The sequence below is a fragment of the Argiope bruennichi genome, chromosome 8, assembly GCF_947563725.1.
Source record: "Argiope bruennichi chromosome 8, qqArgBrue1.1, whole genome shotgun sequence".
Classification (NCBI taxonomy): Eukaryota; Metazoa; Arthropoda; class Arachnida; order Araneae; family Araneidae; genus Argiope; species Argiope bruennichi.
In genome coordinates this window covers 47340184-47412272 of record NC_079158.1, presented here as the reverse complement: position 1 = coordinate 47412272, position 72089 = coordinate 47340184, and the positions used below count along the sequence as shown (strand labels likewise).

Sequence of the window (72089 nt, the reverse complement as noted above, 5' to 3'; positions counted from 1 at the left end):
GAATCAAGATTTAATCTATTAAATAAACAAATAATTAATTTTTTAAAAATAAAATTGTATTTGCAATTATTTTGTTCTTAAAGAAATATCACAATACAGAAACAAATAAAGTTACATTTTACTTATTATGAGAATTGTTTAAATCTTTACATGTACTGAGAATAAAAGGCACAAAATAATTCAGAGAAGCAATATATAAATAATATCAGTTTACAAAAAAGAAATAATATTATTAAGTAGTTAAATATTCTTTCACTTATACACAATGTTTAAATATCTATTAATATTTTAAAAACTTGAAATGAAATCAATATTGTACTTATTCAAACTGGTAACGTCATTGTTATTTTCTATTGCTTAAAAGTTATTTGGAACAATCTCGTAATTTTGTATCTAAATTTATGCTTATTGCGAAGCTTGTTTAAAGCTGCTAAGAAAGGCATACATTGAATTGTTTTAAATAGATTTTAAAAATAAGCTTATTGGTTATTGTAGATATATTTCAAGAAACTTTCGAGAATAAAATTCAAAATTAATTTTGAGACTTTCAAAAGAATTTTAATATTTTCTTCCTTTAAAAAATTTCAAATATATATTATTATTAAGTAATTATTAAAAATATTTGCAGTATAAAAAAAAGAATACCCGAAAAGGCATTTAGTATATAAATGATGGTATTATTAAAAGTAACAATGTTATCAACTTGAAGTCATGATTATATTTGGTTGCCACAAAACAATTAGTGAATATTAACAATTTCAAAATTTTAAAAAAAATATTGAAAATAATATTTTAAACCTAATTTCACATCACTATTTAAATATAACACAAATAATGACATAAGACTACATGAAAAACAATTGCGTTGGCATTTCATGGTAAAATTCAGAAAAATAAATAAATAAATGATCCGCTCTTTCTGAAAAATATGAGCATAAATAAATGAAATATACTGTTATATAACGAATTACATTGCTTCTGAGCATAATATTTAACAAAAACATAAATAGTTAAAAATATCATTAATAGCAAAGAACAAGAATGATATTTTGAAGTTATTTTATAATAAACTAGTTATATATTTTATAACATAAAAAGAATTAACTCATCTTTTTAAATGGTACAAAAGCAAATCGGCTTGATTTTTTTTTTTTTTTTTACTATTTAGGAATTATAATTGCGTAATTTAGAAATAAACTTATCTATATATTTCATATCAAGAGACAAAAAAATTTCAATTTTAGAGTACATTTACTTAAACATATTATAAAAATAAGCACTGTAGTTATGAAGAATTCCGTTTTCATCAAACACTATATAAAAATATACATATTTAGACCAAATGAACACTCAAATGACCCAAATCTGCATATTCTCTCATTTCGCCAAAGTTAAGAAGCCCAAACGATCTCTTTCCCATTCCTAAGAACCGTTTAATTATTAAGCGAATCGAATTTTAAATCAGATTCGCCGGGTGTCCTCTCTCCTTCGAGAAATAAGCCCTCATCTCATAAAAGGGGGCGAAGGGCATTTTTTCGCCCTCAAAAACCATTATCTCGCCGCTCCTGCGAGGAACGTCTTTTAAAAATGGAGTCCTTTCCTTTCCTTTTAAAAGCCCCGGATGGATGGGGCGCAGATGGCTGGCTCAAGTTTTCCCAAAGCCTCAGCTGGAATTTGCGAAGGCACTCATAAAGTTAAGATTGGCTAATTATATCGGCATCATTTGCATAATAATGGCTCCATCGCCCTTAAAATATAGCGCTTTATCCGCAGGCATTTATCTGCCAATATAAGAAAAGAATGGGGCCGCCCCGGAGTTTTGGTGGGAGGTTATAGTTTCCTCCTCGGCGGCGGGCAAAAAAAATGCAGCTGCCTTTCAATAATGGACTAAAATGTCGCGCAGATTGAGTTTGTAGAGGGTATCAAATCATCCTTTTTTAAAAATTCGGTGGATTCCACTTGAAAGCTCCTAAAGAGAAGAGGAAGTTTTCTTTGGCTTTTTTGCCTCCGCACTTTTCTCTTAATGATCGCAGAGTTATAATTGTTAGTTGATTGGGGGATTAACGGAAAAGGTCTTCGTTATTTTTCCATTAGAACTTTTCGAGAGCGTTCGTCTGTAAATAACTTTCAATTAGTGTCATAGGGGATAATTAGGCGATGGTCCAGTCTTTCTAATGGACTTTTTGAGGAAAAATATATCTTTCGGACAGATGGGCTGTGTTGTTTTACCCAAACTTAATTTAGCGTGAGCCTTCAAAAGTTCATAAACAAAGTTTAAGAAAACGTTAATGAGTATAGTTGATGTGCAGTTAAGAAACAATTGATTACTGTCATTAGGTGACGTTTTTTTTTTCTATAATTATTTCCATTCAATCAGAGAATTATTTTAATAAAGCTTTGCACCGATGTTGTTTTAATTTCCATAGAAACATTTCTTATGTATCAAAACTTAATAATTTAAAAGAAAGAATATATGAAAGAGCAATTATGAAAGATATAAGAATGATAGCTGCAACTTGTTTGAATAACGGGAATTGTTATAAAATAATGAAGGTGATATCACAATATATTATCACTGGTTGTTTCATTTATTTTTCTTTATTTGGTGGAGTTTTTAGTGATATAAAAGAATATTGCATATTTATAATGATGGAATATTTACTTTAGAATACAAGCGGAGTCTCGTATAATGATTATTTTTATGCCTAAATTACTTTCTAACACAACTTGTTTCCTCTTAACAACAATGCTTGACCTTGGTTACTTATCATTAAATTATGTTATTAATAAATTCCTATTCTTTTTAATATTTTTCGAGTTTCAGTACTTTTAAATAAATTTTCAAATGAAATTCAAAATTATAAAAATTTTCATTTAAATCAGTCTTGACATCTCTTTAATTAGTAAAGATAACATAGACATTAATATATTTCCTTCTAAAAGATGTTTATATATTGTAGAGAAATGTTAAGAATATTCATTTTGTTGCAAATAAAAAAAAATACGTAAAAAAATTAATACATTGTATAAATAACAACATACGTACAAATAATCTTTTTTAGCTAGTAAAGAATATGTAGGTCACAATTCATTACATATATCACAAATGATGCAACTATATAAGGGAAGCAAAAAGAATCCTACTTGGTAGAAATATATTTGATTGCTTAACATAAAAATTAAGCAATTTAAATTAGAAGAATTCTAAATATCAGTTTACTTCACAAGACTACCAGTTCAATGATGGTCCAAAAGTTAATTTCCAAACAGTTTCATATTTCCAGTTGGAAAAATTCTTCAAATGACATTACTAAATATATTTTATGTTATTTGAGTAAATTATTTGAATACTGAAAATATCACTATGTATATATTTTTTGAAGCCTTCCCATCCTATTATTCATATTTCATTAAATATTTCTAGTACTTTAATATTTTAAAGAAAAAAAAGTTCAATTATTCTAAGACCAAAATGGATTCAGTTATGAAAATTCAAATTTCGTTATTTTTAAGTCAATCATCTGTCACTTGGAGAAAACGTTGTTACAATTACAATTTTTAGATTTTAACTTGTCTCAGATTAAAATTTAAATCTTTGGAACATTTTAAAATTATAATATGAACAACAGCTTGTCATAAAATTGATATTGTTCTTTAATGACACAATTATTTTACTTTAAACATCTCCAACATAACTACCCACAATGTTCTAACATAGAATTTTGTATGTTATTTTAATTCATTTTAATATGTTGACTGCCGCCTTATTCGCATGTGATTCATACTTAATATCTGATAAACTGATTCCTTTTCTACCTGTACTAGTAATTGGGAAACATCAAAGAAAGTGGTCATCTAATGAAATAGATAGCTCAAATTACAGTCACAATCATGGTAGCTACATTTTAATATTCACATCTTCTCGAACTGTCCTGATTACATAAACTTCATTGGAAAGAGTTCAGTGACATATCATAGGGTATGACTCATGAAATAAACCAGCAGGATGAAAGAAATTCATCTCACGTGACACACTTCAAGTATTCGCCCTTATTTTGAGATCCATTACACTTTTCTTAGGATAAAATGAAAAAGACCTGATGCCATTACAAAACTCAAGACAATGCACAGTTAGACGGAAAGAGCAAAGTGCTCAATGTTTACTGTGTGATTTTACCTTACTGATTAAACATTTAGCAATGGAGTCTCAAAGTATTTAAATTTACTATGTAAAGCAATTTAAGTACTGCTTACTAACTTCGGCAATCAGTTGTCTGTCCACTATATTAAAAGAATTAATGTAGTCACGTCAACCAATTTTGATGAACATCTTATCACAACAGAAGAAAGCTTCATTTTTAAATTATACAAGCATAACAAAAAAAAGTGATACTCTGCAAAATGGCAAAATTAACTGGTGAAATCGCTCTAGTTGCCGAGGTAAGGGGGCTGGTGCCAAAATTCTATTTTGCAAAACTTAATTATTCCCGCTCCTGCTTTTAATTTCTCCCGAAACTGAAGGCAGGAACGGGAGGAAAGCAGGAGGCTGATCGTGATGTTTGAGATCGTCACAAAAGTAGCTGTTGAGGCTTTATCGAGGTTTTTTTTTTCATCCAACTTTATAGAAAATGTACAGTGAAGTAAGTTTTTTGATATTTCTCTTAAAATATAAAAGGAGTGGCACAGAACCATTTAGGCTAGGAATCGGAAGTTTACGTCAGGAATAAACAATGGCGAAATCGGATTAGTAGTTGGGGCTGGGGAATTATTCTTTTGTGTTTTAATTGTTTTTATTTTTTATTTTATTTATCTATTTATTTATTTTGTATATATATTTAAAAAATAGGAGCTCTAAATATAGACAATAGAATTTTGAGCTAGTATTTCGCGTCTTACATTTGTCTTGGACATAATGTTTTCTGCATCAATATAATACTAAAAGTTAAAAATATAATTAAAATCAATAAATATGTGGCAACAACAGCAATATATTTTGAAATGATTCAAACAGAATTGATAAATGGAACGAATTCTATAAAGACGAAGATAATAATAAATTTAAAAGGTAAGTAATTTATTTATATCCTTTATTATGCCTTTATTATCCTAGCTTTTATTTCTCCAAATCAGATCTCAGCTTTTTTTTAATATCTATGTATAAAAAATAAAAAAAACTTAAGCTGTGCCTTTCAGAGCCATATATAGTATAATTACCGTTTCAACAATCCCTTTCCCAGCGGTAATTCAGGTAGAAAGCCATTTCCAAACTTTTTTCTTCTCGGAAGATCCGAAATACAAGAAGAAATACGTCTTAAAAAATCAATTTTCGCCGAAATCTTTCGACTCTCTCAAACAATCCAAAAAAGGAAGAGAAAAAAAAATTATTCAAAGAAAGGAAAGAGAAAAGAAGAGAGAAGAAAGAAAAAAAAATACAACCATTGTTTCTCAATAAAGTTTTCTCTTGGCCTTACACGGCACACATTTCTTTGAGAGTTAGACACGCCGATAACACATATTGCAATTCATCATTTGTGATTTTCTTTCGTAAATCAATTCCTCGATATCGCGATTGAGATTATTATTATTCTTTCACTTCGCTTCCTCTATATTCTTAGATGGACAAATTCTCCCGATGGTAACTTTTCTTTCATCCGTTTATTAGACCCGTTCCCTCATTATACTTTTTAATCAATTCTTCTCTTCATCCGATGGCAACAACAGTCAAAAAATAAACTAAAAAGTTAGATAATTCGGGTTATTGTTGATTTGACGATATAAGTAATTCCGATTTTTGTTTTATATCTCGGCGCTGGGTTCTGTTTTTCAAGCGAAGTTATATTTTAAGCATTCCATACTCGCTAAAAGAGTTTTGTATTATTATTTTTTTATTATTATTTATTCCCTTTTTTCTCTTTTTATCCATCTTGCTAAATCGGATATGTTGTTTCCAGGAATGGCTTCTTTAAGGAAACAGTGAATGGTGTATAAATGGAAATGTTTAAAGAAAGTTTTCTCTTGCACATTTTGCAATTGTTGCAATATTGTTCTTTTGAAATGGCAAGTAGACTTAAAAGCAACTTAAAATTATTTATTAAAAGAGAACTAGACCAGTCTAGACAGCAAAAGAATCACTGAAAATTCAAATGTAAATAGAAAGAATTTTATTTATGCTACTCTTATTTAAAATGAAAAATTCAACAATTGTATGAAAAAAAGCTGTTTACATTATAAAAAAAATCACAAAAATATGCATCTTTAAGAATTTAATAACAAATCGAAAGTGTCTCATGATATAATATTCTTCGAGTTCACTATTACAAATCGGTAAGCTGAAAAAAATAACAGTTTTGAATAAAATTATCTAAAAATTAACATAATGTGCTTGCAAAAAATTTGATAATTATAGTAAAAAAAATTCCTTTTAATAAAAAAAGTTTACAAAAATTCCGTGTCAATTAATTTGAAATATCAATTTTATTATTTTCCATTATAAGTAAATGTTATTTTTAAAGATGTAAATAACATCTTAAAAGTATCTATCTACTTAGAAATAAAAAACAGTTTAGAATTTGCATAAAGTATATATTTATTATAATATGTATTTTATCAGAATAATATAATTTTTTTAAACATGCTTACCGAAATTTTAAAAATACATTTTCTTTAGAAAAATTGAAAAAATCTATATTTTTATTATCGGGACTTTGGTTTGTTACATTTTTAAAAGTTAATTTATGAATTTTTGGATTTAGGAAACTATACCTCTTAGTAAGTTTTTAGAATCAGTGAAATGCCTCACATTTTATGACATTAATATTGAGAGTCTTTTGTCGTTAAAAAATGCCTCAGTTTCGTTAATGAAACGTTTTACTTTTTTAAGACGGTTTCAAAGACAAAATAGATATTTTCTATACCCGTATCATATCTATTACCTAGATCTATATGCACTTGTTTATGTAAATATGAAGATTATTCTCTTACTTAAAAAAATGTAATGCATTTTTATGCATTTATTTTTAAAGAATAATTTTTCACTAATTATGTTATTAATTTCTTAATAACATATAGATTAGGCTAAAAAATAATACTTCTTAGAGAAAATGAGTATTAATATATTGACTATTTTCGAGATGAAGTTTTTGAAAAAATTAAAGGCTATAAAATTCTTACATTTTTAAATATATACAAAAATAAATTGAAAAACAAACTCATCAATAAAATAAAAAATATATCAGTTGAAAGCCAGAAGTACTTTGAAAATTAGAAGAAATATGGTTTTGTTATTTAAAAGGAAGTATAAAGGAAAAAATTGTCTAGTTTATAAGTTCATAAAATGATTTTTTCTAGATCTTTTAGATTATTTTAAAAATATATTATTTAGTTCCTGAACTAAGAATTAAGCTACAACTAACTTGCTATCACGCCTATAAATTTTTGCCAACTTAAACATTGTAGTCGATGAGTCAGTAGAGTTAACAGTTTTTAATAATTTCTTTGTCAGCTCTTTATCTATAGGTTCCGCATTTTGAAAATTGTTTTTTAATGAACAACATCCTTATAAAGAAAGCCTATTCGAAGGAAAATAAAGGCTTCATAACGGCATATCTTAACACTTTCAACGCTACCGACGAGATATCTTGTCTTTCAGATACTTCCAATTACAGGTTTCTGTGGGTTAAAACTTGTCTCTTATACCAGTTTAGATAGGTTGAATTTTCTAATAATATCTAAAGAATACCTTTACTTTTTTTTTTTTTTTTTTGTAAAAAAAAATGTCAACAGTTGGAAGAATTGATATTTGTCTTTTCATGGAGTTTTTGCCTAATTCATCCTTAGCAAAGAATGTGTTAAGTAGATTTTAACGATTTCAAAATGCTCCGGAATTAATTGGAAATTTACCGAATCATAACTTTAACTGTTACCTTGTAACAATTATTAAAAAGATAGTTTTTGAAAACATACATGCATACATTTGTTTATATTTTATCGAATAAAAAATAAATGCTTATAATTGTAAATATGCCATCTTCACACTTTCTATAATCGATTGTTATTTAAGAATAATTTCTAATAATTGTTGAAAAACATTGTTAAAAATAGATATTTAAAATTTAGCAAAATAATTTTCTTAAATAAGCCTTAAAATTCTTCCGGAAATATATTATAACATAAAATAAAGTTGCCTCAATATTTATATTATATTCAGTTAAACACTGCAAATCATTCAAAATTATTAACAATCAGTCAATCTAGCAGGATGCAACATGAAAATCGTAGCCTGCTCGATAGGCTAGATCGAAAGGAACTGTGTATCTTTTCCAATGGCGATTTTTTTTTTTATTGATTCATTTTGTTGTTAATGATATTGTTTCTTCTGAAAGAATCTGGAGAAGAAAGAATCTAAATAACTTTTTTTTCCCCTGTTAACCGGATTTTACCGGCAGCTATACAAACTTTTTAAAAATTGCATTACCTAAAGTCTTTAAATAGTATAAATATGGATAGAGAACAAACACTCTAAACAACTGAAAACTGATTAAATAAAAAATTTGAAAAGAACAACTAAGTAAATATTTTCGCTAAAACCTTCAAAATAAATGGCCGTTACATATTTAAAAAAAAAAACCCAAAAAATTTTTATAAGCATTATTGACTGTTTCTATCAATAATTTCAAAGTAAAAATGAAATTTCAGCTAAGAATTGGAAATAGCAGCAATTTAATGCTGCTTTCTATATTTCTTCCCCTTTTGTTCACTTTACTTATATAATCTGAAGCTGAACTGCAATTTTTCTAAATGATACCGAAACCCTAAATAACAGAAAACTCAATAATTTGTGATATAAACTGACAGAATATTTTATACCAAAAGCCATTTAGCTTTGATGGGATTAAATAATTACTTTTTTCGTTTAATTATGTAACGATGTCAAAAAGAACCTTCTTTATAAATATTCCTTTGACTTTTGTTTGAATTGCATTCATCTTTTTGAAATAAAATTCTAAGTAGGTTATACTCAATTATCGACTTTAATTAAAAGGTCATTCATAATTTCTAGTACCATAAAACATACTTGTTTGCTTATTTTTTTATTATTTTTATTCGTTCCTTTAGCGGTTTTCATTCGTGAAATTTTCCCTTTTTCTTACAGCAGTTTTTTATATTTATTGAAAAATTGCTCCGAGATGGTGTCAGCAAACAATAATTCCGGTAGAACCATTGAGCAGATGGAAAAATAGTGCACGAAAAGAGAGTACTTGCGGAAGCTTAAGATCTCAAGTTAAAAAAATGCTCTATTTCACACTTGAAGAAAATAATTAATCACAACTTCCTGCAATCTGCACGCACAATTGCGTCAACAAAGTGCTTGCGTTCAGCAATTTCTCTTCAGGTGCCTTTCCAAGATACACGTCAAAAAAACCGCCTGGAAAATAGGCTGTTTAAGGATGTGAAAGCGATACCAGACATGCCTCCCCCCTCCCTCTTCAAGCGGACACAGTGTGACACCCAACTTAAACTAATGGCACTTCAAGCTCGTTTGTCACGACCACCCTAGAATAGATGGGATTCTAATCAAATTCGCGTTCTTTTCATGAAAAAAACTTGCGCTCACAAAATGTCTATTTGGACCCTATTGTAGTGTGTCCCGGGACGTTTTAAAAACCTACGCCACACGCCGCACCCGGGGATCAGTGGAAGGGAGCCTTCCTGATCCTCTCCTCACCCCCAGTTTTCTCACGCCGTACGTTCCCAACAAATTAATATCGTTTCCCAATGGTGCGTTCTAGAGAGGACTTCTCCGTACAGGCAATTCGATTTTCCGCTTTAATTCACCCGAGCGCACCCGTAGGGAGTTGAGGTGTTTCATCGCTACTGCTCTTTTTTTCTGGAAAGAAATTTCGAAATGCGGAACTGAAACCCACAGCCATTTCTGATTTTTCCTTCTTTTCACCCAGATAATTTAAGGCTACAATGGAAAGAAAAAAAAATTGATATGAAGATAGCAGGAAAAAATTTTTTCCGAATTTAACTTTGAATTAACTTAACATTTTAATTTCAAATATTTCTAAACTTGTAATGAATAATCCAATCTTTTTTTTTTTGTAAAATATTTATGAAATAATACAACATTATTTAAAATTAAGACTATGAAATGTGTATCATAATATGTAGCTTAAACTGCTTACATTTAAAGCAGGTCTTTTTGGCTTTTCACAATGCTTTTCCCTTTAAACAATTATGTGGAGGCCTTTTTCAGTAAATTGTAAAGATTCTTCTGCTCTTTACTGAAAAAAAAGAGTAAGGAAATAAAAATGTGTTATCATCTAAGTTTCCGAAAACAAAATAACGAGAATTGCATGCTATTCTATACATTTCATTTACATGACATCAAAAAACATGAATTTTCGTAGTAAAGTTTTTTTAAATATTAAAAAACATTGAAATGTTCAAACATCAAATGCTTTAAATTTTTTGATTACTTCACTAAATTTTATTTTAATTGAAAACTAATTTTAATCTTTTTTTAAAAAATAAAGTTTAAAGAGAGAATTAAATGGCAGAAATAATTTACTTTGAAAAACTGATTCGTAAAAAAAAATCTAAAAATTCATTGATCCATAAAAAGATATCACTAAATCATCAGGATTTTTTTAACCTTTAGATAAAGGGAATGGGATCTTACTTGAGATCTTTGACACCAAAGATCTTTTTTGAGAATGCTAAAGTAACCCGCTGTATTATCAATTGATCTTTTATAATACGCTGATAAAAAGTTTTTCAAAATTCAGCATTAATTTAGTACTCTCTAGTATATTTTTAAGCAATGGTTTTAAGATTAAGCTTTTTCAACCGGTGACCAAACATGGCGGTCGGTGGTTAATACCGCTTTTGCTGAACTTGTTTGGGGAACGAACTTTTAAAGCACTTCTTTGTTCGTTTAACTTTTGACTCTGAGGGCCGTCATCATTCGGCAAAGAGTCCCGATCTTTTCAATTACGTTTTCATTACTTCCAACTTTTGCTGATTCCCTTTATACGGAGGAATCAATTGATGGTGTATTACTTTTGAATTGTTTATCATTTTCCATCCATGGTTCTCTCTATGGATCTATGAGGGAGATTGGTTTACAGAAATTGATTTTTCCCCTCTTCTTTCTAAAAAGGTTATCAAAAACTGAATCCATCGAGGGACTATTGGGAAGGAGGATTGTATTAAAATGTTTTTAAAAGCTGTGTGTTTTATTAAATAGCATCTCATTTAAATCCGTATGTGATTTCTTTTGTAGTAATTAACAGTTTATTCAAATATTCCAATTCAATTTAAACTTTTTTTATAAATTAAAAACAAATCAGCTTAGTAATTAAAGACGATCTTTCATATGAAAAGAAACCTCTACGGAAAGATTATGAAAAAATAGATCTTTGTCATATTTATTAAGTATTTTCAGTGTACGAAAATTTGCAGTTCAATTTTGTGTATGATTATCAATAATAAAGTTATGATGCTTTAAAAAAAAGTTAAATGATGTCTGAAATAGTGTTGGTATTTTAATTAAAATGGCCCAAAGAAAAATCAGTAATTTACATTATTTTTCTATTTTATTTAAAATAATGAATCAAAATTATAATTTATTAAATAAAAATTCATTTTGATAAATTTATATGATTGCGTTTTTTTATTAATTATTATTATGCATTTCCGACAAATATTTCCACATTTTAAAAGAAACTTTAGTTGCTGAGATAGAAGTAATATAGAGTTCCTCCCCCCCCCCCCCAGATAAACGTAAAATTCATAAACATAAGTATCTGTTCCTCTAAAGAATAAGGATGATAAAAAAAAATTCAGATAAGTATTGAATCATAATTTGGTCTTTATTCCTTACTAGTCACCTTTGGCGATCAAATGATTTGCTGGCGATATTGGTTTTGTTTAATTTCAGCTAAATTACTTAAATGAAACTTTATGTCCACGATTCCGTTAAATTGACAGACATAATAACCGTGTCATTTTAATAATTATACATACGTTTTATTCATTATAATAATAAACTTTTCTAATGGATGATGATCAGTTCCATAACATCATCATGTCCGTTTCATCTGTCTCCTAAATTCAGCGGTATTGTAACTTCACTTTTTTTTTATTCGTTACAAGTAACATAGATATTAAACAGAGTCCATCTTTAGCTTTCAACAACAGAAAAAAAAATCACACTATCTCCTTGATGAAACAATGAAAACGTTATAGGTTTCATTCACAACAAATAAATATTGTCGTAAAATATACTTTAAAGTGTGTTTACAAATTAATTAGGTATAGATTGAAGAACTTTAGAGCGAATAAATTGGTGTCATTGAAGTGACAATTCTGTAAATTTTAAAACAATATAAAATTTATTTTTTTCAAAAATATTTTCGGAAATTATAGCGAGGAAACAAAAATCTAGCTTATTTTTAAAATAAATTAATTAAAATTCCAAAAGCGCCGAGATTTACTCCCACCCTCAAATTATATCTGGGCCAAATTTGGTAGCTCTAGGACAAGCGATCTGGCTTGTAGGGTGCCAAAATTCACAAACATATTCATATTTATTATGAGATTTAAAAAAAAAATGTTTTCAATAATCTCAAATGCATTTTCAAAATTTATTATTAATAAAATAATTACTTTTCAATAAAATCTGTCACAACGTAAAGAAGATCTAGATGAAATAAACTCTGAAAAGGCTTTCTTATATTTTACCAATAAACAATCATATTTTTTCCTTTTCAAGGTAAAAAAATATGAATAATTAATTAACAAATATTCTAAAAAAAATGATTTTTATATTTCAAAGCATTTTTATACTGATAAACACTTAGTACACACCGTACTTAAAGCTACAGTTGTATAAATAATATATTTAGAATAAAGTTAGCCTACTACGTTTTTAAAAATTTCATAATAAAATGTTATCTAAATATTGTGTATAAAAAAATTCATTATTCAATGGCCAAATTCAGGAAAGCACTATCGTGTTAAAATATCTTATTAAAAAAATATTGCATAAAAGAGGAAATCCAATTTATAAAGTATAAATGATAAATCTGTGTAAAAATATAAATGATACATATCCTAATAAATACTCTCCCCTGTGTATTCCATTTCATTTCACCAGACCAATAAAAAGCAACGAAGAAAACTCTGCAGTTAACGAAGAAAAATGTTTACCACTCAAATATACCAATCTTTATACCTCCAAAACAAAATAAGCGAAGAAAGGTGAATTCTTTATGTGAAAGTAACTCCATCCAATCCTTTCTTTTCGGAACAGATCATTTCATCTTTTCTTTCATACACGTGGAAAAAGAACTGCTGTCCCCCAAAAATAATAATATAAAAAGACAAAAGAAAAAAGATCTGGAAGAATAGAATGGCAGAGCCGTTTTTCTCGTATTGCCTGCCCAGTCCACACATAACCTTAAGTCCTAGCGAAGCAATTGGAAGAAATCTTCTACCCAATTGAGCCAGGATTCCATAGAAAAACAAACCCACCGTAGAATCGAGTCGGGCAGTTAGGCTTCGGATCCAATCTCCGACATGTAATAAAGGCTGAACAAGCCTTGTTACTCGAGGGAGAATTAAAAACAATAGCCCAGGTTCATCCACGTTGGCCCTATCCGACCTTGGGGACCTCGACACCACCTATAAAGAAAGGCGTCCCTTGCTCTTTTTTATACAGCCTTCTCCTTTTTTACGCCCGCTTGCACCTCATCGTGGCTCGCTGAAATTGCATTGGTCTGGGCCTTTTCATATCCCCCAGTGGGAAATACGGCCTCGATTGTTTCAAAAAAGCCAGCCTCTTTCATTTCGTTCTTGCCCCTTTTTTTTACAGGGGGTTTCACTTTTTCCTCCCTTTTTCCTGTTTTCTATTTGACCAACTTATCTCACAAGAGCAATATCAATAATCATATATACTCCCCCTCGATTTTATGTCTCGTCTCCCAGGACAAGGTCCAGAAGTAACAAAAAAAAAAAAACCCTTCGAAATTCTAAGCATGCCTGGCATTTACTTGTAGGAATGAAGAGATCTTTTTTCAAGACATGGATTAAATCTGAAATGATACTAATAAAACAGAATGAAAATCAATAAAAATCTTTGATTAAGTAAGTATTTTATTTTTTTCACTTGAAATAAACAATTCGGCTATCTTTTTTGAAAATAAATTCTTAATCAAATCTAAATTCTAATCCATAGAAGATCTTGATAGACTAGATCAAGCCCTACACATATCCTTTCTTTTGAACCCTTTCTAAGCCTTAAATATTTTCAAATTAATTTCCCGAATTTATTAAAAAATATTTAAGGATTGAGCTAAGATGAAACGATGACTTTAAACAAATAAGACCAAAATTTGGGTAGTTTTAAATTTTTTGTTCGAGATTTTTAATGAATTAATTCTGAATAACTTAAACTCGGGAAATGGGAACATCTTTCTCTAATTCTGTAACATTAATAACCATAAATAATAAAGAAAGCCATTTAAAATTTTATTTTGCTCCATTGTTCATTATCCTTAATTATTAGTCCATGGGTCAACTTTATCATTTAATACTTGTATGCATTAGAGGCTGCAATATCTTCTGTGATAAGAAAGTAGCCTTATTAAATAAAATAAGATATGAAAATAAGAAAAATAAGGCATTATAAAAGATATCAAAATGAAGCTTCATATGAAAACTGTTAAAATCTTTGAAATATGGCAAATGCCATATGGGAAATTGAATATATCTGAAACACACTGTATAATTTAAAAAATCTTTTGTTTGTAAAATTTTAATTAAATAAAATTATTTCATTATAATTATTTCTCTAAAAATTGTAACCTAATTATTAAAAATTAAATCTAATTATTTTGTTATAATTATCTATCTAAAATTGAAGCAACAACAATTGCTGACTTAAACGCAAATTAACGAGATCCATCCCATCTTATATTAGCTTGTTCCCGTATTTTCAAGGATATTGCTAAAGAATAATATAAGTATATATTATTATTTACTTTCAAGAATGCACTATTTCAAACTTTAAGGTAGAAAACAAATTATTTTATATTTTGCGTAATAACAGCTTTTGTCAGACATATAACCTTTTTGTTTCACACGAAATAATCTATTTTCTTTACATAAAACAATAAAACTAAATCTATTTCAATTGATTAAAAGAGCTCAGTATTTACTTTATTTAAAATATTACAAATCTGAGTTTGCTGCCATTCCTTCCAGAATTTATTCCCTCTGAATCTACGTCGCTAAAGTTTCAAAATTTTACAGCGTTTTGAGAAATTATAAAATGAAAATGAACCCGAATATTTCATATTTTATTATTATTACGTTTATTCCAAGACTTATTACCACTCTGTTCATAAAAAGAATTAAATTATATTATATTATATACGATGAATATTTACATGTTTTTTTATACAAATTCATAATTGTCATCGAAGCTTGATAAAATTTACCTCACTGTTCTTTGAAACAAAATGAAAAATATTTAGTTCAAAAAATTTTTCAGTCTTAAAATTAATTAAAAATTTGACCAGTTTTTGGCATTTTTGTAATATTACTTTTAAAAATTATTTCATAAAAGAAATTTATCCCAGAAAATTATCTCAGAAAATAATTTTTTTACACAGTCTTAAAAATGAATTTTTAATTAATTATATTTACTTCATTTCTGCACAACTTTCTTCTAATTTTAATAAATTTTTAATTTAAATTATTACTTAATCTGTAAAAACATTTGTATTGTATGATAAAATTAAAATAATTTCATTATTCTGGGAAAACAGTCCGTCTTGTGCTTTTGCCAATGTTAAAATTAATATAAAAAAGCTTTCTTGTGCTTCAATTCCAAAGCAGAATTTTCATTTCTATTTTTATTTCGTAGTATACGCACTTTTTAATTTTCACACGCAGCAAGTTGAAATAAGCTCATTTCACTAACAATCATATAAATGATGAGACTGAAAATCAAATAAGTCTATATTCCTCGCGATTAGTGGTTGACTCGATTCTTATGGTTGTCCGTAATCGTGACTTACGTTAAATCGATATAAAATAATATTGATAATAATTTCGAAGTTAATGTCGAAAAACATTATTGTTACAAAATTAAAAAAATTAAAAAATAAAAAAAAACATAATTCCATGTAATCTATCAATTTTGGTATAATAGTGGAATGCGTCAATTTCTTTTCAATTAAAAAAAATGAAAATGATAATACAACGATTATTTATCATTTGTATTTATATCATCATTTAAAAGAAATATTTTAGTAAACAATAATTCAGCAAGCAATTTTCATTGTAACAAGTTAAAAAACTTTAGCCTCTTTAGAAAAAAAAAAGGAAGGAAGAAAGAACTTTAGCAAACAAATGAAAACCCGAAAGAAAAAAAAATTGATTAATGAACACTTTAAAAATCAGATAAAGCGATGTTTAAAGAAAAGATTATAACATTTAAAATCAATTAATTTTATGTCGATTAATATTTAAATGCAGCATTATCGGACAATTCATTTGTAACAGAAAATAATCAATTAAATTGTTTTATAATGACTATGAAGAATTTTTCAAATAATAATAACATAAGTGTTAGGCTATATTTTTCAGCTACAAAATTATCATTAAATATTTATATAAATAAAAATCAAATGGAAAAAAAAGATAAAATAAAATGAATTAGAAAAAAGAAAAATATTGAAAACTTAAAAACTCCCTGTATATTCCCCCAAAGTAAGTATTATTTCTTCCAAATTGTACACTGAATCCGGATATTATTGTAGATAATAATGATTTATTTTATTCAAATATGGGATTTCATAAATTATGGGTTCTATTCTTAATAAAAACTCACGAAAATACAGATTTTATTCACATTTATCAAGTTTAAGAGCATTAAAAAAACGAAGAATGCTAGAAAATTATCTTAATTTAAAACCTATTATTAATAATTTTACATATAAAAATATTAATTATTACTTCATTTCACTGTTTTTCCTACATACATACATATATATCAGAGAAATTTATAGATATTTTTTATCTATTAATAATTATTTTCAAGAAGTTGAAAAATAATTAAAATTTACCTATTTGAAGTTGGATCAGATTGCAGATTTTGTTAAATCATATCACGATGATCTCCAGTCAGTATGGAATAAGAAACATTGAAATGAACTTTACGATTCGAATGACTTTATTAAAAATAAAAACTGACGAGTTCTTTCGGCGATTTATGCAAGCATTGCTGTGGAAAACATTGTACTGCGGAAAACTGGATGCTTAAAGATTTCTCTGGCTGCGTGTGTATTCACAAGAATGTGTTCCAGTTCCTTTCCGAAATCTTTCGGCAAAGGTATTCTCTCATGAGTTTGACATGCTTAAACCGGTAGGAGGATTATTTTTATTTTCATGTCAAGTTTTTCAAAAGATCATTGTCTCAACCAATCGTTGTTGATTTCCAACCTTTAAAGCCTTTCCTAATTACTCAAAATATTGTATGATATATTTAGAGTAAATCATATTTACTATGTTGTTCTATATTCCAAATGCCATGTAATTAGAAATCGCTGTTATTACTAACTGTTGAATGGTAACAGTCGAATGTAAACAAACCATCGTACGAATTGCAGGTTGCTTCATTAAGCATTTTAACGGCTGCATTGAATTCTATGCTCTGTTTAGGTAATTAATAGAAGTGAAAAATAGTACTAGAAATGTTCTGGAGAGTGTTCACCGTGTCAACAAAAAACTCATTCATTCAGAGGAAACAAATTAGAAAAGAAATCAAGAAGGGGCCTTCAAACAGAAAGTTTATCAGAGCGCAAAAAAGAGGCTTAACTGCTGCCAGATGGGTAATAGCTATGACTTAACTGGGGAGATTGATGTTCGTATCTTCCAAAACAATTTTATAAAATTGATTTTTGTATTATTTCAAGACACAAGAAACTATTTTTTTTTAATATCAGTTTCATTTCTTTACGATTGTTTCCCTTAATTTTTATAATATTTTTTATTTACTTTGATACACAATTGATTCGATATGATGTTTTTAAAAGTTATGATGAAATTAAAGCTCATTCATCAAAACATTCAAAAGCGGGCTTTAGCCTATCTTTAACACCGTTGTAGGATTTTCACTTCCGTTTTTATTTCGTAATATATACTTTTTGATTTGTATTGAATTGATACTTTTTTTTGTCGATCACATAACAAGGGGAGTTTTTAAAAAAAGATACATATGCATTCTGCACGAATCATTTAACACCATAAAATGTCGATAATCAGATTGCATTAGCTGGTCGCCAAAAGCGACTAGTATCGTAATAATATTGTTTGGCATTTGTATTATTAGAGTTGTTAACTTAACGTCATTGGAAAACAAAAATGCTAACACTGCATACTGCACTAAAAATGACAGTTTTCAAAAACCGAATGATTGCATAATGTACTCTTCCCGAATTTTTTCATAATTCCTCTCATAATTTCTCGTTATACTTTGTGCAAACACGACAAAAAATTTATATACGTGCCCGTGAAAAGGCTAGTTCAGCAATCAAATGATACGCTTCTACACAATCATAATCCGTCTCGAAGAAGAGAAAAAAAAATAAAAAAAAATAAAAGGGGGATGATCATCCCATAATCCCCGCATCTCTCTTCGCAAAAGTAGATTGTATGAAATATCACGACAAATAAGCCAGGATATATTTTCCTTTCTTACTGTGTGTGCTATTATTGGGATCGCTCTTTTCTATTAACCGTCTCTTCACGCGCTGGATCCCGAATAAAAGAACGCTCAAAAGATATGAATAAGAAAGAAATAATATCAAAAAGGCAAATCCACGTTTAAAGCTTTTTCACCGTGATTCCTTTTTGTGTGCTTACGCGTCGACGCGAAAACTAATCCCTTTTATACATGCGGCCGATGTGCCATGTATTTAAGGCCTATTAAAGACTGCTATCAGTCAAGGGTCGATAGGGTCCGAACAAAGGCCTCCAAAAACTGCACCCCTGTTGGTATTTACGAGCACGTATCGCACTATTGTGTTCCCCTCCCCCCTCTGGCTGCCTTCTGTCATCTGGGGGACCATTGCAAGTCAATGAATCGAAAGTTCACAAACATTGTACTTGGAGAAGATATATTACCGTGTTAGCGTTTATACCTCGATGGTTATGAGGACCCAGTCCGTGGAAAAGGGGCCCCCACCAATCGGATGTTATTATCCCAGATACCGGTGAGAGGGGGCTGCGGCGTTGATGTCGTTTAAATGACGTCATAATAGGTTACAAACTATCCAAGAGGTTCCTTTCAGGAAATGTTCTCCCTGTCCGCGCTCTCATTGTGGGTCCCCACCTTTAAATTTGTATCCCTGAGCGTTTTATAGCAGTTTATGATTAGATGAAGAGTTGTGATGGTGTAATATATATAGGTGCGAACTTCATAGGGCCATTTATTGAGATTATGTACCAAGCATCTGTTTGTGTATCAATCTTTATTCAAATAAAAAGAAGTTCTGGATAAATTTTTTTCCTCTTAGAAAATAAGGAAATCACGAAACCGAGTAGATGGTTGGATGCAATCTTTCTACTAATCCTTACCACTTAGCTATTATTATTATTTATGCGGAAATGCATTCATAATCAAACATGTTGAATACCTTCTTTCAAACATGTTGAAAAAGAGTATATAGTAAGGACAATATTTGAGTCAAAAATTCTCTCTCTGAGATAACAAAAGTTGTACTGTATACACACTGAATTTTTTTTTTCGTAGAATTAAGTGATTTACTCATCAAAGCTTGATATTATATTTGTGAGGCTTTTAATAAGCATACCTGAATCTCTCTAATCTATCCAAAAATGCATGATTACCTTGAAAATGAAAATGAAGTTGCTCCATCTTAAAATGCTATAACACTTAAAATATAGCAAAATAAAAAGTTTTTTTTTTTCTGAATAAAATTTTTGATAAGGGTATTTAATATAAAACATTAACGAATTAATTCCAAAAAATGTTCATCTCGATTAATTTGAGTAAAAGTTGGTTGATATTTTTGTTTTGGCACAGGAGCCATCATAATGACCATATTGCTGTAGGCTAACCATAGGTTTGTGGAGTTAATGGATCTATTTTGTAACTTAAAATTAATGTTTGTTGACTTTTTACTATGGCGATACTTACTGTTTTTTTAAATGAAAACTGAAATTTTTTTAATAACTTAAAAATATAAAAGAATTAAATGTTGTAAAATTATTTTGAAAATATATAAAACTAATTAGAAAAATTTGAATTCTTTTTCAACGATTTTCACAAGTTATAACTCTCAACTGAGCTTTCTGCAATAAGTATAAAATGTTGAAACGATAACCACTATTTATCACCATCAGTTAATAAATATCAGTTCCTGTAAAAAATATTATTTTATTTTAACACCATCCAGGGAGAAATAATTATTATTAACGTTTAATTTAAAAAAATTTTGTTTATTTTTTTTCTTTTGACAAACATACATCGTACCATTTACATACTGCTTACATACTTTTAAAATATAATCTTGAAACAGTAAAAAATAACTAACAAATGATATAAAAATATTAAAAAGAAATTGCCCTTACAGAATATAATTCAAATTTTAATCTATATCATTGCGAAAAAAAAAAGAACACTGGTTATTAAAAAATATAAATTTATTTTTATTGTTTAGAAAAAGGAAAAATATCAATATTTTCCTTTGAGAATAAAATAACTTTGTATAACTTGGAATATCATATTTATTTATAGGTTTACAACTGGAAATGTGAAAAAATTTCTTATTTTACATAACTTAACATACTTATTTTACTTTCATATACGTTGTATAATTAATAGGATCAATTTTATTTATTTAAAAATAAAAATAATCTGTAATATTATAACTCAAATTTAAACCATGTCATTTTCAAAAAATTGACATGTTCGAAGGTGAAGCGAGTCTAAAATAATAATAATAAGCATTAAACACTTTAAAAATAAAGACAATTTACTTCCTGCAATAAAAACATTTCCTATCCACAATAAATCGGGTGTTTATTTCTTCGAAAATGTCAATAAGGCATTCTTTCTTTAAATTGCATGAATTTATTATTTTTTATTTAATTTTAAAACTTCTTTAAAATATCAATTCAATGTTTTGCATATGACTAAATATTTTTTTATATCTTCTTCATTTGATTAATTTCTATAGATAAAAATCATCGAGAAAACAGAAGGAGGGAATGTATAAATCTTTATTAAATAAATAGTAGCATATAGTCTTGCCGTATGCAAAACGTTTTATCCATTTTATTTAAAAAAATGGGATGAAAATTAGCTTATGAAATATTAGAAAAGAAAGATTTCACTCCTCTTTAAAATGCTATAGAATACAGTAAGTTTTACGATAGAAAATTTCAAGTTTCTAAATATATTTCAACGTTAATGAGAAAAAAGAAGAGAGCTTTTTTTTTTCTCCTTAAATTTCTTCTACCAAAATATTTTTAAAAAGAAACAAGCAGGAGAAAATGGGAAGAGAGAAATTATTTCTTTATAGCACACTTCAAACAAAATGAGCGCTTTTAAGAATACGAAAGTAGTGTGGTTAAATCATGTGACATCACAAATCCCATTATGAACCTCATTGCTTATGCCATCTAATTTTACACAACTGTGACGTCGCATTCTTCCCCCCCCCCTCTTGCGAGAAAAGCATAAGATTTTAAAGCTGAAAAATGTGATCGTGGATTAACCTCAATGTCATTCATTTTAATTGCTTTCACTGAAACGATACATGTATTAATTCTTCTATAAAGTTTATAAATCTTGTTTATTGTTACTATTTACATCTTATTTGCCCTTTCTAAAATTATCTAAAACCCCCTAAAACATAAGATTCGATTAAGGGACTTAAACAACAGTATTCTTTTTTGAAACGCATTATTAATTTTAAATCTTAAATTGTCATTACTTAGAAATAATATAAGATCATCCTTAATACATTTTAAAATATTGATACCGTATCGAATATGAGTATTTCAAATGTGCAGTTACAATGACAATCTATGCGCTATAAACTCTCTATATTTAACAGAATTTGTTAAAAATTATGATTAACATTATATAAATTTAGCATTAATGCATCCTCATAACATATCAAAATCACACTATTATATCAACATTATATTATTTGAACAAAATTGTATTAATTAAAAAAACTCAACATTATATGTCAAATATAAGATAAATAACCTCAAAAATCATACAATTTTTCTCCAACCAAAACTTGGCATGACGAATGTGGGAATAATATTTATTACAAATATTTTTTTTCAATAAAATGGTATGAAATGTATGAGAAATTGAAATAAGAAGAGAATTTTTTAGTTTTGTTATTATTAATAACATGTTTTTGGAATTCGGAATGATGGATGGATTTATCTTTTTAATAGACAACTTTAAACATTCCTGGTATGACTGAATAATAAAGACTCAACTGTTACAAATCAAAATTAATAAGATTCATTATTAAATCTAGATGACATTCCTAAACGGTAAACTATCATAAATATCTATTTTATTATAGTTATCTTTATAAAAATGAAATCTACGACAATGTTTGTTACGCAGTGACAAAGGAAGAGTGCATATAGGGGATTTAGACTCTTTATCCGCATTTTCACAAAACACAGTTCTTTCAAACATGTTTTACTAAAATGAGATTCGAGAAAAAATTGCGTTTAAAAAATTTAAAGATTATTATTATTTATTTATATATTTATTTTGCAGAGAACAGTTATTCACAGTTATAAAAAGTGTATTGGATTATAAAATAAAAACTGCATTTTTTCGTTGTTCAATAACTAACTCTTTAATCAGAAATGGAATAATAAAAAATAAAAATATTTTAAAAGAATTTGAAGTTTACGAGTTTCTTTGTATATCACATATTCATGAGAAATTCAAAGTCTGCTTTATATCGAAAATTTAAGTTATTTGATAGCTCTTAATTGAACAAGATTTCGAATACTACTAATAATTTAGGGGTCATTAAAAACATCACTCATGTTTTTGGTATTAAATGCCATTATTTAAACAAAACAAATATCAAAAATCATAAATTAAAAAAAATTATTTATTAAATATAGATGTCAGAAAACTGATATTTATCTTTAGATAGCTGAACTGTGGCTAACTTAATTTATCTCAAACACCCTCTGTGAACATTCAAATTATTTTAACACTTCTAATAACATATTCACTACAGAATTTAGACAAGAAACTACAATAAATAGAACGTCATGGAAAAATGTAAATATTCATTGTAAGAAATAGCAGAGCTTGATAAGATTTAGTTATATGAGCGCAATAGCATTTCTTTTAATAAAAAACTGTGAATTTAATTTTGAAAGCTGGATAAATAATTAATATAAACCTATAAAATACATAATAATAATTTGCTCCCTCTTATCAAATATTAATTTAAATACTTGTTAATACCAGAGGAAATCAACTACATGGTAAAACATTTTTTAAATATGCCGATAGAATGGATATTGCAAGTTGATTAACATTTCTGATTCGAATAAATAAAATCAGATAAAAGTCTATGTCTCTAAAAAATACTTAATAAAATCAAGAGTAAATTGAAAGTGTATAATTAGGGCCGTCTCTTGAAATCTAGAGCTCTTAACAGCACACTGGGTTTGTAATACACGGTATTATTATTTTGCAGCAGATGGATTACACAGCTATAATCTTCCCTCCCCATGATGAACAGATCAAAGATAAGAGTGTCCTTTTAATGCTTGATAACAGATATAGCTTAAATCATCATATTTCTTCCAGCCTTAACAAAAGTAAACGGTAGCATTATGCCCTATCACGCACTCTAGTCTCTTATCTCGCCGGACCATAGCACCACAATCCAGAGAAAAAAAAAAGAAAAAAGAAAGGAGAGAACGAGGAAAAAAGGGGTGGTCACGTGATAGCGGGGCACGCGTCAATCGGACCGGAGAGGGTTTTATTGAGTGTCCCCATGGTTCATTAGGCGCAATTTCGTCTGTCCGGAATGATAGCATAAACCGCCACTGCCACATTCCCACCCCTTGTCATTGTTCCGCCACTTCGGCGAGCGGTGCCGCTTCCGATTGGTCCGTTGCGGGGAGAATTGCACCAATGGTAAACAATCACCAGGTTCCGCCCACCCCCAAACCGGGAGGGTTCTTTTCCCTCGTTTCACTCACTTAGGCTCGTCATTGGTATTTGGCATCCGGTTCATGTGGGCCGTTCCTGCAGCAATTGTGTGGAGTTAAGTTGAAAGTTAAGCAACTCTCGCTCCTCTGGAGGTGTCCACCACTTTTTGATACATTCATTGTTCTCATCGACTCTCCATTATGGCTCGCATTAAAAGATTGGTGGTCATGCTTTATTTGCTGTAAGAAAAAATTAGTTTTCCCGTTTCTTTGTAATTCAGTTCCCAAAAACGGCAGCGAACTGGTTCCTGTTTCGATTTCCAATCTGAACCTTCCAAGAACTATGCTGGAATTTAACACGCCTGCCACTACGGCGGCAAGCTCAATGCTGTCTATGCTCAACATCAACATGGAGGCATCAAGACAGAATTTTTTACTGGGAAACCCTCCCCTCGCTGCTTTACATTCTATGGCGGACATGAAACCCAACGGCGTAACTCCTTATCCAAGCAGTCAGACCTTGAAGCCTTCGCCGCTGACACCCACTTGTTCCTCTGGTACGCCCCATGGAATCAATGACATACTAGGGCGGCCGGTGTCCACTTCGGCTCCTACGCTTGGGACTCTTAGTGCATTGCCCCGGCTCAGCCTCGGTATGGGTGCTGGCATGTATTTCGGCGGTCCTAAAGTTGGACTGGGGGACTTTCCTGGAAGGCCACATATTTATTGGCCAAACGTCCTGCAGAGTCAAGCTCTGTGGAGAGATAGATTTGCATCTGCAGCTGGTAAGCAATTTTCTGCATTTATTATTATTAAGTATTCAATGCAAGCTTAGGAAAACTCTTGTAGTTGTAATTCAATATTCCTTGATTCATTATTAATAATAAATATTTGTTAGAGACAGAGAGATATTAATGGTCGAGCTAATAAATAATTATTTTGTCAAGAATTTTAACTTCCCTTTGACGAATTAATAGAAGAGTAAAAGTTAACTTTTTTTCGGTTGAAAATGTGAAAATGATTTCGAACTGAATTTTATTTATTAATAAATATGAAATCCATCAGATCTTTTTGAGATGATTAAATAATAGACGAACCAAATTACGATTTTGAGGCAATACAATAAACAGAATTAAATAATAAATGTTGATGATTGATCGATGTTGTTATATACAGAAGCAAATGTTTCAGATTCTTATAAATGTATTAAGAAAAATATTTTTATAATATCAATGAAACTGATGGGAATTAAAAACAATGACATTTGTGAGCTGATGCTTAGTATAGAAAAACACAACTACAGTACTCCGATTCGCTTTCGAGTATCTGTTTCCAAAATTTAAGCCTGTTCTATCCTGTTGTATATGCTATTACGGTTCCACATTTTAGGGCTAAAATCAATCAATTGAAATCAAACAGAGCAGTCAAGATAATCTAAAATTAAGATTTTTTCTTTCTCCATGAGCCTTACTTTGAAACGTCATACTTTCAAAAAAAAATTTATAATAATTATACTTTTTTTAATTTTATTTTAAATGATATGAAATCATTAATTCATTAAATGAATGAATGAATCGAGTTGAAAAATAAATACTTTCTTTTTTAAGGATATTTAATAACGATTCAATGCTTATTAGGATTTGATGTCAATGAATTAACAATAAAAATGGTAAATGAAAAAATTCTTATTTCTTTATAAGTTTTCTTTTTATAAAACAAGAATAAGGAGAGCATTATTTATTAAACTGACATCAAACTATTAATATATATATGAATACTCATATTTATTTTCCTCGTTAGTCATGTATTTCATATATTTATAAACATTGGAAAAGATATCTGTTAATCAACATTTTTTTAAGAGTTTTTTTCCGGTGCAAGTATTGAAATGTGTCCCATGACTCCACCAAAGTTTTACGTAATTTTCATATGCTAATTTAGTGCAAACTGCCTCGCAAAACCGTTTATTTCAAATGTCTAGTTAAATAATTTTTATTGCAAAACAAAAGCAAAAAAAAAAAAAAAAAAAAAAAAAAGAATCTGTATTTTCTCGTTCATTTATTTTTGAAAAAAGTATTGCTAATGCTTTTAGTATATGTTTACCAGAAATATCTCTCGCCGAACTGATCTTAGCAGACTGTAAAGTTTAACACAATCATATTAAAGCAGCATTTTTTCCGCCCTTAATGAAAAACATTGAGAATTTATTCGATTTATTAATGCTGTGCACTTTGATAATAGATTTCATACACTCTAAAGTCTCAACAATAATAATCCACAACCAAAAAGTAGTGAAACTTTATTACAAGAATTTGCACGACGTTAATCTTATCAAAAACAATATAATGCTGTTCTGACATTAAATTAATACATTCAAAATATTACACAAATGTTAGTTAAACTTATCAATGCTTCAAAACGAGACGTTAATATAGCTAAACTACACAAAATTTATTTTTATTCTCTTTTCTCTGTTCTTTAACATTTTTATTATTTAATTTAAATTACAAACATGAATAATAAATCATTTAAAAGAATGGGATACATGTTTGTTGAAATACAATTTAAACCCAAATGCTCAAATATATCTAAAAGAATTTTGTATCAATACTTTTATGTAAAAGTAAAATAATAATAATAAGATTAGATTAAAGCACTTTTTATAGTAGTTTTATGCATTAATAAAAGCCATTTAATAGTTATTTAAAATACAACAGTTAAATATTAGAGCTATTTATTATTTTAGTCCGGACAGGCAAAAATTACTCTCTCTCCCTATTACATATTCTTCTATCACACTTCTTCAACGGTGTCAATTCTTTGATTTTATAGCAAACAAATAAGGCAATACTTTAATTTTGGTTCAAATTTAATTCTTATCATCTAGTTTAGAAATATTTTTACATAATTAACATTTTATATGTATAAAGTATATAATGTCCATATTATAGCTATCCATTTTTAAGAGACATATTGTATTTTGAAAATTAAAATTCTATTTATGAAGGGGAAACATATTCAAAGATGCAGTCTCTAATTTTCAATATTGAAAACATTATTTTGAACTTGAGAAATAGTTGGTCTTTATTTTCTGGCAATATGCTAGCTTTTTTGAAAAACCTAATCGAAATAACTTCAGTTTGATAATTAATGTAAATATAATCTCCAGGCTCTTAATACTTCATTGCGAAAACGCAAATAGCAGAATGGTCTGGTAGACAGAAAAGATAAATTTAACAATAGTAATTTACAAATCACAACAGTTAGCCTGAATCGGGATTTCCTTAAAAGAAAAATATCCGTACAATCACAGAAAATGTTATGATCCATGGAAGACGAAATCTTACTTTTTTTTTTTTTTTTTTTGAAAGACACTGAAGTTAACTTTTACATTCAGACTGTGCAAAGTATATAAATTTCATCTCAAGATATCAGACCTTTTATTTGTCCTTTTCTAATTCGAGAAATTAATCAAAAATGTTGAATTTATGATACTGAACTGAAATGTTTTGATCAACAATCCAATCGTGCTGAACAAATCATCTGCAAGTGTTTTTGTTTACTACCCAAGTCCGCAGAGGTGACACTTGCAATCTCTTGTTACTCCAAGAAAATTATCAAACCCAGATGTTTTGTTTATGGGTGATCTGGGGGGGGGGGGTTCGAAAGAAACAAAAAAACTTTATTGAGAGAACGCATTGGGTCAGAGAGAGAAGTTAAAACTCAGAAAGCTGACAAAATTATTCATTTTTTGCTGGACGACTCATCATTAAACAAGATACAGAAAAATTTATTGACGTTCCAAATGTGGTTTTTGTCATATAAATTAGTATAAATAAATCTATTTATTCTATATACTTGCTGAACTTACTTCTGTAGTGCAAAATTTGCTCTCAGTATGTCACAAAATAGTTGAGTAGGATTTTAAAATTGGAATGTATCGATCTGGATGCAGTTTAGATTCTTGCGTCAATTGTTGATTGCTATTATAATGCATAATTCTATCCAGATGTATAGAGGTTATTTTAAGTAGATTTAAATATGCTTAATTTGATATTTTTGATATATTGAATATTTTAATCCATTGATGATTCTTCTAGAGCGAACCGAATTAAACTTTCACAATGCTTAAATATATTTATTTATTTATTATAAATATAATATTTAGAATTTATTTATTTATTCAGAATCTATTACGATTTTTCCTTTTTAAAAAATTAGGAATGGTGAAATATAATGAAACCAAAATTTTAAATCTCTCGTATTTTTCTTACTTTTAAATATTTAATCTCTTGAATATCTTTTTTATATTTTAATATTCAATCTCTTAAATATTTAATAACTTGAAATAAACACGAAAAGTAATTAAGAAATATTGTTAAATAAAATGGAAGGTTATTCTCTTTATTAATTTAACTTTAAAATGCTAATGAAATTTCTGAGGCAAATAATTTTCTCACTAAAAGTTAATTTAAATCTCTATAAAAACGCATAATGAAATAAATTTCCGTGACCCCTCCCCTATTCCAGTGTTTTTAAAGGTGGCCTCTCAGGTTTGTCATTCATGTTTTAAAAAGTTATGTTCAGAAATCTCAAAATTTAAATCCATTGAAAAGTTCTAAAAATCTAACATAGCACTAACGAATCTGAATAATATAACGAATTAAAAATTATCTTTACAGCTACGCAGGATACTGAAATTACATTGATGCTACCGTCTTGTTCATTCTTTTGATCAAAACAGCTAAATTTTTATATTAATATTTAAAGAAATGCAAATCGAAATTCAGCCATAAGGTTATAATTCACTTTCATCAAAGTATCTAAAGCAATTTTATGGAATTTCATGATATCCTCATTTTAAAAATGAATGAAAATAAAACCCAAAACTTTCTTCAAGAGCATTTTAGAATCTTTCATAATTTTTCTTCGATAGAGACAGTGAACCCTAACTGAAAACTTCTAACCGGAAGCATTGTATCCTGTTTTATAGCGAACAGAAACTTTTTCAATTCCACAAACTGCTCAGGAAATTGTACTCTTCCGCATTTACCAATTCTCAAAAACAATTTCCACGTTTTTTATATGGAGACGGTCCCCGAATTTTTGAACGGAAGGCATTTTATAGGGGTGTTTTCCGGCGTGTATCAATGGGATCGTAGATTGAAAAGTGGAGTGTTTTCCCACACGATATCAGCCATTTCCTTTTCATCTTTTCGTGTTTGCTCACCCTCCGTCCACCCTGCTGCTTTAAAGTCTGCTTTCTTATGTCCCCGAGGGCCTTGCTCGAAGATTACAATTTGCACCCTTCCTTAATCCTCCACCCCCTAATTCGAACACCGTTATGATTTCGGAGAAATTACCAGAAATCTGCAAGCTCCGAGTTTTATTTCATAGCTAAATGCCTTCTCGTTGGAATCTAGAAGGAAAATTGCAGCAATTTCTTCACGATGCTTTTAATACTTTTAAAGTGTTATCTGTTTCGCATGCGATAGTGCATTAGTTAGCAGCTTTAAAAGGAATTTTAAGAACTTAAACTGTATCGTCCTCCGATGAAAGTATTTAGTTTCAAAGAAAATTTTCCTTGTTGCGCCGCCCAGCAGCAAAAGCACGTTTCTATAGGGATAATAGCATTGTTCTTCATTAAATTTCAGTTATAAATGGTTATTACTTCAAATATTTTGTCTATAATTTGATTCAAATATGCATATTCGATACTGAAATTACATCGTCGCGATACACATTTTTGAATTTAATATTAAATTATTTTGTCCAGTTCATTTTAATATTCAAATTACAGCCATACGGATCTACAGATTTCGGACAAATCAATAAATTAATATTGTGGGATATGTTATTTTATATTAAATATCATTTCAGTTACTCTTTATATATATATTTTTTTAGTTGAAAAAGAGCTAGGAAACATAGTTCTTTGTTTTTATTACATTAAAAGTGTTACTTTAAATATTATATAATTAAAAATGTTCTGAAACAATATATATTTAAAATGTTGCCATTATTTTTCAATTTATGATCATAGAATATAGGTTGCATATGAAAGACAGTTTTTATAACAAGAATATTAACGTGAATTTGAGTAAACCAAACTAGTTTATAATTGCACTGGGGAAACTAATTTATAAATGCACATGGGAGTTGAAGGAAAACATACCATGGATGAAATTCTTTTTTTTTTTTTTTTTCAATAAAAAACATTTTTTTTTAAAGTTATACGAGTTTGGCATATTAACCTCTCAGTTTCTTTATTGTCACAAACATGTCTCGGAACAAATTTAATCGTTTCTGCCTTTATGATGGAAAAATGCATGAATTTACGATATTTCGAATGCATTTAAATCTTAGAGTTATGATGATGAATATTTACAATATGATTTTTTCATTTTTTGTATAAACTTCGAATAATTCAAAAACCTGCCAGTAAAAAATAGCTATTTGTCCCCGAAACTTTTTGGTTAGTGAGACTTTTTTTATAAATGTTAAAAAGAATAAGCTCCGATCTAAGATGTTTTGTTTTCATTTTATTGAACAAAATGTTTAACGTTTAATAAAATTTAATCTCTTCTGTTCGATACAAAGCTATCATTCAAGATGTGTTTGAGAATTTTAACGTTTATTTCCCCATATCTTTTATAAACAATAGTTTATAGGATGCAATTTATTATAAATTATAAAAAATTAAATTTTAAAATATTTGTAAATTTTGTTTACCTTTTTCTGTTTATAATGAAGCTTATTATATAGCTATTAGATTTCATAACGCTTTTACTGATAATTAATAGCATTTCTACTTAATTTTAAAGTTTTATCTTCTTTAATTAATTTTAATATATAAAGAAAAACCTGAAAATGTTAAGAGAAATTTTTTTTATACAATAAGTATTCATCAAAGGCTATTAAAAGTAAATATTTCAATGATAGTATCTTATATAAAATTATATGAATGAAATAAATTATTTTATATCATATTTAATTAATTATTAATTATTAGATTAGATGACAAACTTTAATTTATGTGGTCTTTAAACGATGAAATTTTAATGAATAAATCAAACTAAAATTTTAGGAAATATTGTATAGCTCCTAAATGCAATTTTTGATACGATTTTTTAAAAAATTAACACTTAAGTAAACATACGTATTTTCTATATTTGAAAAATAATTAATGTATATACTATGTTACAATATACACAGCACATACAATTTTATACTATGTTATAAATTCTGTATTCATGTTTCTTTCATGCATTAAAAGCATTTTTATTTATTGTAATCTATGTACTTTAATGTTTTCTTTTAGTAAAATGAAATGAAAAATCACTTCACATTTATAAAAAAAATATATTTAAAAGGGCGTGGATTACAACATAGTTCTAAGAAAGAATATTTTTTCAGATATATAAAAAACCCATTTTAGTTAAAACATTTGATATAATGTGACAAATTAATATTTTAATCTTTAAAGCATTTAAACTAAAATAGTATAAATCATTTTAAAGGAATGGTGCATTTAATTAGAAACCTTAACAATAACAATTTTTGGTTGAATTAAAAAACCATTAATAGCGATATAATTTCAATATATTATCCTTTCCTTTATGATAAATTCTGACGCATTCTCTTATTATTTAATTTGCAATGAATTATGAAAAGTATAAAATAATACGGTGCCCTGTGGTTCCAAAATTTAATGAAAGTAACTGCATGAAAATTAAATTTATTATGGACTAAACGTCTTTGGAGACCAATTAGTTCGTTAGAAATGTTTGTTATATTTAATTTCAATTAAATCGTTTAAATATAATTTAATGTAAATGATTCCATCGAATTGTCAGATATTAAAGCTGTGTTATTTTAATAATCTTATATATGTTCATTATGTGCATGAACCTTTCTAATGAAAATCAGTCCAATGACGTCATAGAGCTATTAAAAACGCAAATGTACGGCTTATCTGTCTTCTAAATATTCCGGTATTGTGACTTCATTTTTTTTTTATTTGACTTGTAAACTACAGAAATTTTAGCAGAATTCTATTCTTTTTAGCTTTCAACAATGGAAAAAAAAATCACGCCATCAAATATTTGATCGCAATTTGACATCAAATGAAAAAGGCTTAAATTCCATCCCCAAAATGTAATCTATTGTAGCAAATAAAAGCAAAATATACTTTAAAAAATTCAAGAAACATTTGCAGACTTTTGCAGGAGTTATCATTAAATATATATATAGTTTTAAATTTTAAAATGGTGTAATGTTTATTTTTGCGCAATAATATTTTTGGAAATTATCGCTAAAAATGCCAAATTTTTAATGAATTATTTAATTTTTTTTTAAATCCTTCTCTAGTGCCCCTTTTTACCCTCCAAGGTATTATGTACCAAATTAAGAAATTGCAAGTTAAACAGTCTGGCCTGTAAAGTGCCACCACATGCACATATTCATCTTTATTATTATTAGCAACTTTAAACCTGTTTATTAGAGATTAATGCTTTTATGTTGTTCTTTATTTATGTTCTGAAGCCCAAACAACTTTACGGGGTCTTTACTTTATATACGTCTTACTTCATTTCTCCGCACTAGTTTCCAAAACCAGATATCTTATATCGATTTTATTTTAATCTCTAATAAACCGATTATAAGAGCATAAAAGGAAGAGAATTTGTTTCAATATCTCACATATAAAAATAATTCAAAATTGAAATTTAAAAAATACTTGGCAAGAATACTTGGCTCATGAAAAAAAGGCAAGTTGTTTTAGTATGATCTAAATGATGCTTAATGATAAGAATAGGCATTTTTTAAAGTCATAAACAAATTTATTTTTAGTATTTATAAACAAAATATGAAAACTGCTAAGCGTATTTAATTAGAAATGTTATTCTAATAATGTTTTTAAATTCAGCTGATACTTAATTTTATCTTACGTTTTATGGCATATTCCTTGTAAATTAAATGGAATCAAGAATTTAAATTACTTTGGAAATGTCAGAAACAATCTCGAGGATTCTAGGGCTCTATAATTTGAGACAAACCCAGACAGTTGCTTAATCTATTTAATAATCCGTCTCCCCCCCCCACACACACGCACCTATACGTTCATGTTTACCTTATGAAATTTTAGACGTTTGAAAATGTATAGAGTTATATACAAATATTTGATTTATACATCTTTCAAAGATATCAAATATTTCTTTAATAATGTAGTTAATTCCTAAAAGAACTGATGATAAGAAATAAATATTAATTTAGAAATAAATTCTTTGCACTGAATGTAAACAGATCTGCTCAGTACACGTAATTGTCAATTAAGTAACATAGAATACCGCATTACAAAAAAGGCTAAAATTGAAAATGAAAGCTATTTTTAGAACCAAATGGTGATAATTATTTTTAAAAGATGGTTAAACCAATCTGACTAGAGGAGCGCGTCAGATTATTTCATCCATACGAATCAACCAAGCTCACCAACAGAATTCCATTTTACTTTCTGGGCAGACTATGGGGAGAAAAATAAACACAAAACAAAGCGAAACTTTCCTATTTTTAAGTGAAATAAACATTCGCAAGCGTACTCATGAAAAAGAATAGCGAAGAAGAATAGCCCTCCCTTCTTGTAGGCTGCCACTTTAAATGCCGTCAAACACAGTTTTTATCGAAAGCGACGAAGCCGTGCGGGGAAGATGAGAGGGGGCCTACACCTACGTGCGTCGAATCCCGGACGATCCGGCCTTCCTCCCGGTGGGATCACTCCGTCATCCCGGACGGTATTTACGAAGTCCGGTCGCATACCTCCTCAAAAGCAGAAACGCAAACTAGAAGGGAAAGTTTTTGCCGACCCGGGAGGGTGAGAAGAGGAGGGTGAATTAAATGCTGGAAGATGGGGGATTCCAAACAGAGGGCGTATGAATTTCAAGTTGGGAATATAGTGGTAAAAAAAATGACGGGCTTCCGTATACTTTTATTTCAACTTATTTATTATTGTGTCTCTGATTACATGAGGGAAAGTAATAATTGAAGGACTTTGTTAATCTTCAGATAATAATCACTTGAATTTTCTAATATTTAGAATTCTGACCTTCATTACGCTGTCATATATGCTTGGACAGAAAGTAAAAGATAAAAATTTTATTTGTATATCTATTATATTTTCATGAAGTTACAATAGCGGATTTATGCTTTTGTGGTCTTAGGTAGGATATATTATGAGGCCTCCTTTTAATAAATTAGTCAATTTAATTAACTACCTTTTTCACTTGCTACCTTTTTCAAACAATCTTTTTTGACTACCTTTTTAACCTGATCAACATAATGATTTTTTTTTAATTTTTTTATTTTATTGATTTTTTGAAAATGAATATTTTATTATTTCTTTCTTTTTTATGACCTGTATCTGCAAAGCATCTACATTTATATACAATACTACATAAGCAGGCACGAGGTTTTTATAAATACTGCAATCTCTAAATGAACATAATAAAATGATAAGCTTCTTGACTATTCACACTTAACAAAAGGTTAATGACATCCTAATATTTTAAAATTAACAGAGCTTGCTTTTCTTTTAAATTTCTTTATTTGCAATTTGGACTAATAATAGCTATATAAAGGATTTTTTTTTTTTTTTTTTTTTTTTGCGTTTCCTCTTAGTTTAGTGACCCAAGGCAGGAGTCTTGCTTTCCTAACCGGAAATTTATCATTGCAATCTTGTAATCACTGTAATATATTACGTATTTTAGCATGCAAACACGTATAAAGCAAAATTAGCATGAAGTAAATTAATACTCTTTAAAAACAACTTAGAGCCTTCACCAAAGAATTGATGAGAGTAATGTAAGAATTGTGGAATTTTAGAGATAAACGTGAATCAAAGTGTGCCATACACACGACTGAAGATACATTAATAATGAGAAATATGGAAGAAAATATGCACTGATTTCAATAAAATCATATTTATGACAACCCTTCTCAACTCTCTGACTGTCGGTTTCGTACTTATTCCCTTCAACAAATTCATCTATCTACTTGAAGTCGAAGGTCAGGCGACTCAACTGTATGCCTTCGAATGCTTGCCTTCGAAATCGCACTGAACCCACTTAATTAGTCTCTTTCTGACTGCGAAATACGAAATGGTTATAAAAGAGGTAAATCGTAACTTTTGTGCATTAATAAACATACTTACGCATTTCATTGAAAGATAAAAATTTAAAATGAAATTATAAATAACATGAAACGAATTTACGGAATTATTACATTGCTATTCAATTTATAATAGAGCTGATAAAAAATACGGAATAAAAAACAAAAACAAAATGAAATGGTTATTGAAATCGATAAGTAGTCATTAATAATAATCAATTTAATGGTTATTAATAGTTTTCATTTTAATGACCATATAATAGAATTTATAGAATCATTACATTGCAATTCAATTCATTATAGAAATAATAAAAAAATATGAAATAAAAACAAAAAAATGAAATGGTAATTAATATTTATCGATTTAATAATTATCATTTTATTGGTAATTAATTTTCATCTTAATGACCATTTATTACTTAGTCTGCTTTAATCAGAAAATTTAATGGAAATGTAGTAAGCAAAGGCAATTATTTGCTCAATTCTTGAAAGATTTAGTTGTACAGCTTCAATAAAAATAGTTGAAATTTAAATAAATTTTTTTAAAAAGATATTGTTTTAAAACTTTTTACTTAATAGGTTATAATAAGAAGGATCGAAAGAGCTTAAAATAAGCACTTTTAAATTAGAAAAAATAAAAGAAAATTCTTATTCATAACTCGGGATTACAGAAATTTTATTTAGAATTTAAGTTGATATTTTAAAATTCCCGATTTTAGCAAGATAATCACAATTTATCATAGTTTTAGTATTTCTTAATATCAAATCAAAGCTAAGTATTAAACAAAATTGCAGAATTCGTATATAATGACTTCAAACAAAAATATTGCGGGTATTTTAAATTCGCTCTAGACATTGTGAAGAAGTATATGGAATATCCCACTTTTACCTGTATTTACTGAAATAAAAATTAAAGTTAGAGTTAGTATGCGAATTAATTTTATATATGAATAATAGATATAATTATATCGAAAAGAATATAGAAATAAACAAAACGTGTGCAGCATTAAAAAAAAAAAGGATTTTTTTTTTAATTTATTAATACGAATCGAGCACAAGGAAAAAGAAAAAGGAAAAGAAAGGAATTTTTATTATTATTTCGCTTTTATTTAATTTCACACCCTTTCTATTATATAAAGACATCCTAAAACAAGATCATATAAATATTCATAAGTTTGAATAATGCACACAGTATTGATATTTTGAGCACATTCCCTATTTTCCCCAGTTTACATTTGTTGAAAACCAAAATAAAAGGGCACTAAACGGTTCCTTCTTTGACCAGGAGAATAGGAGTCTTGTTTCTTTATTCATTATCGAATCGTTCTACCGTAACATTAATAATTATTAGATAGTCTTAAAAAACTTTACGGCAGTTAAAAAAATTATGAATTATAAAGTTTATCCATAATATTTTCATTGTAATGCATACATTTTATAATGAAAAATCCTATAAAAAATATCAATAATATTGAAAATGTACAACTGTGTAAGTTTCAATGGTGAATTTATAAATTTACAAGAGATTATTTCAATTTTTCAGCTAAGACAAAATTAGATGGCATCATTATATTAATTATTATTCATTATTTTATTAATTTATAAATGAGTTTGGAATTAAGTGCTAAAAATTATTTTTTGAAGATTATCTTCCGTCATCAATTAAATCAAAAAATAAAGACTCATTTAATAATAAAGATGAATGTGTGTCTCTGTTGGCGATATAGATACCAGATCTTTAAATCTAGAGCTACTAAATTTGGCACATATGTACTTTGAAAGGTGAAAATGTAAACTAAGAATTTTAATTAATTATTCTTTAAAATTACATTGTTCACCTGAAATTCGTCGATTTTTTTGTTTCCTCAAATATTTAACCGAGGGATTTTCTTCCATTGCTGAAAATTAAGGAAGAAGGATTTTGTGAAATATCTATGATGTTTACATGAAGAATAAAAGGTGAATTTGCATTATCGCGTAAGTTAGGAGACAGGTGAACCTGATTACAATTTAATAACGCTATGATGCCATTGGACTGGTCACGATTACAAGCTTTCATAGATACAATAAATAGAAAATATGTAAGACTATTATTACAAAATAATTTTAATGTATGATAATTTGATAGTTTTATGTATAGGAAAGTACATCTAAGCGATTTAATTTCAATTAAATCGCTTAGTCGATATTCTTGGCGGAATTAACTAGTCGACAAAGGCGGCTAATAAATAATGAAAATTCTCCATTTATTGGTTGAATTCTGAACTAAATAGACTATCACTTACATAAAAAATTTAATAATATAATATCTTACAAATTTAAAAAAACGATATACAACTTTTTTTAATCAGATATGCTGTCATTTTTGTCATCAAAATATGTATTGTACATATGTTTATTCAAAATATGTATGTTTATACATATTTTGTACTCAAAATATGTATAAACCAAAATATAAAAATTGTATGTTTCTTTATATTCAATAACGTTACATATATTTAATAGGTCATAAGATGAAAACTTAATTAGTATTCGTGATATGGCTTGTTAAGACGACAATTTTATAATTAAATTCATTGGTTTAGATTGTTGATCGAATATATAAAGTATAGTATAAAGGTAAAAGAAAGTACACCGTTATTTTTCTAATCATAAAAATAACCCAAAAGAAATTTTTCAAACCGTTATAAGTAGAACACATAAAGTAACGCTTTTAAAAATGCTTTTATTGGTGTGCAGGATTATTTTATATATTGTTTGAATTTATAAATTAATAAACTCAAACAATATAAAGAGTAATTACGAAAAAAATTATGAAGTCTTCATTTCTATAATTCCCTGCCGTATTCAGTGAAATTTTCTTGACACATTAGCCTTCTTTTTCTTAATCCAGATCACTAAAACCAATCGAATTATGAAGCTTTGAATTTCATTATTTTATGACTATAAATGGTTGCCCATTAATCATTGAACTATCTTCGAGGTGGTCCTTAAAATGATCTAATACCAAATTCAAAATTTCATAATTTAATCATTTTCAGTTCAAAAGGAATTTTTTTTTGCTTGAATTATTAATGTATCAAGAATATTTTATTAATTTGAACTAAAAGGATTGGAAAATATAATAATTAAATCTCGATAATTTTTTACAATAGAGCATTTATTAACTTTTGTAACATAAAATAAAATTCTTTTACATTATCTGAAGCCTTTTTTCAAATCGAAATTATAAATCTATTTCTAAAAATTTGGAAACTAGCTACTATTATTGTAGAATTTATATAATAGGAATAGAATTAATGTAATTCAATATGCTACTATTGAATTAATATAAACTGCATAGATTTATATTAACTCAATAAGCTCAAACAAATAATTATGAATGTATCATTTACCCCAAACCTTTCATGACATTTTATTCGATTTAAAAACAAAATCTACATAAATCAAGAATACTTATGATTAGATTATTATCTTTTGATGAAATACACCATTACTTAAGAAACATATTTCATAGATTTTTCCAATTTCGAATTTCTTAACGGAAACATTCAAATTAATTTCAACTTCAGTCATTGGGAAGCAGTGAAGCGGAATCTTAATACCTATGCAACAATCGTCATAAATTCAAGTTACTGCATTTGAATAATACTTGCAGATGAAGTAATTCAAATTTGAACGCAAAACTTAAATGCAACAGTCGAGTTCTAAAGGGCATACAGGACTAATTAATTAGGAGCTACTCAGCATTTAAATAGGACTGCTTGAATTTATTCTCGTAATTTGCACTTAATATTTGAGGAAGGGTAGCTTCCACACATGCAGTTTTCCTTGCATTTTAAAAGAGGGTTACAATAACAATAAATTTCAATGTCATTCTAAAATGTTTGTAAATGTAAACATATCATTTTATCAGTTTCATGACGCAGATTTGCAGAAAATCCTGCCTGGCAATGCTGAGCAACAGGAAACATGGTTAATTGGGGAAGGGCTACGTTTTCTTAATTTATCAATCATATTTTGAGGATTTAATAAATTTAACTCAAGTTATTTCCATTATTCGTTAACATTCTTTTTACTTAAAATTTCCTGAAATGCAGAATTTTTAAATATATAATACTTTACAGGATGTTCACTCTAATCGTGATCCAATAAATGATTTCGAAACTTGTAGAAATAGACGTATACCTCATCTAGATAAATGGCGTAAAAATTTGTATTTTATGTTCTTTTTGTCAAAAAATCGCCAAATTCATCACTGAAAAAAATTACAAAATCTGAATATATATATAATCTTTCCGTCCTATTAGTATTTAATGAAATAAAATTATAAATATTTGTCTGTCAAAGATAAAGAAAGATCCACTCTACTGCGAGTAAAACTTGGGAGTTATGAAGCTTTGAATATTAAATTTTGAATCATTTTAAACTTTTTTCAAATGCAGCCTCAAAGAAGATAAGCCATTAAATACAGTGTTTCCTTGAGTAAATCATTATTGGTTTACTCAATAAAAATAAAATTAGTTGACTAAAAACCCATAATCTGCAAATATTAATAATCATCAATCAAGGCATTTTGAATGACAGCAATGCATGTTTTGTTCAAGTATTGTACACGTATTTTTTAATTTGTTTTACTAGCGGTCTTATGCGATCATTTGATTTACCGGGATGAATGGTTGCTAAAATTTTTATTTAAATATTTAGTAAAAGTTGGTTTTAATGGCTTTTTAGCAAAATATTTTTTAAATTCAAATTTTAATAGACATGCAATTCATATTATATAGAAGCCTTACGCAGTTCTGTACATTTATTTAAATTTTTTATCAATATACATTCAATTATATCACTGCAAACGGTAACAATTCTTACTAATAGACTCACTAGAAAAATTTTTCACCGCTACTTAATTAAAAATGTAACATAATTTTTAAAATTTTATTAAAAGTATACTTTACACAGCATGGAAATATAAGCCGTATCTTCATATCCTGATCATTAACAATTGAAAAAAATGCCAAAATGAAATTTTAGTAGCAACGATGAAAATGAATTGAATTTCACATCCCCACTGAAATATACTTGTGTAAAACATACTTAAAATTCTTTTTGAATTAATAAAAATTAGAAAATTCATGCAGCAAACAATTTAATATCATTAAAAATGTTAATTTTTGTTCATAAAATTTTTTTTGTTTAGAAGTTACAATGAAAAATACAAAAATTTCGATGAATTTTTAATTAACACAAATTTTGAAAAATATCTCATATACAGATTTTCATCTTCCAAATTTATATGTGCCAACAGTTGGCAGCTATATACCAGACTACTTGTCGTGCAGATGGCAGAGAAAAAAGCACACACATTCTTCTTTATTATTATTAAATAGGTTTTTTAGGCAGCCCGAAATAGTCAAAAAAGACATTTCAGTTGCACTAAATTAAAATCAAAGTTAAACGTTAAATGAAAGACTTAATGCTCGGTTCAACTAAATTTCACGGTATTGTTACTCCATTTTTTTATTCCTCGTATAAGGATTCTTTTATTCACCATGTTATATTATATATATATATATATATATATATATATATATATATATATATATATATATATATATATATATATATATATATTATTATTATTATTATTATTCTTTAGTTTTCAACAGAGGAGGAAAATCAGGAGATAAAATATTTGACGGAACAAAGAAAACAGTTTAGATTTGAGGACAATAATGGAAAGCATTATTGAAAATTTATTATTATTATTTACTAAAAAATTCCAAAATTGAAGAAAAATGTGCACAACTTTTGAACCGATATCTTTAATTTACCACTATTTGGCAAATCATTTTTGGGTAGCAATATTTACAGGATTTAAGGCGAAAGAGTGCCATGTTTCCTCCTAATTTTTTTAATTCCTTACATTTCTATTTAAACTTATAAAAAATCACGCCGAAGTGTACTTTTCCACACTATAAAGTATATTTGGGTCAAATTTGATAGCTCTAAATCAAATATCCTGTCCTATAGAACATTAGCGTATTCGAAGAAACAGAGACACACTCATTTTCTCCTTTATTAATAATATAGATTTGTTCATAAAGCTTTACTCTCAAAAGATTAAATTTTCTAATGAAAAGAAAAAGAACAAATTATTAAGTATAGGACAAAGAAAGTCAATTTAAATCAATATAATTAATTTGCAATTTAGAATCCTTTAAGTTAGACGTATCAGAGTTATCCTTTGTTGTTGATACAAAGGTTTGATCATAAGACAATAAGAAACCATAACAAGCAAAGTACTTTTATTTATAATGTAGTGATTGAAGAATAAATATCACATCTTTTTTCAATACTTCCTACTGTAGAAGAAAGTGACATAAAAATATATAAAATTATCGAACTTGAAGCAAAAATCCGAAATATTCAGATTCTTTCAATCATTTAAAAAAAAGAGGAAGCATAAAATTCTATAAATGTTTCCTTAAAAGTATTAATAAAAAGCACAAAAGCTTCTTATAAGTCTCTCCATAATTTTGACCAATTTAAAAAAATAAATATTTCAGTACAAGAATATAATTGAATTTGATATAACTGTAAATATAGAAAACTGAGCATAAATTTCCTTAATATTCTTTCATCATAATTGAAATTATCTTACTCATCATGATTTTTTTTTTCGTTGTACTCAAGTGCTCCTCGATCCGTTAACGATACTTTAGCATCTAATGCTCCTCTCTGATCGAACAACCAGTCACTTCCACAGCAGCTGTCCTTCCGACCTTCCCTGGCCAAACGATTCCGATCAATTCATACCCCCTTCCGCAAGGTTCCTCCAAAGGGATTGTTCGCGCCTCTTGATTCGAAACGCTGCTGTCAATCAGTTTTATTGCCGCATTCAGTAGCGTGTTCCTACATTGTGAACTCCTCTGTTTGGATCAAAAGGCATCGCAGGAGATGCGTTGCGAATCGGACCAGAACATCGTACCACTCGAAATACGTTTAATGTTACAAGAGAATATCACGATTCATTTCATCCAGATGAAAATGCTGTATTTGGGCTTGATTTGAAAATGAGGCACTTCGTTGATGTTAATAACTATTGGTACTCTTTAAATGCCGATTTTTCGGCGCCGTTTCTTTTCGATGTCAGCAAAAAATATGTTTATTTTATTATTAACTTCATATCATGATTCCTCCATATTATCAAATATTAGAGCCGCTTTATTTTAATAGTCTTACACATGTTCTGGTCGTTGTATAGATAAAAATTCCTACCGAAGACCAGATTCATGATATTATAAAGCTATTTAAAACATAATTGTTTATTTTATCCATCTTTTAAATTTCCCAATATTGTAACCTCATATTTTTATTCATCTCGTAAATTACAAAGATATTAAATAGGATCCTTCTTTAGCTTAACACGATGGAAACAAATCATGCGATTAAACATTTGATGGAAAAATGTAAACGGTTTGAACTTCAGGTGAACTTTTAATCTATTATTGTAAATGAAAGAAAAGAATATTTTTTAAAAAAATTGCCAACATTCAGGAAAAATTTACACGACTATTAAATTAATGTCATTAAAAAAAGAACTATTTTTTAAAATTTTGCATAGAAAAATAACTTATAATATTTTCGGAAGTTATCCCGGAAAACTGCCAAAACGGAGCTTTAATTTTTAATTAACTAAAAATCTAATTAAAATTTCAAAAACATTGGTCTGAAATGCACATTTCTATCCTTTAAAATATACATACGCCAAATATGGAAGATGTAGTCAAACAGTATAAATTCTAGAGCGCCAACAGAGACACACATCCATCTTTATTATTAGTAGAGATTAGCCAGTTTTGGCGATCAGATGATTCGCTGAGTTTAAATGATATTACATTTTCTTTTATTAAATAGTTTTTGTAACAATGCTTTAAAGGCTTCCTCAACAAAATATTTTAAATTTCAAATTTACAATATATTGGTATAATTCATACTATTTTAGAAACCTTTTCACTGTGATATATATTTCCTTAATTTTCAATCTACAATTTTAAACGCCGAATTATATAACAAAAAAAGCAGCAGTGTTTAAAAATGGGGGCACTATAAAAGTTTTAGCCGTTGCTTAATTTTGAAGCTAAACTTTGATTGATTTATTAAAAGTATGCCTGTTACTAAAACCTACTTAGTATGGAGAAATAAGCCATATCTTTGTATTTTAACCATCAACATCGAGAAATAAGTCAAGATGAAATAATAGAAACTACAAAGAAGGAGGTTTGAGTTTCGTTTCAATAATAAGATAAATTGTAATAAAATATGTTGAATTTTTTTAAACTAAAAGAAAATCTAGAAATATTTAGATAATTAAGTTAATATTATTAAAAAGACAATTTTTTTAAATTTAAAATCGTTCAAAAATCAGTTTCAAATAATAATATTATCGGGAGTAATATAAACAATTTACTTTATTTTTAATTAATTAAAATTCAAATTAAATTTTCAAAAAAAATTCGCTCCGGATTACACATTTCCATCCTTCAAAGTATATAGGTCCTAAGATGGTAGCTTTTAGAGCAGCCGATATAATCTAATGAGAGCCAAAACACGCATCTTTATTATTATAAATTCATATCCATAAATGAAATATAATTTTTTGGATTCTAAACAAGTATAAATGACTTCTGCCTATCAAAATATATAAAAGATCATGATGAATTGTTGGCTGAAAAGGATTTTTCAGATATATTGAATTTATATACATATGTTTCATATCGATAATTTTAATGAAATATAAACTAGCAGTAATAAATGAAATCAAGGTACATGCAATCATTTAAATTTACTGAAAGAAAATATTTTTCTGTCATTAAAATATAATCATTAAGTAATCGATTAAATAAATTAAGCTTTGATTGTATACTTGTTATGTTATCTGATTTTGAGAATCCTTAATATTTATAATAATGAATTATAGATTAATGAATTTTTTTAATATTAAAAAATCTAGTACAGTAATAAAATCAAATTTTTCAGAACTCTTTCTATTTAATTTATTGTTTAAATACTCAAAGAATGACGTGCTTTTGCAAGTTAATAATTATTTATATAGCTGTTTGGTTAATCTGTACCTTTAGGAATCTTTTTTTTTTCTTTCTTTTGTCATTATACAAATAATATTTATAAATATTTTATTGGAAATTTTTAAAATTAATGTAAAGTTTGTTTTTCTACATGAATTGTTATTTAAGTATTAAATCACCTGTTAGTTTCAAGCTTGATTGAAATCAAGCAAAAAAAAAAGTTCGCTGCAATTTTCGTTATGGTTTCATCTTTACAATATTTCTGACAAAAACTGTTGAAAAAGTATAATTTTAATTTAGAAAATGAAATTCAAGTGAATCTTTTTTGTTTCAAAAAGAAATTCTTTTATTTATCAATAATCATTGTTTATTTTACTAATAAATTTTCTAATTTTGATGTGTCAAAAAATCCTCCAAAAAAAAAAAAACCACAAACAAAACCGAAAACGCGCTTTAAATTAGCGAGGATAATTTGCATTTAATATTTAACATAATTTATTAGTTAATATTCCATAACATAAGATGTGAAAATCGAAACTCGAAGTTTCAAACTAATGCAAATAAAACTTATATGTTAATAATTTTTCAAAAATCAAAACATTATTGAAATTAAATATTCTAATTTATTATTATGTTTATGTAACATCTTTAATTTGATCATATTTTATATCATAAACATAAAATTCCTTAATTAATTTATGACTATATGACTTTATGGTAAATATCCATTCTTTTATAAGACTTTTGTAAAAGTTAATCACGTATTTATTTGCCTTAAATTTCGATACTTCTATACTACTTTTCATACCATGCCTTTTAATGCCATTAAACATTTTTTTTTCTAAAAAAAATGGTTCAAAAAATGTTAATTAAAAGAGGTCAAGAACTGAGAAAGATTCAAAAATTTCATTACAGGCAATAGTTTTCATAAATTTGCTTAAATATATTTCATTACATTTATGCAAAACTTTAAACTTTCTCATCTTAAACTAACATTTTCTTCTCATTTTGTCCAGTAAAAATATTCAATACCCTTATTTCTGTGCAATTCATCATAACTATAATTGAACCTAATTTTTTTAAAATCATGAATTAGCTAATCGTGTGAAAATGAAAGTTAATGATTGATTAAAAAAAAGTATCAGGCTATTGAAAAATTTTTTTATTGTTAACTTAAAAATTTTATTCTTATGACATTCATTTTCTAAATTATAGCATGAAATCCCAAACCAAAAACTAGAGAGACCAGACCACCGAATGTAAAGGTAGTTTGGGTCTATATTAGCTGATTGTTACTGATGTCATTGGTTATATGACAAACCAACAAAATCATTTTTGACTACTCGTTAAAAAGAACATCCGTATATGGATACCTGGGAGAAAATAATGAATTTGTAAATCAGTCTTATATTTTATTATGTATTTTTTAATAGTGTGTAAGCGATTTTAGCTTATACATATCCTTACAGAATTAGATTGTTTAGAAAGATGAAAAAGAAAGGAAATCTTGCCTTAAGTTTATACAATGAATAATAGATACGTTATATTTTCATGATTGATTCTTATGTCAATCGAATAAATCCTGAAAAAAATTTCGTTTCTTTCAGTACAAGTTCGGATATACTGTGTTCAAGGCCGGGTTATCAAATTTACAAAGAAGACGATTCCCAAGAGATTCTGTAACTTGGGAGGGAGGGATTCTTGAGATGTTTTTGTGCTATTTTCAAGATTATTTAATTTTCAGCCGTCTTTTGATTTATAGGTTCCGTGCTCTTGAACTCATTCTAATTAAAATTAAGTACCGCTTAAATTTAGGTGTTATTCATAGGGAGATTTTCATGTTGTCAACTCGTTAAAAAAATTCAATTTTTTTTAATTATTAATTTGATGAATAATTTACAAGTCAACGGCATTGTTAAATTTTACATTAGAATATTTGGATTATGTTGAAAAAACGTTTGCCATTAAGTTTAAAATTACTTTGAACTTGAATCTCGATTTATTATTATTAACAAGATACGGTATCTATTTCTCTTAAAAGTATATCATCGTTATTTCAGCGGAATATATAATTTGTTGCTTAAAAAGTAATTAAAATCGATAAAAAATCTAATTTTGGAATTTGGTGAAGAGATGGAGGGCTTCCAAACTTTGCACAAAAGTTCCAACAAAGTTTAATGGAACCTAAAAATACTGTAAATAAGCAACTTCATTATTTGTATTCACTATCTATACTATACAGAAGTGTAATTTATTCTTTGCCTCATAACTTTTTTGTTTGTTTCTAAGAACTTAGGATTTTCTTTAAAAAACATACGAAACTTTAAAATATCTTTTCAGAATAAATTCTGACGTTCGGAGGCTTTAGACGGATTTAGACAGCTTTATTTCAGTCAATATTAATTGAAAAAATTGAAATGCGAAATAATTTATAATGGAATAATTAATCCAATATTCATTATCAGTGTGCTTAAATATTTGGAAATTGTTCGATTTGGTAACATTCATTTAATTAAATATGTTATTTTATTTTCCTTATTATATTAGCGATTTCTCCCAATCTTCCGCAATTTCATTTCACAATTTTTATAGTTTCTCCTAATTATAGTTATCTTGTTTTATCTTCCCGGGAAAATGAAATCCCTTGTTTTGCTTCTCTAAATCTTTTAGTAATTTATAAATATTTTAAATAATTTATTTTCCCTATTATTAAAATTAGGTTAAATGTATAAACTGCAATTCAGACAATTTAATGAGAATAAATGTCTTTCTGTCAATATAAATCACATCACGTCCTGAAAATTTTGTACGGATTACACAATCACTCTAGTTCGTCTGTCCCAGACAGAAAGTGGGGACACGCTGTCTGAAGCTACCGAGTGAGGCACAACTGGTGTAAGGGTGGAGACGGCTTGTAAATAGTGGGCAGGGCGGTGAAAAGGAAAGGCATGTGACTCTGGGTGACCGCCGACTAATATGTTACCCAACCCTCTTCTGAATGCCCGACAGCTGCGACAATTTGCAGTCGGAAGGGGGCGTTCAGAACTTAACTCCCGGACAAGTAACCCCCTGTATCCCATACAGTATTACTCAAGCGCAAGGTATTTCCCCTTGTTTTTCAGTAGCTTTTTTTTTCCCCTCCTTCCGAATAGATAAAGCAGCTTTAATGAAAACTCAATCTGCTTTGTAGATTTATGAGCATTTGGTAAAAAAATCAGAAGGTTCGAGCAGGAACTTAAAATATATTGAAATATAGAGATAATCATTATAAAATGTAGTGGTAAGAATTTTGACATATTTTTAACTGCTTGAAAATCTATTGAAATGAATTTTTAACAGATCGATTACTTTGCATGGCTGTAAACTCCTTTCTCTTTCTGAAGGAATTGCAATTGCTCAAAGAGAACAAAAGCAGAAATATTTAAATAAAGACGTACATGTTCCCGAACTTACTGCCAAGTAAATTCCAAAGAACCAAAGATAGAATTTTCAGGCCTTCATCATATAAAAGAGGAATATAACCAAGAAAAAGTATTTATTCCTATCATTGCAGTTTAAGAACTATCAAATCTTTCAAATTAGGTTTTGTATGAAACAATTATTTCTACTGTTATTCTCAGTTTAAAAAATGCGATTTGCTAAAAATCATAACTAGTTAAAACAGTGCTTTCCTTCTCATTAGTGAAGGCCAATACAAAAGGTTTGACGGAAGGAAATTTATTCTCTGTCTCCAGGTCCCTTGCTTCTCTCATTTAGATTTTAAAAAAGCATTTTGATTTGCTATTTTTAAACGCTTTCAGGGATAGTAATATTTTTGGAGCAGTAATGATTGCCTGAAATGCAGCGTGATAATTATATCTGTTTAAACGCTTCATATAGTTTGCATCATGATATGTATGTCAAATGGTTAATTTAATTACCGGAATTTTTCTGAACCAACTCAAGCTATTATATGTATGCTTAGGTCAACTTAATTATCCGAGCTTATAAGAACCGATACAAGGTATGGCATCTAGAGCTTAACTTAAAGTAAGACGAATTTAACGATTAACTATGATTACACTTTCCCAGTGTCCTACATTTCTATAAAGAATTAAGAAGTATTCACAAGATTAAAAATGATAATGGTTTGCTTCAGCATTTGAAATATACAACTAAAATTGGAAGACTTTTCTTTTTAATAATGATATTTGAAGCAATTTTATTCCTTTTTCTGATGGCATTTATGCAAAAACTTAACATATAGTAGAACATATTAAAAAAAAAATTTTCAAATATTTAAGAATTTTTTACCCTAAATTAGATCGTTTTTCAAGCACTCTCAATGAATTTATGTTTTATTCTGTATATATAAACACTGAAGTATTAACCAAGGACTGAAACAAAATTTAGGAATAATTCAAAATTCTTGCAAATAACAAGAATTTAAAAAAAAAAATCATTTTTTTTCGGAAGGTGGGATTTTAGAATTTTTTTTAAAGCTTAGAAGCTGCATACATATATCATTTCTCCCATATTTTGCTCCAATCTCTAGATAGTATTATAAACAAAAACGAATTTCAGGCAGATATTTTATATAGCAATTGTGCTTGAAAAGTGAAAATTTATGAAAAAAAGGAAGAAAAAAAAAGGAAAAAGGAAGAACTTTTTTTCAAACTTCCTAAATTTATAGGTATTTCTCCTTTTTTTATATTTTTTAATTAGAAAAATTAATTAAGCAGAATTAATTTTTTCAACTTTTGGAATCTCTGTCTCTCTCTCTCTCTCTTTTAAGCTAATGAGTTATGAGTATTTACTGTTCTCAGCTACGCAATTGGCACGGGAAGTGCTCAAAATTTCTTCTCTCTTTTGATTTTAAAATACATGTTAACAAACCTGAAAGTACTTTAATCTATTAATATTTGTATTAAATATTATTTAGCTGCTTTCCAAAAATTTATTGTCATGGACTACAGCATCAATAGGAAATCATTATATTTCAGCGATTCAGAGTTTTCTAAATTTAAGACAATGGCGTTAAAAATAAAGAAATTTATAATAAAAATATTTCAAAATAATAATATATGGTAAAGGAGGGGGACATAGAAAATAAAAAAAAAACGGTAATTTTTAAATAACCTAAAAAAAGCGATGAAAAATGTTTATTTATAACAATTTTTACAGTTATATTTTTGGCTATTAAGTTCTACTGAAAATCTTTAATGTAATTTCTAAACATCGAAGAAATATAGAAAAAATGCTTCAAAAATTCCAAAGCACAGGTTTTCGAATGAAGCGTTATTTTTTCCATTAAGTCAAAAAAGGTTTTTTAAGGTATCCGAACACGTTCGGAGCACATTTTTAGAAAAACATGGTGTAGACATACTTTAACCATATTTCTGGGTTTAAGACTATTAAAGATTAACAATAAAATGTCAATATTTGAAATAAACATTCATAATTTTTGAAAATTGGCATTTAATAGCATAAATTTAAACAAATTCTTTAAAAACTTCAAATTGGCTACACCAAAAACTATTATTCTCATCCAAAGAAAACTTATGCCAAAATAAATTACGTAGTTTTTTCTAGGGTATGAACTACAAACGTGTGGTTATAATAATAAATAAAAATTTTAGAACCATTTGAAGATTTATCATGAAATTTTTAGAAAATTTATGACGTTATTATTCAAACAAAAGGCTGTAAATTAAAAAATATTCATTCAATCTAAATTCTTTTAGTTCATTCCCTAGAAAATAGTATAAAGACAAGTCCATAAAATTTCATAGTAAAGTGATAATTATATTTTGAGTTATTTGATTTGAAGTGAGCAACAAATGAGTAAAAATCAGTTTTGAGAAAAATGCATTTAAAGTATACAGTAACCTGTTTTAATAATAAATTATGGGCGCATATATTTAAAATTCACTACATTTATAGGTAATATCTTCTTCCTCCTCATCTGTTAATAATTTTCCTTTTTTAATCGTTTAATTTTTTTTTCTGGCAATTTTTGCATTTGGCAGTGAATGCTGCTTAGGTTCATTTATTCTGTCTTTTTCGAGCTCAGCAAATGCTCAAAAATGCTGAATTTGCACTAGGATACACTCCAACAACCTTAAGAATATTCAGTAATCCTATAAAAACTTCGTTAAAATGTATTACAGACATAAATACATACCCCTTATACATACCCCATATACATAATTACGTATATACCCCTAATCTGAGGATTCAGAGCTCAACAAAGACATCTTTAGGTACTCAAGATGAAATTAGGTACAAGTGAAACTCTCATTGGCATTTTGTGTTTTTCTGTGCAAAACATTTTTCGTATTTAAAACTAAATTTGTGTTTATACAAATTTTTAACATATTTTTGGCCCTTTAAATCGGCACTTCCGGTTTACTGATTATTACGAAAATATTAAGATCTTGACTTCTAATTAACGTAGATACAAAAGTAAACCTGTTTTGGATAGCTGAAATGCTGGTCTATCCAATAAAAGAATTTTTTGAAAAATGCCATTTTTAGCGAAAATCGACCTTTTCAACGTGTTCGGATACCTTAAGTATAAAACTAACACATTAAGGATATTTTTTGTATTATTGAAACTGTTATGATATATAACCTCAGTAACCTACTAATTAATAAACACGAATTTTAAAACTGAATTGACTCTTAAGTATAAATAAATATATAATCTGAAACATGTGAAAAGTTCCAATTAAATCATATATCTTGGCAAAATTTAACTAAATTTTTATTACATTTTTATATCACCTCATTTAACTTATTTCAGGAAAAGGAAGTTCCTTCAATTTTTTTTTAATTTAAAATTTATGTTTATAAAAAATTGGACTTTATCAATACTATATATAAATATATATATAAATACAGCAGATACGATGAATGTAATACATAGAATTGAACATAATCTAATTGAAATATATAACTATACTCAAAACAAAAGTTACTATTTTAAGTTAAATTAGTAAGATAAGATAATAATCTTGAATAAAAGACAGCTGCCACTTCCAGCTTAAAGAATTCGTTTAGAACAAAATGTCAAGCGTTAACTTTATTTAAATCTTACCTCTTTCTTATTGGACAGTCAATTATTTCTTTAATGGTCTTAAACATTCGCATTAAAAAAAGAATTCCAGACTTGCTATGTGCTTTTTCATTTTACAATATAGGGCCCTCAAAGCTGAATTCACTTCTTTAAATATCGTTAAAGTACGCTTTATTGCAGAATCGAAAGATGGCGGTGGGCCAAATGGACACAACGACGATGAACAGCTTTCACAAAGATTAATGTTAGAGTGTCTCTGTATCCTTAGTAAGTTAGTAAATATCGACGAAACTTTCGATTGAACTGTCAACGCTGACGATTTTCTGAGAGAAGATCGAAAAGAAATTTTTAGCTCATAGATCTAGTTCTTTAATTTTAGTTTATATATTTATCATGAAATTTAGAATATTTTACATCTTTCCCAAAAAAGATATAAGCATTTTTTTAAAATTCTTATCATATTTCAGGTCCTTCTCGATTTGTTTATATTAAGACTAACAGGTCTTAAATCCGATTTAAGTTTTTTAATACTAGTTTTATTCAAACGGTTTCTAAAAATTGTCTACATGGAACATAAAGAATTTTATCTGTACATTATCTGTATTTATTATTGTTCATGAGAAGAAAAATTCGTAATATATGTATTTATTGTAGACAAAAATACAATCTAAAATAATTTAATTATTTTTTATTTGAAATTTGAAATTTATTTTTAACCTGTAAAGTGCAGGTAATAAGCAAGTCGTCTAGAAATTGTATTTTATGTTAGCTTTGTAATTTTATTTTCTAGAATAATTAACAGTCATATAATGTACAATCTTCTTAAATGTAATTAGAAAGGTGCATAAAGGTGCTTAGAAGGTAATTAGAAATTCTATTTATTATTCTTATATGTACCATAATTTTTTTAAAAAAATTATGGTGCATACAATAATAATAAATACATTTAACTCAATATACAAAAGAGTTATGTTATTTTAAATACACATACATAAACATATGTTGTAATTCCATTATGTATTCTACAAATGTCTAATTAGAACAGACAATCTACTTAAACACCTGTATTAATTACTTATTTAAATATAATTTCCAGAGTTTGTTCGGTAAAGATAATTCTCGTCCAATGCTTTTGATCACTTCTTTTGGGACCATCTGTAGAGAATTGTGCTTTCTATAAAGTTTCCGAAAGTTTAATTTAGCAATTTTTTATTGAATGCCTATACTTTTGGAAGAGTCACCAGTAACAACTGATTTCGTCACTTTTTATTTTACATGAAAGCACATGACTCTCAGCTATATCATCAATAATTGCTAGCCTTTTCTACCTTCCAATATCTAATTATTGTATACAATTCTATGTAGCATAAATAACTGATTAAAAACCAATTACTTAAGTACTTATTTTCAAAATGTATATATATATTTAAATCATTTTTTATTTTAAATATTTAGATAGTGAACGAAACAACTTATTGTTTAAGATTATCAGTTTATTTTTAAATAAACTGGTCGAATTGCTCCTTTTAAAGACACAGTTATTATGGAGAAAATGAGCAAATTACGGAAATGTTTTATTTTGATAGTTGTGATGGTCTGTCAAATAGAATTTCAGTACCGTGGTGGTTCAGCTCAGTTTAATCAATACATATAAAAGTAGATTCAAATATAATTAATGATGAAATATTACATGTAATAAATACCTCAATTACTTTTCCATAATATTCATATTTTATTTTTATTTTATTTATTTATTTTCTGACGAAACATCATTTACTGTTCGAATTAATAAAAGAAACATTTATTCAAATGTTAAAGCATGGTTTTAAAAATCTAGTTCTCACTCTTGTTTACAGAACTCTTCAGCCTAGTCTAGACAACATCCTATCGTTCATTGCAAACACGAGATAAGGCTTTTGATAAGGAAATGCGAGAAAACTAAAGTTGTAAAATTATTTTCTATTTCTCGTAGCATAATATAAAAATTTCAAAATTATTTAAATAATTAGATTACTTTAAAAAGCAATTTTTTGTTCGAATTTAAAAATTCATTAATTCTTTTACTAAGGATATATCAGAGAAGAAAAATCGCACTTCAGTTAACTAGGTTGCCTTTAGTTAAATACGTTATTCTCAATTGCCATTTTAAAATTACTTTTTATTCCTATTTTTGAAAATCTTCCTAAGAAAGAATAAATAGCAATAACTTTTTTTAGGGGTTGATATTCGAAATTAATTTAAAGAAAATTTCAATATAGCACTTAATAATAAGAATTAATTCCAATCTCATGTCGAAATATAAAAAAGTGTATTCTATAAATTGTTATTTATAATTTCAATTCTCTAAAACTTTTTATTAAAGAATAAAGATATCATTTCCTTGTTTTTAAAATGAATTGTATTTTGTATTATATATTAAGAAGTGAGAATTAAACCTCGAATTTAACTCAAATTTTATTTTATTTAAAAATTGTATTATTGTGATTTTAAACACACTTTTATCACCTTATGTAATGAAGCAAAGGTATAAAAAACACACATACACGCACAATTCTTTCTTTGCTTATTCTCTTAGATAGTATGCTATCAATTCTTTAATAGTTTATTTATTGTAAGAAATATAAAAAGAAAGATGTAACTTTTAAATTTAGTGCATATATTATGGTTAATATGATTAATATATACCGGGGGTATTAGTTATATATAATTTCAATTAAATTATTTAAGGTATATTTAGATATAACTTTATATTCATGTTTCTGTCTTACTGTCTTATTAAAGCCGGCTTATTTTAATAGTCTTATATATAATGTATTCATTATTGCATGAACTTTTCTAATGAAGACCAAAGGCATCATAGTGCTATCAAAAATGCTAGCGTGCAGTCTTTCTTCTAAATTTCACGGATATTTCAACACCTATTATTCGCTATGCAAACTACAGAAATATAAACAGAACTCTTCATTTTAGTTTTTAATAATAGAAAATCTCGAAATCAATTAAGAAAATCACATGATCAAATATTTATTATTAGAATGAACTTTCAGGGCTCTAGTGTAATCTATAATTGTAAAAAGCGTATATTATATATATATGTAATGATTTTTTTAAAATCTAATATAAACTTAATTAATTTCCTAATTTTTAGCTCAATTCAGCATTTATTAACTTCATTCTAAAAATATTCTCTTATTTCCTGATCCCATTCCACTTCTTCTATTTAATTAATACAACAGAAAGCTCTGTAAAAATACTTTCGTCGACGGTTCCCACGCTCCGAAAGAAGGGATGAAAAAATTTTTAACTTAAACAAATTCTTTTAAAAGTTTCCTATAATTCCCTTACCTAAATTCGACACGTGTAGGAATTCCCTACCAAAATCTCAATGTATATATTCACGGGGATAAAATTTTCATAATCTTTTCTCACTTCGCTCTGTGTCGTTTTGTGCTGATGTGCTCTTCGCTTAATCTTGTACATAAATCATGCCTCCTTGGATGAAATAAAATGAAGTTAAGAATTCAAAGTGTCTTCAGTCACGATCCTGCTTCAAAAATTATGCCTACATAATATATTATATATATATATATATACTAAAAGCAATTGCCAAGAAAAATTTCCACTATTTTTAAACTGGTATCATCAAAAAGTTTATTTTTATGCAATAATATGTTGGAAGATATCGGGGGGGGTGCAAAATTTTACCTTAATTTTTAATTAAATAAATAAAATTACAAAAAATCGTTACGAGGTGTAGATTCTCTCCGTCCAAGGTAAATATGTATAAAATTTGGTAGCTATAAATAAAAAGTCTGGCCTGTAAAGCGCCATAACACACATATTCATTTACCTTTTTTATTAGTCGAGATAATTAATTACTTCCATTGGTAGTAGCATATACAAGGTAAAAAAATGAAATTCGAAAATTAATTTAAGAATCTACTTCTACTAAATAGATCTTTATATTCGAAGTCAAATACATCTAACTTCAGTTTGAAGGTCATTAACACTTGTTTAAACCACTTTCACTAAGGTCAGTCACTTCGAAAATTTACCTTTACTACGATTTTCCACAGACGCTAATAATAATGGTTGAGCTCCGGAAAAGTATCAGATACAAACAACTGGCCAACCCCCTAGAAATGTCCAGAGATAGCTGGGTTGGAAAGCTGACCTCGAATTGCGGCGGGAAAGGGGAGGCACCTGAACAAACAGGACACACGTGCGATTCCCATTCCGCACAAAGCAGGGGTAAAGTTCATCGAAAGTTCGCTCGCGCTGCACAGAGGGGCATGTCCCCCGCAGTATATCAAGTCAAAAGCCAGTGAATGGAGATCCAGAAAGTAGAAAGGGGTCCGAACGCCATTTTCATTCTTTATTTTTTTCGGCCCACCCTCTTACCCGCGTCTCAGTTACAACTAATATAGTGACTAAATATTACGAAGAAACCGAAAATAACACGTGCATGATTCATAGCAAGAAACGAAAACAGGGCATTCACTTTTGGGTCGTTTCCATTAGTACTGTTCTCTCATCATCTAAGTGAAAGAAAAAAATCTTAACTTCTCCTGGATTAATAAATGATCTTTAAATGTTTCCGAGTATAAATTTATGAATATATACATTGTGTGTAATAGAAAATCTTAATGAATCGTATTAACCCCCCCCCTTGAAATAAAAAAATAAGAAGAAAAAAAACTACATTACTTTTTTTTTTTTTTTGATCGCCTTAAATCGGTTTTCATCATTTCTGTAAATTCCTTCACTCTTTAACATTTGTTATTGGAATTTTTAGTAATTCTCTAAATTCTTTAAATTTTCTTTTTTTGCAGTTTTAGTAAAATTTCAGTTGGGGATGTAACAAAACACAAGATGAAGACAGTTAAACAGAAGCAAGATATTATTAATAAATATATGATAAAATGTCGAAGTCAACTGAAATGTAATAATTAAAAATTGTAAATTTACAATTATAAATTTAGAAAATTATATGTAAATTATAAATTTATTAAACAACTGCAAAATGCATATTTTGAGTTAAAGCTGTTTTCGCAAAACATCATTGAAAAAAATTAGAATTACATTTGTTGTAAAATTAATTATTGTAATTTAGGCAGACAATAGAGATAAAAATTGAAAATGGTTCTGTTTTTAATAGAAAACTGTACTACTTTAGAAACAATTTTCCAAAATGAATCATATTCATAAAATGATAGTTGATTTCCAGTTGATAAATACGCACAAATTAAATGTGTCAAATATTTGAAAACATCGAAATTTGCAGCCTTTCACTGAGAACGATAAATTAAATAGCATTTGTAAATTTGAAAAATTATAATGCGAATAATTGTTTTATTCGAAATACTAAATGTGATTCATTGTCACTTAATTTTGGTCTTTATCGCAATTTTTTCTTTTAAAAGTAAAATTACAGTTATTTCGATACTTTGTAAATTTGCAATTTTCAGTTATCCATATAAGAACTCTTTCCATTAACTTCGATATTTTATCAAATATTTATTAATAATATCTTTTTTCTGTTTAAGATACTTATCACATGAAATCTTTCGAAAAGGTTTAGAATAATTTTATATAAAAATACGATTATATTTTTTATTTATTATATATTTTATGAATAAGTTTATATTTTCAATAATAATAAGTTTTATAATTTCATAAACGAAATTAGAAAATTCTTATATGAATCCACATGTTTTTGTAATCCTCCTAAGGTACTCAAAAATTTAGTTCTCCAAACCAGGATATAATTGGTTAGTATACGGTATTATTTTATAAGAAATACTATTTATCAGTTAATGAAAAATGTTTGCTATTTTTAAATATTTTTATTTAGTTTTTGTTCGGTCTTTGTAAAGTTGGGATTTTGCAATCTATTTTTCACTAATCTCCTGATGACAGCACATTATCAATAGTTTCGAAACATAATTTCCAGTTAATTGATTAATTTAATAATATTTTATTCCATCTGTGTGGCAATATTGGATGCAAATTGAAAAAAAAAACTAGTTTCACAATTCTGTAATGATAATAACGATTTATAAATTAAAGACTAAGCCAAATAAAATTAAGAAATCCACTTTTTAGTGCACTATTAAAACTATTATACATTTTTAAAAAAACTACAATATTTTTTTAATTTATTTACCACAATTGTGAAAACGACATTTGTAAATCTTCCCATTTAGTTTTATTTAGTTTGCAGTTTGAAATTTGAAGAAACAAAATAATACACAAAACTATATTCCTGTATATCGTAATCTAGAGGCAGTCGAATTTATTTCACTGCATATGTTATTCAATAGCGGTAAAGCAAATTTAAGACAAACATTATAAAGATATGATTTAATGTTTTACAAAGAAAATTCAGAACGATCTTCTTCGTTGAAATTCTTATATGAATCCGTATGTTTTTTATGATCTTCAATACTAAGAAAATTTTCAATGATATATATTATTGTGTTTCAAAAACAGGAGAAATCTTTTGTCCACATCAGCTCACGGAAACTGTGGTTCGAAGATTTATTTCTCCTAAGAGAATAAAGAGCTACGCGGAAAAGCAGACCACTGAATAAATTCTTTTCTTTTGACGGCTTAGTTACAGAAAACGGATCGCCCATTTTATTTTATTTAGCCCTGCATGTCAGGAGCAAATAAGCAACGACGCGGCTTAACGCAGATTGATCGATGCATTCCAACGCACCAGTCTTTACCTAACTCCTGCATCTATCATAGACAATATTTGTTTTCGCTCGCTCATGCTGTATTTCGGTTCGAACAGGATATTTTTGTGCCTCCATTTTCATGCAGATTCTTTAAAAAAAAAAAAAGCTTGAATTGCATTGTGTTGAATACGAGCTAGCACTGAATTTCGTTCATATTCTTATTTTCAGGTGGGATATTGTCCAGATTTGTCAAATGTAAATATAGAAAATTGTCTTCAGATTCAAATGCGTGTAATAAGCTTTGAATATTTGAAACATCTTTATCTTCTTTTGCCATTTTTTTCGTAGTGTTTGTATAAATCTCAATGAATTTAGAATCCGTCATTTTTTTAAAATTTCATTTTGTTTCTTTGTCTCTTCCATTCGTATTTTCCCCCCTTTAAGTTATAGCTTCTTTAAATGAAAAACATCAATAAAAACACGCTTCTATATACACAGTGTAAAAATAGCAATAAGGTCAGAGGGAAAATTGTTACGAAACTGAAATTACGACTAAATAGGAAATTATATATGAAATTTATGAACTATATATGAGTTTTATGATGTTAATTCTTTTTATATATTATTCTTTATTTTCATTATATTAATTCTTTTTATATATTATTCTTTATTTTCATTATATTAATTCTTTTTATATATTATTCTTTATTTTAATTATATTAATTCTTTTTATATATTATTCTTCATTTTGATTATGTTAATTCTTTATAGAATATTGTTTACAATATAAAGTGAAATAATAAAATTTTTGCATTCCGATCATAATGTATAAAATTGTATTTTGCCGGAATATTTTAATCCACAATTATTACTGTCAATGTAATAAAATATAAAGACAAATTTGACGGCGTTTTTCCTTTTTTTACATTAGTTATTGTTTTATATTAGCGTCTAAAAAAAATTTCAGAATAATAATAAGTTCATTATAAGAAGGTTCGTATTTTTAATAAATCTTTTATGCTGATTAACTAGTAATCTTATTGCCTGTTCAGGAAAAGTACCTAGCCATATTTTTTTAAAATTATTAATCGTTATAAAAAGAGGCAAATTTGCTTTATCAACCGACTTTGTTATTGCATCTTTTTTGGAGGGATCAAACTAATTTCGAAATCGAAAAAAACCGTTTTCCGTAAATGATGAGAATACATTTTTATTGCTATAAAAAGTTTACAAATAAAAGACAAATTTAAAGAAAACGACCAAAAATTTCTTACTTATTTGAAGAAAAAAATATAAATATATATCCAGTTACATAACTAAATAAAACTAAATTAAAGCATGATGAAAGAATGTGCGATGTTTTATGTATTTGTACATCATTAGATACTTAAAAATGTTGTTAAACATTTATACTGTTATACTTCTATTTTTCTCATATACATATGCATACTTATTTCTACCAAAGAAGGGAAATAATTTCAGAATAGTAAACAGATTCTGAACCTTGATTAAAACATTCCACTGATGAAAAAACTAAACTACAATTTTAATGTTCTGCAGTAGTGCATCTGATATAAAGAAACAAATCTATTACTCAGAATTAAAGAATCGAATCCAGAGTACAATTTTCATTTCAACCTTTATTATTTTATGCTTTAAAGAAGTATGTTTTACGAATCGCTGTTGTTCATTTTAAATCAACTTATACATTATGCTTTTATTGTCTTATTTTTGTCTAGATGAAGTAAGGTAATATAATTCTAGATTTTTTAAAAATATATAATTCAATAAAATAACATCAACTTCATCTAATGAATTATTTGATATATACATAATTTTTAAAAAAATTAATGGAATATCAAAAATAAGGACTTTAATACTACACGCATCTGTGGATTTTCAGTTGTAGATTTTGTTAATACTTATTAAAATAAATTAGCTCTCTCAGTAGGTATTTTTTTCCTTCATTTAAGTTATAAAAATAGAAGTTTTAAATAATAATAGTAAGCATATTGAAACAAAATTTCAACCAATAATTTTTTAAAAATCTCAAATTTTAACTTTTTACTCAAATGGTTGCTATTTTTTAAAAATTAATTACGATTAAATTTTATTACTCAATTTTAGAAGAAAGTCTTTATTCCTATTGTTTGTAACTTTGTGCCATTAGATTTATCAATAAAACCTTGAAATTTAAAAAGAACATTATCACTAATTCTGAATGAAAATTATAAAAAATATTAAATAAAAACTTTATCCTCATAATGGTTTCTTTTCCACAAAATGAAACTCAACGGCTTGAAAATATAAGCAACAGTTCTGAAATCAAATAAAACTTATGCGCTAACAGTATCTTTCCTGGACACTTTCTTTTTATTTAAACATCATTCTTCTTAATCTCCAATGCAAAAATCCCATCAACTAATTATGACTCTCTTTTAAACTGTTCAGCTTAAAGTGGAGGCAGAGACAAAACCGCCAAGAAGCACTTTCCCCAACCTATTTGCCGAAGTCTCTTCAAAAAATGCGAATTCTTTTCGACATTAGCGTAACGCAGTCTTTTATTGCTGACTTAGCTCCTTATGGATCCCCTTTATAGGAATTAAATATTCGACGGGTACTTTTAAGACCCAATGAAAAATTTATCTTCCTAATTAGCAGAACGCCTGAATATATCAGGGGCCCGGGGCGGAAGATGAAGTGGGACACTTTATCCGCAATCCGCGCTCTTTTCCGAAGACAATTTGTCTTCCAAGATAAAAGAGGCGGATAAATGCGCTCGTGCCCCTTTTAATATCCTTCCCTTTCCTTAATAATCATGTTTCCCTGATAGCTACGGCTTAAAGGGTGATGGCGAATTTTCTTCGTTTTTGTAAGAAAAGAGAGAGCCAGAAATAAATTGGCGGCACAGCGCCATCTGTTAGAGGAAAATGGAAGATTGTTGAATAAAAATGGGCTTTTTAGTTTTCATACGCAAGATGGCAGAGAACCATCTCTAAAGTCAGGAACAGTATCTAGGAATAGAAATATAAGATTACAAATATGTAAAGTAAAAGTATATCATAATTTTTATAATAAAACTGAGATGGATTTTACTGAGTAATGGAATGAACTATTCGAACTGCCTATTGAAAAGTTTGAGAAATATAGAAGTGTTGTATTAAAAAGAATAAAATATATATGAAGCTGTAGTATACATTATATTTTAACATTTATATAGTTTAATGATACGCATTTGTTTTTTGAAAATTCATAATCTAAGGAAATGTATTTCTTTTTATGTGTTAATATGATTTGATAAAATCTTACAAATTAAAAATCAAGCAAATATACGGCTTCATTTCATTTAGAATTAATCAGCCCATTTTTAAACTATAAGAAATATTCTATAAAAGTCATCAAAGTAAACAAATCCAACACTTTAATTCCTTGCGATAAGCGCAGCAAACTTATTATCTCCAATTCTAAAATGAATGGTAGGAAATCGATACTTTCAAACGCAAATTATGATGATGTAGAAAAAATAAAATCAGCATTTTACGGATTAATGAGACAAATTAGAGTTTTTAGCATCTTTTGAAATGCAGAATTGACTTTTTTAAAAAAACTATTCTTAGCAATTTAATCTTTGACTGAATATGTGTTTAAATGCCAAATGTGGTATAGTTCATCAAATACTATAGTAGTTTTTCTTCCATTTAAACATGAATAGGATAAATTGTCACTCGATTATGATGTTTAAAATATTATTTTATAATTAGTTTTTGAACAGACGAAATAAATTATTCAAAAACCTACCTCTAAAACATCGCAACAAAGTATTTTGAAATATAAACTACCGAATGCATTAAACTATCTTTGTATCTCAATATTTATGAAATAATTTGTTTATTACAGCTGTCCAGAATGCAGTGGACAAAGATGGCAAAAAGAAGCATACGAGGCCGACATTTTCTGGCCACCAAATATATGTCCTAGAGAAAACTTTTGAACAGACTAAATATCTAGCCGGACCAGAAAGAGCAAAGCTGGCTTACGCTTTAGGAATGTCTGAAAGTCAAGTAAAAGTAGGTCATTTCATTTACTTTAAAATATCATATTTTTTTTCATCTTTAAATTTACTAAAAAAAGACAAGTGCGATTACATGCAAGAAACCTCTGCATGACATATTATTGATTGTAGAACTTGAATTAATTCAAATTTATATAAATACATTATTGTATTTTCTAAGGTATTTTAACATAATTTTATATTCTTAAACACAATTTCCAAGTGTCATTTTTTTATTCCACTAAAACAAAGGGAGTCTCAAAATTAACGCAAAATTTGAATTTGCTACTATTCGTGCTTTAAAGTGTTAGCAACCCTATTAAAAAACTATTTTAAAGCTGATAATTCAGAATTAATAAAAATGGAAAGTTTCGCGATAGAATAATGTGTTTTCAGTATTGAAAAATATTTCAAAAATAATAACAGTCTAGTGGGCTATAGTTCAAAAATTTCAGAACTGCCCTCTAGATCGTGGGATTTAATACTATTGAATTTCTTCCTAAGAAGTCATTTGAAATTGACAAGTCCACAAGCACGCATGCATTGAAGGAAGAAATTCGAAGCTGCATCAACCAAATTCAGTCACATTTATGCAAAATGGTCATGAAAATTTCAATAAAAGAGTGCGTATGTAACAGCAAAGCCGTGTAGGTAATTTATCTATGTGCTATTCCATACATAACCCTATCCTTAAATTTAAAGTAAAAAAACTTTTTTAAATAAAAAACAGTTTTATTTTTATTTAAATCTTGGTGTTTAACACATTGTTCTATCGTGTAACACTCCATTTTTGCTAACTCTAAACTATCGGCTTTCAAAGGATTTTTTTAATAGGACTCCAATACTTTACTGCAAAAATAGTGGCAAATTCAAATCTTGCGTTCATTTTGGAACCCATTTTATAATAAAATCTGAGCTTATTTTAAAATTAGGTTTTAACCGAAATGTAAAACGTGGATATTAAATTTTTTGTATCTACAGTGAAGCTCCATACTTGTTCATACATCGTCTCATCACCACCCAGCTTTTCATTTGTAATCTTTATACAGATGAAACTTTCCAATTTTCATTATCCTCCTTTCTAGAATTTCCAAATTTTCTACTTCAGTAATCTTTTCTAGATTCTCATTAAGGGAAAGAAGGCATTTTCCCCAAAAATGGCGATCTTTTATTTTTCTTATCAAACTGATCCATTAACTGTCTGTTGCTAATTTAAGTGATGATTAAGAAGAATGAGAAGTGATTCCATCTTCCTTTAAAGAACGCATTGAACTTCAGTTAAAAACTTCGAATTTGTTTTATTTGTTAAAACGTTAGTGAAAGAGCATCCAGTGAACTTAATTCGATAATATAAATTCTCGTGGACAATCAGCACTTGGCGATTAAACGCCTACATGCATGCATTTAAATCTTATAAAATAAAAATATATATAACTAGTACTCAAGATATGTGGTTAAAGTATGATTTTACTCATTTTTATACAATTAAAAATTTAAAATTTAAGAGTCAATAAATAAGAGTCAATTTAAAATTTAACCCTTTGCATTCGGATGGTGCCTCTCTATTCATCATTCAAGACGCTGTATCATTTTGATGTTTTGTTTATTTATTTTTCAATTTGGATTATTAAAAACTCCTACAGAATGGTAAAAAATGTTGATTCATCATCTTTCAGAAATTCGACTTCAAACACTTACGCATATTTATTTTTCAGAGCAATAAACAAATCTTCGCATTAAGTGAATAATTTTGCATCGAATTATTTTTCCGAATGCAAAGAGTTAATAATTGCATTCAATATTAATCTATAATATATAAATACTATATAAAAAACTTTAAAATTCTAACTTTTTAAAGGAATTTACTTTAGCAACATTAAATGTTATAATAAAAATTATTTTGTATAATTTCAATTATAATTATGCATCGTTTTGCACCAAATACTTTAAAGGTGTACAAATGAGGCTTTATTGCATTTTACGAATAATTATCTGTATGACATAGTATTTAAAAGTGATAAAATGGATACAGGAATATCAATAGTCTATAATAGTTATTAATCAAATAACAGTCACTGTAGCTTAAATCAGAAAATACGATATTTAATACATAGAAAATCCTAACATTCAGTTTTTGCAAATGAGTATTTGTAAATAATTGTTTAAAGTATCATTTAAAATGCAAAATTTTTTTACTTTCATAATGTTTAAGAAATGTTTTTTCCATCTTACCCAAATGGAACATATTCGTTTTGCAATCCCTCTTATATTGCTTTCTTGTAAGTGAAACTTATTTAGCATTTCGCATGAAAAAAAAAACGAATAAAAAATCAAAAGCATCCACTAAATGTTTCACATTCCAGTTGTGTTTTGAATTTATTTCTCGAATACGGTTCCTTTAATAACACCATAACAACATGAAAGCGATCAAAAGGATGTCGATTTCACGATTTGTTCGCTGTTTTTACGATTCCAAAGCGCTATATTTTTTTCTTCGTGCATGAAAGACTATTTTTCGCCATTATGGGGAAAACGATTTGCATAAATATCTGCGGGGTCGGAAACATTCGGTTGTTTGAAGAAAGGAAATGCTTGATGTTTTCTGCTGTAATGCACTCCCCCCATAACAGCAGTTTCTTATTTATACAAATCTCACTATTTGAGCATTTTATATTTTCCGTTTTTAAGTAGAGAAAGTGAATGATAACTATCAATGCTATTTCCTAATTCTTAAATTTATTGTGATGAATTTTCTTAATATGGAAGTCAAGAAATCGAGTTTCCTTTTATTTACACTATTTTAAACCCTCACTTTAATGATATCGTTAAAGGAAAGAAATTTAATCAATCAGAATATTTCATTGGATATTTTTTGAAGTATTAAAAATAATAAAGATATAATGATAAGGCATTATAAAAAATACTATAATCATATACAAAATATCGGGAACTTACACTAATTACATCTTAGAGCAATACGAGTTTAAATGCGTGCCAAAATTTACATTTATCTTATTATAGCGGGCACTCTTTATAAAATGAAATTTAAAAAATAGCAACAGAATACGATAAAAACCAAAAATTTCTTAATATCTCTTGAATATGAACATATATACTAAATTGAATCGATTTTCTTGTATAAAGAACGTCAATCAATCAGCTAGTTGTACATAGTTATTTAACTTTTATAATGTAACCAAAACCAACAAGAATGTTCTCTCAAAATTTTCGCGCATACTTTCTAATCAATGTATATTAAAAAAATCACATGTGACTGATGAACAATAGTTACAAAAGAATCCATTAGCTTGCAGTTTTTGGCGATTAATCGCTGGGATGGGCTTCATAAATAAATAGTATTTTTTACGCCATTTGAAACTAAAATTTGACACAAAACTAGAATTGTAGTCACATCACATACCAAATTTCATATATTTAAGTCATTGCGTTTATATACTTATGAAGGCTAAGACCTATAGATGGTCAGCCCCTTAAGGGATTTGGTTCAAAATTTGACACAAAACTGTACTTAAGATACTACAAATTTGATGTTAAGAACACACACCAACTTTTATATACCTAGATTAAACTGGCTTTGATTTGTAGTGTTCTCAGACAGATATAATTACAAAAATGCATTTTTTAAACTCTAGGAAGTCTGAAGGTTGTAGATTAATCAAAATCAAGTTAGATTATTTTTTTCTGCATACTTCGTGTATTAGAAAGTACCGAATCAATCTGTATTAGTGATCACTATAACTAAATTTCTAGAACAATGAATGATAAATAGCAATTTATTTTATAAGTTATCCTTTCCATTTTAAAGAATCATTCGTTCAAATATGCAAATGTATTTAAAACCCTTTTATGATTTACTTTCTTGGGAATAGGATTTTAACATGTTCCCTGCCAGGATTTAAACCGGTGATTCGCATCAACTTTCTAATTAGATGACCCTTTTTTACTATTTCTTAACTGCAGTACAGAAACGGTAATCTAATTAAACAGCAGATGTAAACTATTTATATAGCAGATGTGAATCACAGGCGTGTCACTTGTTACTGAACCAATGCCATAAATATTAACATTTAATTTAAAAATTAACCAATGCATCTTTCACTCTATATGCTTCCTTCATTTCAGGTGTGGTTCCAGAACAGACGAACTAAATGGCGGAAAAAGCACGCAGCCGAAATGGCAACGGCGAAGAAAAAACATGATTCGGAAGCCGAGCAACTTCGACACGACGACTGTTCTGACCACGACGATCTCGACTGTCGTGACAACAAGAGGCTAAAACGAGAAAACGAACTCGCGCACCATCGACAACAAGACGAGTCCTCGGATAGTATGCCGTCTACTTAGTTCTTTCCCACTGTTGAGGGAACCTAGTAGGCCATGGTCCCGACGGATTCGCTGGTTGGCACGGCTCAGCTTGATCGCCTCACGAAACATGCTAAGCACTTCAGGCATGGAAACAACATTGGCGGGATCTTGTCCTTGGCGAATTTTCGCGATATACTTGACTGGTCCGAAAAATCAACAACGAAGCTTATATTCCATTAAGTTTAAAGAGATGCACAGTCATGAATCTAGGTTTGGGATGCTTAATGTTGAAAAGAATTTCGTAGTTTTTTTAGCTTAATTCTGTTGAAAATTAATTAACATTTTGTTCGAAAACGTAGATAACGCTTATCCTCAATAATATTACTTATATAATTCACATTCCAAAACCTAAATAAAGCCTTATAGTCAATTAAATTTTCAATAATCTAAGTAAGTTACCTAATGTGAGCTTCCACCTGCATGAATCTCTTTGAAAGTATTATGCACGAGATCAAAGATGGGCAGACATTCATCAAAGAAAAAAAGACATTTGAATTTTGAAACTCGTAAGCTTAAACAAATCCGACTTTCTGAAATTTATCGACTCATTTTCTACTTGACATTGAAATAAGGTTATCTTTCTAATTAATTTATCATTAATAATAAGCATTCATAACTTTTAGGTTATAAATGTTTAAAAAAATTTCAAATGCTCACAACTATTTTCATTGACAATTATATACATATTAAGTTAATCTAGACATGAAAACAACTAGATTAATAATTTTGTAAAAATTCACCAGTCCTTCATTTTAATAACAACAAAACACCATAAATTTACTTTGAAAATATTTCAACATGCATTGCTATTACGTTTCTTTCAGACGATTCACTATAAATTAAAGAAAAAAAAGGCGAAAAAAAAAATGAAACCCATTAAAGTGTAAAAAACATTTTGTTCGAACTCATGAGATTGTTTCCATGTTCTGAAGAGCAGCATGAGCGGGATTAAATCGAGTTAGCTGTGATATTAAGTGCAATAGGGTCACTATATGTAAATAAACATTTTTCACGAAGGAAGCATAGAAAAAGCAATGAATGAATCAGTGACATTTTCTGTGACTGTAAAGATATTCTCCATGACAGTAGCAAATTTTTTCGAAGTTACATTCCAAAATGCGGCACATTTTATTGACAACATCCACGGAAATTCCTTAGACACCAGTTCCAAGAAAACTTGCTCTTTAGAGACAGACGATAATTTGAAATGCCAGATTTAGAAAAGAAAAAAATTACTTTGTTTTATCTTTAAGAAAGCAGTTGGAAATTCTAGTTTTGGAAGCTATGAGAATAACTGATATTTTTTTTATGCAATATCTTGATGCAAAGAACTTGAAGAAATTTATTGCATTTCAAAAGCTCATTCAACTATTAAGGAGGTAAAAATATCGTGTTGCTTTTAATTTACGATTGATCAATTTTAATTTAGCATGTTGACATGAATATACTGATGAATTATTGTTACTTAAGTATCTTGATAAAATGTATTTCTATAAATATATATTGGCAAAAAATTGATTCAAGTTAACGAAAAGCATTTATTGTAAACAAGATTTATAGTGCTACAATATTTTTAAATAATTGCATTTTGAATTTGAAATATCCTATTCTTAGTGCAAATTCATCTTCAATGTAATAATGAACCATAATTTTTTAAAACAATTTCTTTTAAAAAAGACTGTTCTTGTATTTATTAATTCAAACCACAACATTTTTTTTAGAATTTTTTTAAATTAATCTCACTATGTTATTCTCATAGTTCCCAAGCTGATGCTAATAAACTAAACTGTGAACAATTATTCGAGAAGCAGTTCGATCATTTATGTATTCAAACCAAAAAAATAGGAACTTTCTGAGTATGTTCGAATGTACAAAATGTTAAGATACATTTCTGAAAAACATTCCGTTATAATATTATATGAATATGAGTTTATTTTTTAACTGTCTCACTGTATAGAATAAGAACACTTTTAAAATGACAACGCAATAATTTTCAACTATTTTCTGTGATATTCATATAGTCTATCGATTTTGAAAAATTCATTTACTAAATTTTTGTTCTGAATAATTTTCTATATGTACAACGATGAAATAAAATCAAGGTGGGTTTTTTTTTATTACAATTAACATTATTTTTTAGAAATTTTAATTTAATTACTTCTTTAATAGTTTTATTAGAAATCGTAACTATTTCATCCAGAAAACAATCACCCTTACTGAGTCCAGAGCATTAAAATAAATTTTGAAAAAAAAAAGGTTTCGTATAACTAAAATTTACATAATATTTAATTTGTTTATATATATTAGTTTTAACTAGCATTTATATTTCTAGAAATGTATTTTTTCCCCTTTTTAATTTGTAAATAAGATACAATTTTTTATAGTAAAAAAAAATCATTGGAGTCAATTTATACTACGTCAAGAAAAAGTCTTAATGATAGAGGGTAATAGTCCTTTTTCGTAATTTCATTTAATTTCCAGAGATCAAGTCGATCCATCTTCCCTGTTAAAAAGAACGATAACTGAAGCCGAAGGTTCTGAAAATTCCTCGATTAATCCAGTATCCACCATATCTTACATACAATAAAAATTTCAACGCAAGTTAATAAGATATTATCTAATATCTTATTAACGTGAAGTGAGACGTCAGTTTTATCATTTCTCTCCAACATGATCGAAGTGGATTCTAAAAAAAGGAGTTGCTGCATAGCGACGTGAGCATAAATTGACTCCATTAAATTCAACAAATTCATTTTATTTGATTTTCAAAGATGATACAGGAATGACACTTTAATTATTTGTTGTTCCCTTTTTTTCTTTTAAGTAGGAAAAAGCAATTTAGTATTTGAAATAATTTTTTAACCATTTCTTGCATCTATATTTGATACAAAAAAAAAATGTTACACATACTTCCTGAGCGTGCAAACAGAACATGCTCCAAAAAAACTATGATTTAATTATGCTATGTACATAATAGGACTGTTTCTTTTAGATATGTCATGTCTCAATGAAAATGTTTCTGTTGTACAGGAAAATAAATATATCAGAAATTAATTTTGTTTTTCATATTTATCATGAGAGCAAATAATGTAAAAATTTTAGTGTAATATAGAGATCATTGATTACAATAAATGCATATATAAAACAAGTATTTATTGTGTGATATTTTTGTATGTTGTTATTTCTATCAATTCATTCAGGGAAAATAGACAAAATAGTATTTTTTTAAAAATTTAAATATATTCTGAACATTTTTAAAAACTTTCAAATTATAAAAAATGATAGTTAAACCTATATTTCGTTCTTGGGATCAGGCAGATCAGCTTATCATTGCACAGAAACAAACAGGGAATATAATCTTACAGCAGTTCCCAAAAGTGTTCGTACATTTACGAATTTTAAATTAATGCCACTTTAATCATTACTAAAAATTAATATTCAGAAGGAGAATTTCATAATGAGTTATCTTAACAAAACTTTATTAATATATTTGAAGAATATACGAAAAAATTTGAAAAATTAACTATCAAAAGAAATTTTTTTAAAGTTGTCACTAGGAGTCAAAAGTTGTCTCAAAATGTAATCTCAATATAATAATAAATATTGTGTTATTTTGGACAATTAATACATTCTATTATGCAGAATCCACAATAGTTTTTAAATGTCTGGACACATAGTCCAATAGGCTTTTAATTTTTATATTATGTTTGCATGAATGTTTCTTTAGCCTACCACCATTATTCATTTTTTGTACTAGTATTATATCGTCATACTCTAACTTCCAATTTTTTAGTTTATACTATACAAGAACCTCCACCTTTCAACTATTCCATATAACCTTTCCATATTCCATATAAGTACTTTGATTTAAGTTCCAAAAACCAAAAAAAAAAAAAAAATGCATTTGATTTCATCTGCAAGTAAGGTACAGCTCCAATACGAGTTTGCTTATTGTTGTTTCCGTGAAGGAAAGCTTATGCTTTTAATTTTTTGCACTGTCAAAAGCTTTTGAAATTGAAGTAATCAATATTTTAATAAATTCTATAGAAAATTTTCCAGAATTCGCCATTTTTGCATTCTACATTTGAATGCTGGAATTTTGCAATGTGCAAAAAGTTCCACAAATATTTTTTAATTATGAAACTCTTATTACATTGAGTTAACTTTACTGAACCACATTTTCATTTTTTTTTTTTATTTAAAACGTTTTATCACATATTACCTTGTAAAATGAGATAAATTTACCAACTCATTTCGAATTGACTTACCACTACAATGATGAAAAATAATCTCCTTTCAATCATTTTCGTTATTTCCTTACGACTACGAGCTTTTTTAAAACAATTATTATTATTATTGAAATGAATAAATTGGAATCTTTAACAGTGATAATTGGTTGAGGATGTCAAAAAGGTTCAATGAGTTTAAAACAATTAATGGAAGTAAACAAAAAAAAGAATAAAGTCAACCATTTTTTTTTAATATGACCAAAATCTAAAAATTAAAAAAAAAAGTGTCAGACGATTTTTTTAGTTATGAATTTATTCGTAAACTTTTCGATGTAAGATCTTTTTATGATGAGCTTTACCTCTTCATTCTTTCATTTGCATTTTTATTTAAAAACTAAATTCATTTTTTTCATGGAGATATAAAAAAATATATATATCTCCGTATTCAAATTCAACTCCAGACTATGTGCTTTTTATTCCCATTTTAAAAAAGCATACAAACACCTTTCAGAACCACTGTACATTATCCAAATCATATTATAAGCATATTAATAAGTTTATTACTAATTAGTTTTGCAATAATAAACTAATAAAACAAAACAATAATAAATATAATAAAACAATATTTCTATTAGAAAGTTCTTACCTGATGTAATTTTTAAGAACAATTTTTCTGTTCCATTTATAGTGTCCATTGAATTTTTGCAATCCTCCTTTCACAGAAAAGAATACATGTAATAATCATTTATTTGATTGCCTCAAGAAAATTGTTTATATCGAAATAACAGATGAACTTCAATCACTAGAATCAGAAAAAAAAATCTTCAAAAAATTATTAGTTCGCATACTTAAAATTAATCGAATTAAAAATTCTGTTATACTAAATCGGTGAATTCCTTCATTAATGTTTACAAGAAAGAAAGAAAAAATGCAAAAAGATAAAAAATTAGATTGTTATATCGATAGACATCGATAACAAAATTCAAATATCGTCATAATTGGCTCAAAAATGTTAATTATAATAGTGAATATCTAATATGAAATTTAAAACTAGAGAAATTGTAAAAAAGATTTAATCGTTCTAAACATATTATTGATATAAATTAGAAATTATTTCAATCATTTTATAAAAAAAATGTTTAAAGAAAAGAAATTTGTGCTTCAATTCCAACTTTA

General features: G+C 27.6%; 1 protein-coding gene across 1 annotated transcript; it reads left to right on the top strand.

The window, feature by feature from the left end:
• The first annotated feature begins 24344 nt into the window (after nucleotides 1-24344).
• Nucleotides 24345-68033, top strand: LOC129981584 (homeobox protein Nkx-6.2-like). The gene is made up of 3 exons (XM_056092483.1): nucleotides 24345-25043; nucleotides 62145-62314; nucleotides 66442-68033. The coding sequence occupies exons 1-3, from the start codon at nucleotides 24602-24604 to the stop codon at nucleotides 66661-66663; spliced, it is 834 nt and encodes a 277-aa protein (XP_055948458.1). The 5' UTR covers nucleotides 24345-24601; the 3' UTR covers nucleotides 66664-68033.
• The last annotated feature ends 4056 nt before the right edge of the window (nucleotides 68034-72089 follow it).

What these genes read in the sequence shown, in the direction of transcription:
- LOC129981584 (XM_056092483.1), top strand. Translation starts at nt 24,602, where the DNA reads ATGCTGGAATTTAACACGCCTGCCACTACGGCGGCAAGCTCAATGCTG. An exon ending in TAGATTTGCATCTGCAGCTG is followed by an intron (nt 25,044 to 62,144) that starts GTAAGCAATTTT and finishes TGTTTATTACAG; the next exon opens with CTGTCCAGAATGCAGTGGAC. An exon ending in TGTCTGAAAGTCAAGTAAAA is followed by an intron (nt 62,315 to 66,441) that starts GTAGGTCATTTC and finishes CCTTCATTTCAG; the next exon opens with GTGTGGTTCCAGAACAGACG.